Genomic DNA, 72,089 nt, shown 5'->3' on the forward strand with positions numbered 1-72,089 from the left:
ATCAAATTTGTCACAACCTATAAATAATAAAAGGCTTCTATTATTGTATTACTTTTCTAGTTCCTTTTTCAAGGGAAGAAAATATGTATAGAACAAGTAGAAAATTTAATTTTTTTGTATTTGTTTCGAAGGTATAACAGTGAGAAAAGGACTTATTCTATATACAAGATTTTATTGACTATAATACAGATAAATCTGAAATCTTTTTTATAAGTCAAACGGATTCAGATGAACCACAATAGGTCATCTAAAAAAAATTAGGGCAAATTAATGAATTCATAATTACACAAATTATGAACCATTGAATCATGTCATCCAATAATCATGGACTGTATTCTTGGGGAAACAGCTAGAATCCCCCCTTCTAACTTAAAAAAAAAGTTATTGCAAGAAAACTAGTAATTCCTTTATACATAATCTGTATAAAATGTCAAAGGGGCAAAGCCAACGATGGCAATTTGCAGCCCTAGAATGTAACATGATTTTCATCATGCTATAATGAAAAGGAAAAAAAATTGAATATGTATAGTTGTTGTTGACAAAAATGAATTCACATTTATTTTGGTTTCCAACACTACTTGGAAAATGACAATGTAGTCAAGCATTAATGCATTAATTCTGGAAGACATTTTCTTCCAAAAAGCATTGGCAACACCCTTTGACAACCTAATTTTTATGATTAAAATTCAAATTTGTTGTTTTTTTTGTGAGTGTGTTTCATAAAAATGTTATAACTGTTGACTTAAGTGGCCATCCACTGTTTTCCAGACCCATGGGTAATGATAATAAATATTCTTACTTACAGAAATATAAGTCTGTAACAGTTCAGTTCTCATCCTTCCTAAGAAAACAACCTGTTATATGTAGTAGTTCTTTATCGTAGCATGAATTTCATCAGTTCACTCAGTCTTAATTTACTTTAAGTCCTTCAGACAAACCTGTCAGTCTTCTATTCATTTACATGTGGGTTGCTACTGGCAAGAAGATTTTTTTCTGATTATTCAAAAGTATTGTAAACAACCGGAAAAATGGAAGAAACCTTACAAGTATTCAAAAACTCATCATAGCTGGTGCAGATACCCTTTCTTTTGTCCCCTGTATGGTTGCAGGCTTTAACTGGTTTCAGTTTACTGAGTACTGGTTGCATTGTACTGCTGTAATATTCTTCCCTACAAATGTATATAATAAAGTAACACACATGTAATTTGTTAATTACCTAGACAACTCTGCTCTTTTTCTGATGTTGATATGTTGGCCCAAGTTCCCGATACATATATCCAAGTAAAGTCTGAAGAGAGAAGGGTTGCAGGGTCAGAGGAAATCCGAACCTAGCACGTGCACCTATTTCCCTACTACATGTACACACACGCCAGCCCACATCCAATAATACAAATGTCGGTACGCTTTTTTTTAAAAAAGAAAAGTACAAATAACACACATACACACACACAGATCCAGACCTGCAGATCTGAACCTTGGGGATGTGACATGTACAAGGGGGGAAACGAAACCGTTCAAAAGCCCATGATGACCTCCTATATATACATGTAGGCGCGTTTTGATTTTAAGCAGAAAATATCGAAAACAATACGCATTTTTATGTTTGTAATGTGTATAAATTGAAATCGATTGGATCAAATCCTATATACTGTCTCTATACCCAACACCATGGTTACCTTTTTTTCAATAATAAGCCCGTACAAATATTTTTTTTCTAATTGGGGTGCGTCTAAGGTTTTGCGGAGTTTTTGTTTCCCACATTCACAGAAATTTTCAAATTTCCCTACGCATCCACTGTGTGCGGGCCTATGGATCGGAATACCAACTATTGAAGCCATGGGGTGACCTCTGGTTGCAAGTTTTTGTTTGTAATCTGTCGTGATTTATAAAACGAGTCTTGACAGTTGTTGTAATAAACCCTTTTGTGCTAACTGTGGGGTAGTCGATGAGCATGCTCTACGCATGCTCAATATACACTTCCGCGAGGATAATTCTTTTGTTCTACCCACGCTCCACCTCGCGGAAGTGTATATTAAGCATGCTCATCAAATTACCACAAAAGGGTCTATACCCTCAACCATAGGTCAGGTAGGCCTCGACCCTCCTTCTTTTTTTCGAATTTGGGATGGGCATAAAAAGATAAAGGGCTCACTAGAGGAAACCTTTCCGGGGTCTAGTGTACACAAATGTAGGTTCAAATTAAATGAATTAAATGCCGTGCAAAGTAAAGCAAAATTAATATTATGAGGTGAAACTTGTGAATTTTTTTCTTACCGATTTAGGGGGCGTACGCCCGGCACGCCAGTCCTTGGATCCGCGTCTGATTTTCGAGGTAGGGATGACAGTTTCGGGTGTGGCCTGGAGCAAGAAGTTATTAAATCTAACTAGGGCTTAATCGAACGTATTTTATCTATCTATCTATCTATCTATCTATCTATCTATCTTCAACTTTCCGCACTCCGTTATTATACTGGCTATTACGTGCCGTTTACATGCGTGGCTATCGCATAAATGTAAAAAAAAACTTTTAATATAAGCACAGGGGCGGATCCAGAATTTTAGATTGGGGGCGCACAGTTAAAATTATTTAGGCTAAATTTTTTTTAAATATTCGTCTAGAGTTGGTGCAATGTAGATATCTTTTGTGGTAAAATTAGCGAGAAATTAACGTTTCAACATACAACCTCCTAAATCTACACCTGAAAACCCATGCTTTGCAAATTTTTTTTGGGAGGGGGCGCACGCCCGCCACTCCCCGGCCTGAATCCGCCCCTTATAAATGATGGAAAATATCATATACAGTGAAAATATTTTTTCATTCAAAAGTGATTTTGTTAATTTTTTATTTGGTTTTTGTTGTTTTTGTTTTTTTTTTAAACTATGTACAGGTCTTGATGTTGAGAAAATTTGTGACAGAGCAGATGTGGTGATCTGCTCTTTAAAACTGTCTACTGTATTACAAGAAACTGCAGATGTAGGTAGCATGTTCCACTGAATGATGGTATATGGATAGTATGAACATTTATAAGTGTCTTTCTTTGTATGAATATGTTTATAATGGTAGGAATGTTTATTTCTGGTTCTATTGTAAGATGGTATAAGTAGATTTGTAGGATATATTGCCAGTTGAAGGTGAATGATCTTATAAAATACTACTAGCCTCGTCTGAATAAACCTAAGCTGTAATGTTGGCCATTGCAGATGGTCTAGCATGTCTGAGACAGAACTGGTGTTATGATATCTTTTGCAAGTGAACCGAGCTGCTCTGCGTTAGACCATCTCTATTTTGTTTATTTGGTTTTTGTTATGTGGGTCCCAAACGCAGTAGCTGTATTGAAGCTTGGGTCGTACTAGTGACATGTATGCTCTTTCTTTTACTGTTTTCGATGGTACTTTGAGATTGCGTCTTAAGAAATTTAGTTGTTTGCTTGCATTGGATGTTATATTGTCTATATGTTTATTCCATTGTAGGTCTGATTGTATAGTTATTCCTAGGTATTTAGTAGATGTTTCTGTTTTCAGTGTATGCCCATGAAGGATGCAATCATGGCCAACTGGTTTCTTTTTTGATGAAATTCTAATGATTGAACATTTGTCAGGGTAGAACGGCATTAACAAGTCTTTTTCCCATTTTGCTGTAACGTTTAGATCTAGTTGAAGCTTACATACATCTTCTGCATTCTTAATCTTTTTGTAGATGATGCTATCGTCTGCAAACAGTCTTAATGTACTGTATGGTAAGTATTATGGGAAGTCATGTATATATATTAGGAATAATACAGGGCCAAGCACAGTGCCCTGCGGTACTCCTGATGTTACTGCAATTTTTCCTGAATAATTGTTCACCATCAAGCATAACTGTTTATGTGCGGTCATGTAGGAAGTCACCTATCCATTTTAAAGTATTGTCTTCTGTACCATAATGATTAAGTTTATATAAAAGTCTTTTGTGAGATACTTTGTCGAATGATTTGGCAAAGTCCATCACAATGACATCAGTCTGTATGTTTTGGTCAATATCTCTTGCTAGATCTTGTAGGAATGATATTAATTGGGTTTCACAAGAGCGTTTGGATCCAAAACAATGTTGTAAATCATACAGTATATTGCTTGTTTCAAGATGTTCCATTACCTGTCTAGCTATGTTATATTCCGTTACTTAACAGAGTATACATGTAAGGGATATTGGGCGGTAGTTAATAACATCATCTTTGTCTCCTTTTTTGAATGCTGGACAGACGTTTGCATGTTTCCAGTCTGTAGGTATGGTGTGAGTGTCTATTGATTTTGGGAAAATAAGAGTGATTGGTTTACAAATATATTTTTCGGTTTCTTTAAGTATTATCTGCCACATATCTGATCTGGTCCAGTGGCCTTGTTTGGATTTATGTTGCCTAGTAGTTTCTTTACACCTTGTTCTGATATTTTGATACTTTTCATTTCTGGATGATGTGATGGTTTTTTAACTGGTATTGGGTCAGCAGTCCGATTAGTTGAAAACAATACTTCTCAGACTTCTTGAATTAAAAAAAAATATCGCGCTTAAGTTTCGAAATTAAGCGTTTTGCTGAATCGAAAACATTTAGGCTTATTTTTATTAAGAAAAATCTCTTGGTAGGTGGATCCGAACTTATGGGGATTCGGTTAGAACGTTTTAATGGCCGTATGAATAGGACACAATGGTATCATAGTTAGTATAGAATATTAGTTCAAAGGAAACATCATTGTCCAGGCCAGGGGCTGATCAGTAATATTCGAAAAGGAGAGGGGCTCTGATAAAGACATTTATAAACAGGGGATACAATCTATCGTCTGCTATTTACTGTCTATAAGTTGTTATAAACTTATATATACAGAATAATAACAATTTTAACTGAATCTAGGATTTATCACAACTGTAAAAGCATCTTTGCTCGCCAAGGGTTACGGTCTTAACCCCTCCCTCGCAATCGGAGGGACAGGACCGTAACCCTTGTCTAGAGAAGATGCTGTAAAAGATAGGAATCGGAAATAAACCACTCATAACTGTGAAACTTTTCATCGGTCTATATGATAGTACAGGCCGATTCCATTTGAAATAATCCATTTTATTTTACAAAAATCTTTGTAACGTTCCTTTTTTCACTGTCACAAACTAGATGACTTTTAAGCAATGCCAAAGCATTGACTAACAAAGGATTTTTTTTATAAATGTAACCAAAGACATAGGAAATGGTGCAATTCAAATAGATAACAACCACCCCATCATTACTAACATCAAAGAAACACCAATCAAAGAAAATGCAAATGAACTACACTTCAAACCTATACAGAAACTTCCACACAAAAACAGATCAACATCATGAATGTAAAAAAGGCTATGGTTTTGATGAAATATCACCTAAAATTTTAAAAATAGCTGCACCAGTAGTAAAACATCCAATTAACAACCTGATCAAAATGACATTTGAGACTTCAGTTTTTCCAGACAAATTAAAAATAGCACAGGTAGTAAGTACCAATTCACAATAAAAACAGCACACTAGAAAGAGGAAACTACAGACCAGTCAGTGTACTACCAACGATCTCAAAACTTTATGAAGAGCTATTGAATCTCAGACGTGATTTTTTTAAAACCAGATTTAACATTTTCCTGTCTGTTTTTAGAACTGGCTTCAGTTGTCAAGATATTTTGATCAAAATTATTGAAGACTGGCGTAAATCTTTAGATAGATAATAATAAATTCATTGCTGCTATATTGAATGATCTGTCAAAAGCGTTTGATTGTCTACCGCATTGTCTGCTCCTGCTGAAATTGAAAAGCTATGGTATGTCTGAAAATGCCATATCTTTATTAAATAGTTTTCTTAACAACAGGAAGCAGTGTATAAAAACTGCTTTTGTACGCAGTCCTTTTTTTCTATAGAAGGGTTCGAAAGGAGTCTTTAGGACCGGCCCTTTTAATATCTTTATTTCACTTTATTTCGAAAAGTGACTTATATAACTATGCTGATGACAATACTTTATCATATAGCAGCAATGATCTACAATATATTATAAACACTCTGGAACAGGAGAGTAGTATTTTAATTAAATGAATCTCAGATAATCATATGAAAGCCAATCCTGACAAGTTTTATGCTATTGCGATTGGCAGTAAGACTCAACAAGAGAACATTACTTTTAATTTAGATGGTAATGATATCCGCTGTGAGGAAGAGCTAAATCTACTTGGTATAACATTTTATTTTAAATTGAACTTTAATAGCCATATCTCTGATGTATGTAAAAGGCAGCATAACAATTAAATGTATTAAAACGAATTGGAAATCATCTCAGTAAATTTGGTAAACTTGCAAGATATTATTCTTTGATACTAGCAAATTTTAACTATTGTCCTTTAGTATGGCATTTTTGTAATGAAAGCAGTACAAAAAAGTTAGAAAAGATTCAGGAAAGAGCTTTACGTTTTATTTATAATGATGATGATAAAAGTACATATGAAGAGTTGTTAATAAAGTCTAAGATGCCATCATCAAGATTTAGACGATTGAGATTTTTAGCTATACATGTATATCAGATAATAACTCCTGTACATGATATGATAACTGTTAAAGAAAGTTCATACTCTTTTAGGTAACTATACAAACTTGGTGAACATACCAAGAGTAAACACAACACAGAAGTAGGAAAGGGGGCGTCCTTGCTCCTATTGCCAATAGTTTGGCTTAACCAACTGACAGGTGCAACATCATCTCCTAGAATCTTTCATTTATTATTTTAATCTGGCTGGCATGTTAATTTTAATGCTTTTAGCTGCTTAGTAGCAGCTGCTTTTAAAGTTAGTCTGTATTGTTTTTACTATAGTGTTTTTTGTGTTTGATTACTTGCATGTTATTTATAATTTGTATGTCATGTTGCTTAAAGTTTATGTGTATGTCTTGTGTTTATTTATGTCGATTTAAAAAGCTCTACATAGCTTATGTTTTTTTTGTTTCAATTGATGTATCGGCTTTAAATAAAGTTTACTTGACTTGACTTGGGTCGATTCATCTTTGAAACATCTAATTAATAGAACATAGCAGAAAACTTTACCGTTTTTTTCTCTTGATAAGAACGATATTCAAAAACTACACTGATTTATCTTTTCATTGACATATTAAATATAGCCGTATACCCTCTAGGCCCATTTAACTCGAAACAGTCCGCAGAAAGCACTTTCCGGTATTTATTTTATCTCCATTAAAGTAATGTCCAGGAGCCTCCTGTCAATTTAATTTTAAAACAGACTTTGGACGGTTAATGGAAGCATTGATTGTAAAGAATAGGGAATAAAATTTTCAAAATATGTATTTCGGAAAAAAAAAATTGAATAAAATTGGCGCATGCGCATCAGCCATTATATTTTCAAAATGGATTTCATGATGAGGTACAGTTGTATTTACTGTCTATTTAGTTTTCTCATGGTTCACGATGACCTACTAATCCTGACCAAATTTGATACGTTCCCGATTTAAATTGTTTAACTCTTATGTTTAACTGATTCTTATGAGTAGCTACTCACTATGAATAGGTTATAACATAAAAAAGATGATATGATCAATAATGATTTTCCTTCGGTGTACTAATCGAGCAATCCGCGGAAAGCACTTTCCAGTATTTATTTAATCTCCATAAAAGAAATGTCCATGAGCCTCCTGTCAGTTTAATTTTAAAACATAAAAGGGGCGGTTAATAGAAGCATTGATTGGAAAGTATAGGGAATAAAATTTTCAAAATACATATTTCGGCAAAAAAAAATTTGAATAAAATTGGCGCATGCGCATCAGCCATTATATTTTCAAAATGGATTTCATGATGAGGTACAGTTGTATTTACTGTCTATTTAGTTTTCTCATAGTTCACGATGTCCTGCTAATCCTGACCAAATTTGATACGTTCCCGATTAAATTGTTTAACTCTTACGTTTAACTGATTCTTATGAGTAGCTACTCACTATGAATAGGTTATAACATAAAAAAGATGATATGATCAATAATGATTTTCCTTCGGTGTACTAATCGAACAATCCGCGGAAAGCACTTTCCAGTATTTATTTTATCTCCATAAAAGAAATGTCCATGAGCCTCCTGTCAGTTTAATTTTAAAACATAAAAGGGGCGGTTAATAGAAGCATTGACTGGAAAGTATAGGGAATAAAATTTTCAAAATACATATTTCGGCAAAAAAAAAAAAAAAAAAAAAATTGAATAAAATTGGCGCATGCGCATCAGCCATTATATTTTCAAAATGGATTTCATGATGAGGTACAGTTGTATTTACTGTCTATTTAGTTTTCTCATAGTTCACGATGTCCTATTGATCCTGACCAAATTTGATACGCTCCCTATTAAATTGTTTAACTCTTATGTTTAACTGATTCTTATGAGTAGCTACTCACTATGAATAGGTTATTACATAAAAAGTTGATAAATGACGATTTTCCATGGGTGTACTAATCGAGCAATCCGCGGAAAGCACTTTCTGGTATCTATTTTATCTCCATAAAAGTAATGTACATGAGCATCCTGTCAGTTTAATTTTAAAACATAAAATGGGCGATTAATGGAAGCATTGATTGGAAAGTATAGGGAATAAAATTTTCAAAATACATATTTCGGCAAAAAAAATTAAAAAATTTGAATAAAATTGGCGCATGCGCACCAGCCATTATATTTTCAAAATGGATTTCATGATGAGGTACAGTTGTACTTACTGTCTATTTAGTTTTCTCATAGTTCACGATGACCTACTAATCCAGACCAAATTTGATACGTTCCCGATTTAAATTGTTTAACAATTATGTTTAACTGATTCTTATGAGCAGCTACTCACTATGGATAGGTTATTACATACAAAGATGATAAAGAACGATTTTCCTTGGGTGTACTATTCGAGCAATCCGCGGAAATTACTTTCTGGTAACTAATTTATCTCCATAAAAATAATGTACATGAACCTGCAGTCAATTCAATTTTAAAACAGACTATGGGCGATTAATGGAAGCATTGATTGGAAAGTATAGGAAATAAAATTTTCAAAATATATATATCGGAAAAAAAGACAATGAATAAAATTGGTGCATGCGCATCAGCCATTATATTTTCAAAATGGATTTAATGATGAGGTACAGTTGTAATTATTGTCTTTTTAGTTTTCTCAGGGTTCAGTATGTTCTACAAATCCAGACAAAATTTGATAAGTTCCCAATTTAAATTGTTCAACCATATATGTTTAACTGATTCTTATGATTAGCTACTGACTATGAATAGGTTATAACATAATAAAAATCCTGTAAATGAAAATTCCCTTTCAGAAGAAAAAGCTGAAATAAACTTGAATGAACAAGTTTTTGTTGATTTTTTTCTTTCAAAGAAATCAACTCTTGTAATATAAAAAATAACATAACCACATTATTATGAATCTAAAAGATAAATTAAAAGAACTAGAATCTAATAAAGAAAAATCCTCAATAACCCAATGACTACTGAAGAAATCATGAAAACAGTAAAATCCCATAAAAATGACAAATCAGCAGAAGCAGACCTCAAATGAAATCTTGCATTCAAATTCTACTCACTCCTTTAAATAAGTTATTAATCATATATTTCATTCTAGTATCTTCCCTAAAATATGGAATGCAACTTATATTTTATTAATATGTAAAAAAGGCAATAAGCCAAACCCAAACAACTATAGGGGTATATCAAAAATTTCTTATCTTGGTAAACTATTTGATAAGATCAGGGTAGGAAACTCACTCATATTGTAGTCAGTCCTGAATACAATTTTTCTTGATGGCTACATAAATTTTTATATAGTGAGCAGGGTACTATTTCTAACTCTGATAATTTAGATAATTCATGACGATTAATCAAGTCGAAGGAGAGCATGGTTTAAAATAAAGAAATCCTTATCATTAGACAATCCTTGCAGTTTATTGAAAAATTATTTGATACTTAAGTTGTCCCTGTTATATTATAAGGAACTGAGGTTTGGGGAGCTGTAAAAATTTACAGAGACTTAGCTCTGACTCATATTATAAAGATGTACAATTGTACACCTATAATTTGCATAAGAAATTCTTTGAGTTCATTGTAAAGCAACAAATATGGCCTGCTTAGCAGAACTAAATATTAAACCCTTACACATCTGAGTCAAATTAAATGTTTTGAAGTTTTTAGTTTACATTCTTATCTTTCCAAATTCTCTGATTCATGATATTATAAAGTTACAGATACATGTGGTAGTGTGTGGATGTCACACATCAAAAATATGTTGAATAATCTAGGCTTCAGTTGTCTACATAAAATTGAATTTTACATAAATAGAATTGAGCAAAAATAATTTATCAATTTAAACAAAATATGAATAATGTGAGATCAGCAAATAAAAAAAAAATTTTGTATTAGTGTCCATGCTTTAGCAATAGAAAAAGGGAGATATAATGATGTGGACAGATATAAGAGAATTTGTAATTCTTGTAATAATGGTGACATTGAGGACAAACACCACTTTTTCTCAGTATGTTCTCATTATACATAACAAAAAAAAACCCAATTAATCGAAAAACTAAAAAGAATAAGTAGTTTTCGTACTTAAATTCATTTTCTCAATGAAAGAGTTAATTTACTTACTAAAAAGTAGCTCATACAACATACTTTGATTTATTAAAAACTTGAATAAATTAATTTGAGATAAATACTGTAATCTGATTGGTTAAAATAATTTTGTTATATCTCAATGGATAAAAAAAAATATTGACATGCCCCAATTTAGTTAAATTCAGAGCTACTTTTCTCATGTTTAAAGATAAAATATGTTTTAAAATTAATTTATAAGAATTGGCAGTGATAAAAATTTTGTCTATTGAAAAATAACAAATTTTCCATGTGCATATTTTGTTTATTGCACTTCGCGCAGTAAACAATATGCACATGGAAAATTTATATTATTTTCAAATTACAAATTTTTTATCATATCCAATTCTTAATGAAAGAATGTTAGGAAATTAAATTAAGTACCTAAATATTTCTGTAAAAGTTAAACCACTGTGACATCATGCTCATGAAAATATTCATATATGTGATTTTCTAATGTGCGTTAATATGTTGCTTTGTAATTCTTTATATTACATGCAATAAATGTGATACCAAGGCTGTTTGTCATCCTTGATGATAAATGTACATGTACGTACAAATGTAGAACTTAAATATTGCATATGACACAGAAATTAAAGTCCCTGTTAATTATCTGGCATCTAGTTACATATAGTTACATATTTTTGATAATACAGAAGGTATAAAAATCCACATCGGCTTTATTTTTTAGGAGTAATTCCCCTTTGAATTTTTAACCACTGAAACAGATTGTAAGTGCTACTCCCAAACTGAATCTCATGGAACTTATATGTAGTAGATAACAATTTTAAGATAAAGGACGTCATATGTCTTTCCCTCTTCAGTCATTGAGTGTTCAAATGAGAATTTTCAAGATCTGGCATACAAATCCTTGAAACTGGTGATTGCTTCCATTTTACACCACCTGAATGCTGATTGGTTAATATTTATTTTAGCATGAAAATGCACTGTGAGTGTTCCAACTAGCCCATAAAAGAGGGGTGCCCTCTGCCCTTTCTGCACCCTTCTGATCACAATTTTGTTATATAAAATGACAAATGATCTGTTAAAATTTTTTGCAAAAGTGTTAAATAAGTATTTAAATTTTTAGATTGATGTTTCAATCGATGTTTAAATCCATTGCATATGTGAAAAAATTACATTAAAAAACAATGGAATCCGTAAAAATTAATACTACTAAAAACTGGGAGTATGGACTTTCGAATCTAATGCAGGGATTCTTTTGAAATTTACGTATTGTGATAGAATGTGGCACAAATATAGTCAGTAACTGTCATTATTTATTTGAAAGCTAACCAGGAGATAGATGAAATGAAATGTAAACAAGACATGTGCTTACCTGATTATCCATTATTGTTATTTTTTTCACCAAGGTTAAAGTATTTTTTACCCAGGTTAATGTCCTGTTGGCAATCTTTGGAAGTAATGGTTCGTCATTTTCACAATATTCTGTAGGCCTTATTGACTTCTATTGCTTCAATTGCATTACTACAAACTTATTTCATTTTATCAGCAAAATTCTGTAGAATCAAAATTGAACCAATTTGGCAGCTAATGCAGCTTTAACAATATACACGACTAAAACAAAACTGTGATCAGATACAATATAATTGATAATGGGTCATCGCCTATGAATCTGTCAGTCATTGACCCATCAAATAGTACATGTACATGTTATCTGGAAACTTTCATCCTTATGATTTTTGTGGAGTTACACTGCTTTGAACTTTCCAACTGAGATTTTCATTAATGTTACTCTTCTGAAATTACTCAACTGAATCTTATAAAACTTGGCAGTTACAAGTTACTTACAACCAGTAGCTCATAGTTCAATCAATTAGAAAATGAGACAGTCATTTGTTCATTCATCTACATTTAGGTATATTCTGAAAACAAACAACAAGCCTGAATGTTACGGTACTGTGACTTGTGCTACAATGTTACATCTATTTGTGTGTGACATTTGTATTTCTTATGATTACAAAACAATTTGACAGATGTAAAATATGGTATCTGTGATCTTGGTGTTGAGGTTGTTGTCATTGAGCATTTTTAGGGTTCATAAATTTTCATTGCATAAAATTCAGCAACCCTTTGTAGCCATTTGCTGTTTCATTCTTGGCTTCATCTTGATGGCAGGCTTGGATTTTGTGTAAATTTTCCAGTTTGGTATAGTCAATCAACTTCAATTTGTAGAAATGATCTTTTTTTGTAATTCATTAGGTTCACTTTCTTCTAATTGAAACAAATTTAATCCTTCAAGAGAATAATTTAAAATTTAACATGAAGGCTGATTTTGATGAATGAACTGTGTGTAAGCATTTAAATAAATGACACAATACATTCAAAACTCCCGATATAAACTTCAAATATATGAACACTGCAGTTTAATAGAAATTTGTTCAATATCTGAACCCTTAATAATGATAATAAATAGTAAGTACATGTAAGTTTCATTTAGTTATACATACAGTTGTATAATATGAAACATAAGCTCTGTAGAGTTTTTGACAGTCATACTGCCTGCAATCGTTGATGCCAAACTTTTCTGCATATTTTTCAGAATTAAAGCGTTTGTTAGAGATGGAGAGACAAGCAGTCAGGTAAGTAAAATTAGGATTTCTAGAGCAGTGTAACAAATATATTTATCATATACAGTCGAACCTCGTTGAGTCAATCATGCATAAATGTTGGAGTTTTGCTGAGTCTTTGTAATTAGTTCGAGTTATTCAAGATTTCAACTAATCCGAGTGTGACAAATTGAGGTTCGACTGTATTAGTATTGGCATCAGCAATATATGTTGGTTTAGGGAATAGAATAATGAGTTTTTAAAGAAAAATTATTTAATGAATAATTTAATATGTTTATGGACATATAAAATGTACTTACATCCATACAAAGTAAGTTTTAAACTTAGCAAATTGCAACAGAAAATATTTTGGTTTAAATATATACATGTAGCATTATGTCCCATATACATGTGTACACAGGAAAAAGACTGAATAAATCTAAGTTCATGAAAGCTCAGGATAAGCATTTCAAAATTTCTATTGAAATTACATAGGAAAGGGAAGACAACTCCATATGAATAATTTTTTTTGTCAGATTTTTGTACCTTTTTTTTTGTTTATTTCATGTAAAGTATGATACATAAATTGATTTTTTCTTATTAAGTAAGGTAGATTATGAACCACTTAATTTGTGGTAGGTCAATCATATTGCAGTTACATTTGCATCACTGCTGTATAATTCTGTATCCGTTTTTTGCATGTATATATTCCTCTAATGATCATTGTCAAATTTTAAGATTTTTTTTCTGCACCCTACCCTCAGTAGAAAATTCGCTTGAAAATCTTGTGATTTTTAGGAACAATATGATACAGCTTTCTGTAACCTAAAGTTTGGGAATCAATTTTGCGACTGGTTTTGTTAGGATCACAAGTGCTTGACATGCAGAATTATGAGCCATTCAATTTTGTTTATTTCTGTAAATTTTTTACCTTTATCTCGAACTAATGTATTTTAGAAAAAAAACAACAGTTTTTTTTTAACAGACTACAGTGCATCAAAACTATTCCTTTGAGCACACCAACAACTCTTTCATCTTTATATTTGATGTATAAAAAATTGTTCATTTCATATTTGAAAGAGTAATCAAGGGAACCAAGGTTATAGCAGTAATCAAAAGAATGTAATCCAGGGACAAAGCGAAAATTGCATAGAAGACACAGATAATAGAATTTGAACCATTTGTTGTACAGGGCTTACAACATAAATTTTCAATTTCCACTAAATGCTAAGCATTGTTGCTATAGAATATTTTTTATCTGTCATAAAGTGAAAATGGCATTCCACTATAGGACACTAGAGTGCAATTATTCACAACACTATTTCCAGATGGGAAAGGGAGGAGGCCCCCCGGGTCTTCACTTCCGCTAAAACCTAAAAATGGATCCAGTTGAAATTAATCTAATGCAATGTTTCAAAATACACCCACATACATGTAGCTTTTAAATTTAAAGTAAAAACCACTGTCATGAAGTGTTTCTGTCTGTGATTTAAGGCTGAAAAAAGGAGATACTTTTTCAAACATCAATTTTTCGGGTAGCCACCACAAGCCTTAAGTACCCCATAAAACTGCTAGCTTTCGAATTCAATACCTTTGGTTCCTTACTTTTTGTATTATTCTTTTTTCGAAAATATTGTTTTTTATTATCAACCAATCATGAATGTTTCTGTATTTTCCATTGGGCTACAAATTGTCAGGGTAAAGATCTGGCTGAATACCAAGGAGACATAATTATGTTATTGTAACCACAAGCACTATCAAATTTTGAATAATAGTTTCTTTGTGAAACAGATGAGACATACATTTGGTATCTCTGTGACAATAGTTAATTTTTTTTAATATAGCTTTAAGCAAATGCTTTTGTCCACACTAATTTTTTTTTTATTTTATTTTATCAACCAGAGTATGAGTTCAGGGAAGACACAGACAAAGTTTATTCCACTCAGTAAGTACATTTGTGTTTCAAAAAACAAATCTGAGGTACATTTTCATATAATCTTCTGTTTGTATGTATCATCATTATACACCCCCTCTCCCCTCACTATCATTCATGAGGGTATATTGTTATTGCTTAGGGGTTTTCCGTCCTTTCTTCCTTCTGTTTGTACTTTCATTATACAAAGGGGTTATTATCTCTTATCTATTCCACCTCCCACACCCCTGAATTAAATTTAATTAAACATCCATTGATCTTTATGATATCCATTAAACACCTGGATCCTTTTTAGCCTACCTTGCCAATAGGCCATGTGAGCTACTGTCATCACTATGTGTCTGTAGTCAGTCATTATCATCTGAAAATTTTTTCAAACATCTGCTCCTCTGAAACTACTCGATAGATTGTAACCAAACTTTGCATGAATGTTGCTTAGGGTATTTTTATTGTTGCTTGTGTGGGGATTTCTGATCTGGCAAAAAAGAATGACTGCCAATACCAAAAATAGAACATAGGGTCAAATTGTAGAATTGTGCAAATTACTCAAAAACAGTTCGGTTTAGCTAAAATCTGGTGAGAGTAAAATTGTTCAGCATGATGGGATGGACTTATATGCCAAAATTTCCAGAAAGGTCTGTTCACAAATGAATAAGTTGTGGGTCCTAAAATAGATCTTTTCCCTGAACTTCTTCTCTGAAACTATTGGAAGGATAAAAAAAAAAAAAGAAAAACAACAACATATGAAAATTATGTAAAACATGTTTCGCAATCTATGCATGTGGGTTTTTGGTCTTGTGAAAAACATGACCATAGGAGATAAAGACAAAGAACTATGCAAATAACTCAAAAAGAGTTGGGTTTAGCTAAAATCTGACAGTGATTGAAATTGTTCAGCAAGATGGGATTACCTATGTGTTTGTTAATGACATAATTTTCAGAAATATCCGTTGACAAATGAAAGAGTTACGGGTCCTGAAACAAATTTTTAAAAAAAAGATCTCCTCTTAGACAACTTGTAGGATGGACTGTAACATTGCATGAAGCTAGGATATCTTTAACAATTTTTTATATGTGGAAAACATGGCCACCACTAATAAAAGTTGACGACTTGTTGAAATAATTTGAAAACCCAAGAGTTTAGCCTAATTTTAATTAAGGGGGGGGGGGATGAAATTGATCAGCATGGTGAGATGGACCTTTGTTTTAATTTTCATGAAGAATTGTTGTTCAGTGTTGGAGTTATTGTCCTTAAAGAGAAAAAAATGACAAAGATTTATTTTGTAATATGGAAACCAGGTGGGTCACTAAGATGCTCTGCATTGATTAAATGATTCTTGTGACAATGGTATGCAAGGTCAAGAATCTAGCTTTAGAAAGCTATAATAACTATTTTTGACCAGAAGAGTGATTCAGGCTCTCTAGAGCCTCTAGTTTCAGGTTTTGATCTACATTCATTTATGAGTATTGGGACACTGGGGTACCCTGATCTCTTATTGGTTCCTCCTATTATACCACTTGATGGAATTCAATGGAACATTCACAGAGTCTTTCTAATATATTCCCATTGTGCACCTCTTATTATAGATTTTGATCCAAATCAATTACATATCGGAGGTCAGAAGGTACAATTGTTATCAAATGGGGGAATTTGATTGCATGGCTTTTATATTTAAAAAAGTATGTGAAAGATTTGTATCAATTATGTAGATTTAGATATGCATAAACAAAATTTAATTAGCATCCAATGAATGAAGGGAGATAACCAACATAATTTCAGGTTTGACATATTTAAATAATAAGTAGAAATATGGTTTCAATTTATGGTTATGCTTACAGCTCCAAATTAAGGCCGGGACCTTAACTTTTTGATAGGCAATTTTCTGAAATTCCAGAAATTTCTGTCTTTTCCGTTACTGGTACCAGTATTTATCATATTCAATCAAGAAACTACAATTGATCTGCCCCCCAACTCAAACTTACCAATCCTATTTTTTTTTCAGCATGTGACAGTAAACACACATAATTTTTATTTTGGCCTAAATACTTGTATTTTTATAGCCTTGCTTACTAGACAGACATTTTTTTATGTTGTTTTTTTTTATGCCCATTTGTCTGACTGTCTTTCATACTTTGCACTGTAACTCAAATATACTTATACAAACTCTATTAAAACGTTGATGACAAAGTTATTTTATTAAGGTGAGCTTCCTCTCAATTTTTATAAATTTCTGACTTTTTAGCTCACCTGGCTAAAGGCCATGTGAGCTATTGCCATCACTTGGCGTCTGTTCTTGTCGTCATCATCAACAATTATACAAAACTCTTCTCCTCAGAAACTACTTGACCAATTGAAACCAAACTTGGTATTAATGTTTCTTGGGGTATCCTGCATAGAACTGTGATAGGGATTTTTGATTCATTGAAAAACATGGCTGCCATTACTAAAAATAATTGAGATCTATCTCTGGTCAAATTTTGGTTTTAATCCGTTAAGCCATGTTGGAGTTATTGCCCTTTTCAACGATTTTTGCCATTTTTAATGTTATTTTTTTAAAAATCTTCTCCTCTGACACTACTTGACCAATTGAAACCAAACTTGGTATGAATATCCTGCATAGAACTGATGGGGGATTTTTGATTCGTTGAAAAACATGGCCGTTGTTACTAAAAATAGAACATGGGGGACAGACAGTAGTTTTTCACATACATCTTCTAAAGCGTTATGTTTAGCTAAATTCTTTCAGTTGCTGAAATTATCCTTATTGTAAGGCCTGAGAAAGTCTCCAGGGATAAAAGTTGTCATATGATTCCTTGTAAGAGTTATTGTCTTTGAAAGGTGAAAAATTACCAGATGAGCGATTCTGGCTCCTGTAAGCCTCTTGATGGTTTTTGATTTATGTGTATGAGACTTGATAGGTACACAATTAGAGGATTGTTTGTTTTTGGACACTAACTCAAAAAATATTTCAGCAATGTCAATGAAATTTCAGTGAATTGTTTATTCGTACATGTATTGATGGAAGCTCCCTATTAATATTTGCCAATTTGGAGTTGTTAAAATGCATAAAAAACAAGACTTCACTATTTTCACATTAGTGGTGGTAGTACCCATTTTTAAATAGTTAAAATCTCTTCAATTGATGTAAGCTCCTTATCTTTCCATTTTCCAGTGATTACTTTTATTCTAAAGTAGAGAGGAATTTCCCAAATTGCACAGTAAATTAAAAATCCTTTAAGTAGTTTTCATGCAAATTTTTTGACTTAATTGTATATATCCATTATGTATTCTCTCTTTGATTTTTTACATTAATTTGAATAATACATTTTTGGGTTATGGGACTGAATTCATTCACAAAATTGATAATTTCCAATTAATAGGCTGTAACTCAATACCACTGTCACCAAAGGCTGTGACATACACAATTAGTGAATTACTAGATTTCAGTTTTTGATTTTTATGAGCTAGATTATAATACATTCCCTTACAGCACCACATACCTCACCGCAGTATGTCAACCATTATGTAACCAGTCATTCTTAAGGAGGTAGACCTTGGGTAAGGGACATACATGTAACTCATGAAGTCAGTGATATGTATGTATCATATTCAATTTCACCAAAGGCTATCAAGATTTCATTTGACACAGAATGAAATTAATTTAAGTTACTTTGATGCTTACATGACATTGATGTAAAAATACTGAATACAAATGTTCTGATGATTTGCAAGAGTTGTGTCCCTTACCCTAGGTCTACCTCCTTAAATTAAAAAGAATAAGATCATACATGCATACTTGTTCGATATTGTATTTATTATTAGCTTGATAACAACATCAATAATGGTGTACTATGTTTGTATTTTTTTGTGTAGGTGTCATTCCAAACCAGGAACCAGAAGCCTGTTTGATTTTTGTAAGTACAGATTTATTTTTATCTAAGCTCAGTGACATCCTTGCATTTGTCATTTCAATCTATCAAAAGCAGACCAACAATAGACTAGACTTGCTACAAGTCCCTCTTTATTATATATATATATATATATATATATATATTACATAGAAAATCTATGTAATTAACCTCTCTGATAGCTCCACTACTAATTCCTTTGAGACCCAGAATTAATTAGATTTGCTATCAGAGTGATACATGCAATTAATAAACTATTTTATAAATTCTTTAATATTGTAGCAAGTCTATAAATAGACCAGTGTTTGGTATTTGTAAAAAGTGACATATTTTAAGCTTAGGGACAGTTTTCTTCCACTTTATTGAATCAAAATTTCATTGTAAATTTTTAAACATTTTAAACTGAATAGAGACTAAAAAAAAAAAAAAAAAAATTGATTCCCCTTTACACTGTCAATGAATTTTGCTCTGTACATAAAGTTGCAAAAAGTTTTATTGCATATGATACAAGTATATTTAAGTGTTATTATAAGATTTAACTTCACTTGGCGTCCGTTGTTGTCGTTAACAATTATACAAAACTCTTCTGTTCTGAAACTACTTGACTAATTAGAACCAAACTTGGTATGAATCTTCCTTGGGGTATCCTGCATAGAACTGATGTGGGGATTTTTGAATCGTTAAAAAAATGGCCGACGTTACTAAAAATAGAATATAGGAGTCAGACAGTAGTTTTTCACATACATATTCTAAACCTTTAGGTTAAGCAGAATTCTGATGTGGGTAAAAGTGTTCAGCATGATGAGATCTATCTCTAGTCAAATTGTGGTTTTAATCCAATAATCCATGTTGGAGTTATTGCCCTTTTTCAATGATTTTTGCTATTTTTAATGTTATTTCTTTTCAAATTCTTCTCCTGACACTGCTTGACCAATGGAAACAAAACTTGGTATGAATGTTCCTTGGGGTATACTGCATAGAACTGATGTGGGGATTTTTGATTCGTCGAAAAACATTGACGCCATTATTAAAATTAGAACATAGGGGTTAGACAGTAGTTTTTCACATATATCTGCTAAACTGTTAAGTTTATCCAAATTCTTTCAATAGCTGAAATGATCCATATTATTAGGACTACAAAAGTCTTCAGACTCCTTGTAAGAGTTACTGCTCTTGAAAGGGGAAAAATGACTTTTTTGTTTAATAGTTTTCAGTCAAGATCTTGAAAACTATGATAGATTAAAAGAAACTTTCAACTGTTGAAAAGATCTTGTGATAGTCCTACCAAAGACTTCTTTAGTCAAAATTGTTGGACAACTTCTTGTTTAATTTATTACCTTTGAAAGGCAAAATTCAAGAAGGTAGCGATTCAGGCTCCTGGGAGCCTCTTGTTTGTAAGTATCAATTATTACACATGATGGTGACTGTTGAAAAGTGAAAAACTCTCAGTAAGTTGGAACAATTTGTCATTAAAGATATTGTCCTCTCATCCATTTTATTTATTATTTATACACATGTATGTGTTAATTCTGATCTTATTCTAAATCAGACGATGTACTTGCTTTTCATTTTAGGTATTCAGTTTATTAGGAAAGGCTGTCTTGAAGGTTAGTATCACTCTTGTAATAGCTGAACATTGTAGATATTTACATGTATTTCTTAGTTATTATTATCCCCCATTCTAATGCAATCATCTAGCTTGTTAGTCATTCAATTCATCAATTTGTCTGTTACATATTTTAATGCCCCTGCGACAAACTGTTGGGGGGCATATTAATTTACCCCTGTCTGTCTGTCTATCTTTCTGTCCGTCCGGATTGCACATGATCATAGCTTGTCCAGGTATCTCCTCATACAGTTTTTGAACTACATCTAAAATATTTTACAGGATATTTCTACTCATGATGAGGGTGTGCAGGGCCAAAGGATTTTTATTTTTCGTGAAATTTTATGGAAATTGGTGCGAGTTACACTTAGTCATATTACTCAGAAACAGGGTTATATGGCTTGTTTGGCTATCTCCTCATACAGTTTTTGAACTACATTTGAAATATATTACATGATATTTCTACACAGGGTGAAGGTGTGCAGGGCCAAAGGACTTTGATATATTACAGATATTGGTGATAGGTTACACATTGTCATTTTACTCAGAAATATATGGATCATAGCTTGTCCGGCTATCTCATACAGTTTTTGAACTACATCTAAAATATTTTACAGGATATTTCTACACATGATGAAGGTGTGCAGTGCAGAAGGATCATGATTTTCATGAAATATTATGGAACTGGGTTATACTTAGACTTTGTTATTTTTGTCAGAAATATATCCCAAGCAACAAAGTTAGGGATTTGTTATGGGGAATATTAACATATTTTTAAGTGTCCATTAATACGTCTATTGGTTCCCTTTTTCTCATCACAACTAGTCTGAAACTACCAAACAGAATTTCATGACACTATGTGGCCAGGATACAATATGTAAATATGCATATATTTAGGAATTTCTGATCCCCAAATTGATCCCTTGGAAGAATTGCTGAATCTGCCAACCATGTCTTCATACAAAAATAAACATGTTCCTAATTTGGCAAATCTAGCAAGCGGTGGCATCATTAGTGTCTTACAGACACATTTGATTTCTTAATAAAATAAAAAAATCACTACTTACAAATGAGGCGGAGGCTCCTGTGATAAACAGGTCTTCTAGTTATTAAACATACTTGTATTTTTATGGACAAATTACAAACTACTCGTTGTAAATCAAAGATCAACTTGCCTAAGCTAATTGTATTGCATTATTTGGTAAAAAATCAAAAGGACTGTATTAAGTGTAAGTACTTGTAAGAATCAGGCAAAATGGAAAAAATCGGAAACATGCATGTCAAAAACACACCAATTTGACAATGAAGTAGTGAAATTATGAATTGTTTATCATGTTGATTTTAGAATCTGATTTTCTACCACATTTTCAACATTATAAGTGTTATCTCTATTATTTTTATTTAATCTGTTATGTTATCTACACTTTACATAAAGTTTGGTTGTAACTTGTTATTGTCTGTTAAAACTTTAAAATAACAATTTTTAGCTGTGCAAGTTTAAAAAAATAGGGAGACAAATTTATGTTTCAGAAATGCAGTGATTGAATCAGATAAGGCCATGCATTATTTATCACATTCAGAATGAAAAATGTTCCATCAAAGTCAAATAGTTACCAAAAACTGAAAGAATGGCCCATTAAAATTCTGAAAATCATTCAAAATGGTTCATTCTCAAACTTAATCCCAATCACTGTAAATGTCATTAGACAATATTAGAAAAATGAGGATTTTAACAGAGTTATCTGTTCATTTTCAGTGCATTACCAGTGGTATTACAATATACAAACACTAATGGAAGTTTTCTTTATTTGAAATGAAAACTATTTGATCTCTTCATCACTGGAGATTTTTTTTTTCATTTTGATGTTATGACTGTGTGTTTCAGAAATCGAACACTGAAGTGTTCAGTTGCAGTGCAAATCAGTGAAATTATGAATTGTTTACCATATGGGATGGAAAGCCTTGATGGTTGAATAAGTTCAATTACAATGTCAAAGTGAGGGGGTTATTTTCATACCATGTTTCACAGACTGACTGATTCTTACAGAGTATGACACTTTATTTCAGGCCCTTCAAGATGGAAACATGGGTGATGGTGGACAGTACAAGAAGAGTGTTACACCCTCTCTGTTTGAGGGACGAGATGGAGACCATAATGATGAGAATAAAGAAATCATGCAGAATAATGGGCTGATGCAGAATGGACTTGATGATGAAACTATGTTCAGGTATAGTTGATACATGTACTGAAGAACAGAATTGCCTACCCTTATGAATTTTGCAAATGGAGTGATTTTCAAGCAATTTTAGGTGCCTTCAAATGTTGTCAGATTCCTCACAATTTAGAAACTTACTGAAAGTTTTCTAATTTTCAGATTTTATTTGACTTTTGAAACTATTATACAAATGGAAATTTCAGTTTATAAAATCCATAAAAACGATGTTTAGCGTAGTCGTGATGAAAATTGTGGTGCCCAGTTGTGATAAAGATGCCAAAATGGTCATTTTGATGATTATCGTTAATGATATGAGTGAAACAACTTTTTTGGACAGAAAATGAACCTTTTTTTTTTTTTATCTCAAATTATTTTTTAAGTAAACCTTGCTGTTTTCATCAGAAAAGGGTAGGTAACTCTTGTTTAGAAGGTATTTGGTAGTTGTAATTAGGTGAAACACTCCCTACTGGTATTTATGTAATATATCTCTTTTTTTAATTTATGCCTTTGTGGATTTCAAAATAAGTTAATGAGGAATATATTTGAGGCTTTGAACTGCACTAATTAAGCTGCCTTGGTCTTGTAACTTTCCTGACTGAGTGTCATACGGTGCATATAGTGAAGGCAGATTCTTCTTCAACTTTGTATTTCAATTTACTGGGAACAAGATAAGAAAGTCTGATACACATTCTGATCAATTATTATCTACATAGATTTGATATACCATATTTTGGTGTGTATTATGCACACATTTTTCATATAAATTATTGCAAGAGTGTGGGGCAGGGCTTTCATTGTCTTTTCAGTGAGGAGGCTTTGTAGAGAAATTGGACCATCTACACCTTCAAAATGTATCAAAGGGGGAATGGGGCCAATTGTGATTTTGAACCATCCATTTCCACTTTTTGAACTGTCTACATTTTGACAGTAGCTGGTTCTTAATGAAATTTTTGATGGGGGTGCATATTATACAGCAATATATAAGTATTGGCCATGGAATAAAAGATTTTTGTAAGTGATAAGACATTGCTTATGATAAACAAACAAAGCAGAGGTGAAATGTTACAAAAAGACAGTTTTATCTAATCATCAACTCAAATACATTTTGAACAATGTTGAAGTATTGAATTTTAAATGTTATTTTCTCCCAATCTTGTTCAAATGTCTGAATAACATGTTTCAGGCAAAGATTGTACAATATTTTTTTCTTATAAAACATGCTTAGAGATTAAAATGAAAAATCAAAAAGTAACCAAAGTCCTTTTATGCCAAACCTCCTTATTAAATGCTTTTGCTGCTGAAAATGATAATGAAACTTAATTTGATGTTTTTCACTATTTTCTTCTTAAAAGTATGTTTTTGAAAGACAGAAATTGTAAAATTTTAGTAACAAACAAAGCCGGAAAAGTCAAATTTTCAGGACTTTTGATTTTATTTTATTAACACATCAAGGCCAATAAACTGACCAAACAAGTGCAAAATATTGGTCTTTTGTCTTACTGAATACTTATATTCACACCTTTTGACCTTCAGAATTGCACTGCATACAAAATATAAATGTGTATTATACACTCCAAAATACAGCACTTTGCTTGGTCATAAGATATGGCTTACCTTGTTCAAAAAGAAGTTCTAGGAAATTTCATTATTTATTTTATCAAGCATTATTCTAAATTGGTTTTAGTAGGCCTGTATTTAGAATTTGATTGGCCATTCTTTATGATTATTTCCACAAAGTTGTTCAGATCTGAAATGGCTTTTTTCAGTTTTTGAGAACAAATTAAGGGTATGATTCTTTTTTGCCTTTTTAATACTTTTCTTGATTTCTTGTTGCATATCATTCAGCCATTAACAGCTAGATACATGTATAATATATTTATTTGAAGAAGAAGCAGCCATCAAAATTCACCTATAGATGATGGCAAGATGAACCAGATGGTTAGTCCAAACAAGGGAGATAATGACTTTTTTGTCAACCAGAACCAGTTTCAACAGCCTGGTTTCCAGTTAGACTCTCCTCCTTTTGAACCCAAGGGACTAGAACCTGGCCATTTTGAGTACAACAATCAGATGATGCCCTCAACGGACAGTCCAAATTTTAATATGGACTATGCTCAGGTAATACTAATACCTGGTGCAGTAAGGATTTTAGTCTTCTTGATACTAAAAATCTTTTGCACATACGTTTGGTCTCAGAAGTGCAGATATTATTGAGACAAAATTGAAATTTATTGACATAACAATAATGCAACAAGGATGATTTTTATTCCACTTTTTAGCAGAATTCTGCTAATTGAAACTTAGATTTTGCCCTTACAATTCTTTTTTTTAACTGTTTATTTATTTCTGATTTGACCAATTTCTGCTTTGTTTGATGACCTTGTAAAAACATCCGTGATGCAAGAGCTAGATTCCATGATTGTCTGACTTTCATCGGTCAGATTCATTTTAATAAAAGTGGACAGACTGAAAAATTACCTGGTCTTTCACATTTCCTGTAGAATTGAGAATTAAAAGCTTATTGATATCTTGCAGACCATTAACTTACTATTGCTTCCAATTTTATCATGTTGATTTTAGAATCTGATTAGCCACCACATTTACAACATTATAAGTGTTATCTCTATTATTTTTATTTAATCTGTTAAGTTATCTACAATTTACATAAAGTTTGGTTGTAACTTGTTATTTGTCTGTTAAAACTTTAAAATAACAATTTTTAGCTGTGCAAGTTTAAAAAAATAGGGAGACAAATTTATGTTTCAGAAATGCAGTGATTGAATCAGATAAGGCCATGCATTATTTATCACATTCAGAATAAAAAGTGTTCCATCAAAGTCAAATATTTACCAAAAAAATGAAAGAATGGCCCATTAAAATTCTGAAAATCATTCAAAATGGTTCATTCTCAAACTTAATCCCAATCACTGTAAATGTCATTAGACAATATTAGAAAAATGAGGATTTGAACAGAGTTATCTGTTCATTTTCAGTGCATTACCAGTGGTATTACAATATACAAACACTAATGGAAGTTTTCTTTATTTGAAATGAAAACTATTTGATCTCTTCATCACTGGAGATTTTTTTTTTCATTTTGATGTTATGACTGTGTGTTTCAGAAATCGAACACTGAAGTGTTCAGTTGCAGTGCAAATCAGTGAAATTATGAATTGTTTACCATATGGGATGGAAAGCCTTGATGGTTGAATAAGTTCAATTACAATGTCAAAGTGAGGGGGTTATTTTCATACCATGTTTCACAGACTGACTGATTCTTACAGAGTATGACACTTTATTTCAGGCCCTTCAAGATGGAAACATGGGTAACATGGGTGATGGTGGACAGTACAAGAAGAGTGCTACACCCTCTCTGTTTGAGGGACGAGATGGAGACCATAATGATGAGAATAAAGAAATCATGCAGAATAATGGGCTGATGCAGAATGGACTTGATGATGAAACTATGTTCAGGTATAGTTGATACATGTACTGAAGAACAGAGTTGCCTACCCTTATGAATTTTGCAAATGGAGTGATTTTCAAGCAATTTTAGGTGCCTTCAAATGTTGTCAGATTCCTCACAATTTAGAAACTTACTGAAAGTTTTCTAATTTTCAGATTTTATTTGACTTTTGAAACTATTATACAAATGGAAATTTCAGTTTATAAAATCCATAAAAACGATGTTTAGTATAGTCGTGATGAAAATTGTGGTGCCCAGTTGTGGTAAAGATGCCAAAATGGTCATTTTGATGATTATCGTTAATGATATGAGTGAAACAACTTTTTTGGACAGAAAATGAACCTTTTTTTTTTTTTATCTCAGATTATTTTTTAAGTAAACCTTGCTGTTTTCATCAGAAAAGGGTAGGTAACTCTTGTTTAGAAGGTATTTGGTAGTTGTAATTAGGTGAAACACCCCCTACTGGTATTTATGTAATATATCTCTTTTTTTAATTTATGCCTTTGTGGATTTCAAAATAAGTTAATGAAGAATATATTTGAGGCTTTGAACTGCACTAATTAAGCCGCCTTGGTTTTGTAACTTTCCTGACTGAGTGTCATACGGTGCATATAGTGAAGGCAGATTCTTCTTCAACTTTGTATTTCAATTTACTGGGAACAAGATAAGAAAGTCTGATACACATTCTGATCAATTATTATCTACATAGATTTGATATACCATATTTTGGTGTGTATTATGCACACATTTTTCATATAAATTATTGCAAGAGTGTGGGGCAGGGCTTTCATTGTCTTTTCAGTGAGGAGGCTTTGTGGTGAAATTGGACCATCTACACCTTCAAAATGTATCAAAGGGGGAATGGGGCCAATTGTGATTTTGAACCATCCATTTCCACTTTTTGAACTGTCTACATTTTGACATAAGACGGTTCTTAATAAAAGCTTTGATGGGTGTGTGTATTATACAGCAATATATAAGTATTGGCCATGGAATAAAAGATTTTTGTTAGGGAAAAGACATTGCTTATGATAAACAAACAAAGCAGAGGTGAAATGTTACAAAAAGACAGTTTTATCTAATCATCAACTCAAATACATTTTGAACAATGTTGAAGTATTGAATTTTAAATGTTATTTTCTCCCAATCTTGTTCAGATGTCTGAATAACATGTTTCAGACAAAGGTTGTACAATATTTTCTTCTTATAAAACATGCTTAGAGATTAAAATGAAAAATCAAAAAGTAACCAAAGTCCTTTTATACCAAACCTTATTAAATGCTTTTGCAGCTGAAAATGATAATGAAACTTAATTTGATGTTTTTCACTATTTTCTTCTTAAAAGTATGTTTTTGAAAGACAGAAATTGTAAAATTTTAGTAACAAACAAAGCCGGAAAAGTCAAATTTTCAGGACTTTTGATTTTATTTTATTAACACATCAAGGCCAATAAACTGACCAAACAAGTGCAAAATATTGGTCTTTTGTCTTACTGAATACTTATATTCACACCTTTTGACCTTCAGAATTGCACTGCATACAAAATATAAATGTGTATTATACACTCCAAAATACAGCACTTTGCTTGGTCATAAGATATGGCTTACCTTGTTCAAAAAGGAGTTCTAGGAAATTTCATTATTTATTTTATCAAGCATTATTCTAAATTGGTTTTAGTAGGCCTGTATTTAGAATTTGATTGGCCATTCTTTATGATTATTTCCACAAAGTTGTTCAGATCTGAAATGGCTTTTTTCAGTTTTTGAGAACAAATTAAGGGTATGATTCTTTTTTGCCTTTTTAATACTTTTCTTGATTTCTTGTTGCATATCATTCAGCCATTAACAGCTAGATACATGTATAATATATTTATTTGAAGAAGAAGCAGCCATCAAAATTCACCTATAGATGATGGCAAGATGAACCAGATGGTTAGTCCAAACAAGGGAGATAATGTCTTTTTTGACAACCAGAACCAGTTTCAACAGCCTGGTTTCCAGTTAGACTCTCCTCCTTTTGAACCCAAGGGACTAGAACCTGGCCATTTTGAGTACAACAATCAGATAATGCCCTCAACGGACAGTCCAAATTTTAATATGGACTATGCTCAGGTAATACTAATACTTGGTGTAGTGAGGATTTTAGTCTTCTTGATACTAAAAATCTTTTGCACATACATTTGGTCTCAGAAGTGCAGATATTATTGAGACAAAATTGAAATTTATTGACATAACAATAATGCAACAAGGATGATTTTTATTCCACTTTTTAGCAGAATTCTGCTAATTGAAACTTAGAGTTTACCCTTACAATTCTGTTTTTTTTTACTGTTTAATTATTTCTGATTTGACCAATTTCTGCTTTGTTTGATGACCTTGTAAAATCATCCGTGATGCAAGAGCTAGATTCCATGATTGTCTGACTTTCATTGGTCAGATTCATTTTAAAAAAGTGGACAGACTGAAAAATTACCTGGTCTTTCACATTTCCTGTAGAATTGAGAATTAAAAGCTTATTGATATCTTGCAGACCATTAACTTACTATTGCTTCCAATTTTATCATGTTGATTTTAGAATCTGATTAGCCACCACATTTACAACATTATAAGTGTTATCTCTATTATTTTTATTTAATCTGTTAAGTTATCTACAATTTACATAAAGTTTGGTTGTAACTTGTTATTTGTCTGTTAAAACTTTAAAATAACAATTTTTAGCTGTGCAAGTTTAAAAAAATAGGGAGACAAATTTATGTTTCAGAAATGCAGTGATTGAATCAGATAAGGCCATGCATTATTTATCACATTCAGAATAAAAAGTGTTCCATCAAAGTCAAATATTTACCAAAAAAATGAAGGAATGGCCCATTAAAATTCTGAAAATCATTCAAAATGGTTCATTCTCAAACTTAATCCCAATCACTGTAAATGTCATTAGACAATATTAGAAAAATGAGGATTTGAACAGAGTTATCTGTTCATTTTCAGTGCACTACCAGTGGTATTACAATATACAAACACTAATGGAAGTTTTCTTTATTTGAAATGAACACTATTTGATCTCTTCATCACTGGAGATTTTTTTTTTCATTTTGATGTTATGACTGTGGGTTTCAGAAATCGAACACTGAAGTGTTCAGTTGCAGTGCAAATCAGTGAAATTATGAATTGTTTACCATATGGGATTGAATAAGTTCAATTACAATGTCAAAGTGAGGGGGTTATTTTCATACCATGTTTCACAGACTGACTGATTCTTACAGAGTATGACACTTTATTTCAGGCCCTTCAAGATGGAAACATGGGTAACATGGGTGATGGTGGACAGTACAAGAAGAGTGTTACACCCTCTCTGTTTGAGGGACGAGATGGAGACCATAATGATGATAATAAAGAAATCATGCAGAAAAATGGGCTGATGCAGAATGGACTTGATGATGAAAATGTGTTCAGGTATAGTTGATACATGTACTGAAGAACAGAGTTGCCTACCCTTATGAATTTTGCAAATGGAGTGATTTTCAAGCAATTTTATGCGCCTTCAAATGTTGTCAGATTCCTCACAATTTAGAAACTTACTGAAAGTTTTCTAATTTTCAGATTTTATTTGACTCTTGAAACTATTATACAAATGGACATTTCAGTTTAAAAAATCCAAAAAAACGATTTTTAGCGTAGTCGTGATGAAAATTGTGGTGCCCAGTTGTGATAAAGATGCCAAAATGGTCATTTTGATGATTATCGTTAATGATATGAGTGAAACAACTTTTTTGGACAGAAAATGAACCCTTTTTTTTTTTTTATCTCAAATTATTTTTTTTAAGTAAACCTTGCTGTTTTCATCAGAAAAGGGTAGATAACTCTTGTTTAGACTGTATTTGGTAGTTGTAAATGGTTGTAATTAGATGAAACATCCCCTACTGGTATCTCTGTAATAACTAACTTTTATTAATTTATGCCTTTTTGGATTTCAAAATAAGTTAATGAGGAATATATTTGAGGCTTTGAACTGCACTAATTAAGCCGACTTGGTCTTGTAACTTTCCTGACTGAGTGACATACGGTGCATATAGTGAAGGTAGATTCTTCTTCAACTTTGTATTTCAATTTACTGGGAACAAGATAAGAAAGTCTGATACACATTCTGATCAATTATTATCTACATAGATTTGATATACCATATTTTGGTGTGTATTATGCACACATTTTTCATATAAATTATTGCAAGAGTGTGGGGCAGGGCTTTCATTGTCTTTTCAGTGAGGAGGCTTTGTAGAGAAATTGGACCATCTACACCTTCAAAATGTATCAAAGAGGGAATGGGGCCAATTGTGATTTTGAACCATCTATTTCCACTTTTTGAACTGTCTACATTTTGACAGTAGCCGGTTCTTAATGAAATGTTTGATGGGGGTGTGTATTATACAGCAATATATAAGTATTGGCCATGGAATAAAAGATTTTTGTAAGAGAAAAGATATTGCTTATGATAAACAAACAAAGCAGAGGTGAAATGTTACAAAAAGACAGTTTTATCTAATCATCAATTCAAATACATTTTGAACAATGTTGAAGTATTGAATTTTAAATGTTATTTTCTCCCAATCTTGTTCAAATGTCTGAATAACATGTTTCAGGCAAAGGTTGTACAATATTTTTTTTCTTATAAAACATGCTTAGAGATTAAAATGAAAAATCAAAAAGTAACCAAAGTCCTTTTATGCCAAACCTCCTTATTAAATGCTTTTGCAGCTGAAAATGATAATGAAACTTAATTTGATGTTTTTCACTATTTTCTTCTTAAAAGTATGTTTTTGAAAGACAGAAATTGTAAAATTTTAGTAACAAACAAAGCCGGAAAAGTCAAATTTTCAGGACTTTTGATTTTATTTTATTAACACATCAAGGCCAATAAACTGACCAAACAAGTGCAAAATATTGGTCTTTTGTCTTACTGAATACTTATATTCACACCTTTTGACCTTCAGAATTGCACTGCATACAAAATATAAATGTGTATTATACACTCCAAAATACAGCACTTTGCTTGGTCATAAGATATGGCTTACCTTGTTCAAAAAGGAGTTCTAGGAAATTTCATTATTTATTTTATCAAGCATTATTCTAAATTGGTTTTAGTAGGCCTGTATTTAGAATTTGATTGGCCATTCTTTATGATTATTTCCACAAAGTTGTTCAGATCTGAAATGGCTTTTTTCAGTTTTTGAGAACAAATTAAGCGTATGATTCTTTTTTGCCTTTTTAATACTTTTCTTGATTTCTTGTTGCATATCATTCAGCCATTAACAGCTAGATACATGTATAATATATTTATTTGAAGAAGAAGCAGCCATCAAAATTCACCTATAGATGATGGCATGATGAACCAGATGGTTAGTCCAAACAAGGGAGATAATGTCTTTTTTGACAACCAGAACCAGTTTCAACAGCCTGGTTTCCAGTTAGACTCTCCTCCTTTTGAACCCAAGGGACTAGAACCTGGCCATTTTGAGTACAACAATCAGATGATGCCCTCAACGGACAGTCCAAATTTTAATATGGACTATGCTCAGGTAATACTAATACCTGGTGCAGTGAGGATTTTAGTCTTCTTGATACTAAAAATCTTTTGCACATACATTTGGTCTCAGAAGTGCAGATATTATTGAGACAAAATTGAAATTTATTGACATAACAATAATGCAACAAGGATGATTTTTATTCCACTTTTTAGCAGAATTCTGCTAATTGAAACTTAGAGTTTACCCTTACAATTCTGTTTTTTTTACTGTTTAATTATTTCTGATTTGACCAATTTCTGCTTTGTTTGATGACCTTGTAAAATCATCCGTGATGCAAGAGCTAGATTCCATGATTGTCTGACTTTCATTGGTCAGATTCATTTTAAAAAAAGTGGACAGACTGAAAAATTACCTGGTCTTTCACATTTCCTGTAGAATTGAGAATTAAAAGCTTATTGATATCTTGCAGACCATTAACTTACTATTGCTTCCAATTTTATCATGTTGATTTTAGAATCTGATTAGCCACCACATTTACAACATTATAAGTGTTATCTCTATTATTTTTATTTAATCTGTTAAGTTATCTACAATTTACATAAAGTTTGGTTGTAACTTGTTATTTGTCTGTTAAAACTTTAAAATAACAATTTTTAGCTGTGCAAGTTTAAAAAAATAGGGAGACAAATTTATGTTTCAGAAATGCAGTGATTGAATCAGATAAGGCCATGCATTATTTATCACATTCAGAATAAAAAGTGTTCCATCAAAGTCAAATATTTACCAAAAAAATGAAAGAATGGCCCATTAAAATTCTGAAAATCATTCAAAATGGTTCATTCTCAAACTTAATCCCAATCACTGTAAATGTCATTAGACAATATTAGAAAAATGAGGATTTTAACAGAGTTATCTGTTCATTTTCAGTGCATTACCAGTGGTATTACAATATACAAACACTAATGGAAGTTTTCTTTATTTGAAATGAAAACTATTTGATCTCTTCATCACTGGAGATTTTTTTTTTCATTTTGATGTTATGACTGTGTGTTTCAGAAATCGAACACTGAAGTGTTCAGTTGCAGTGCAAATCAGTGAAATTATGAATTGTTTACCATATGGGATGGAAAGCCTTGATGGTTGAATAAGTTCAATTACAATGTCAAAGTGAGGGGGTTATTTTCATACCATGTTTCACAGACTGACTGATTCTTACAGAGTATGACACTTTATTTCAGGCCCTTCAAGATGGAAACATGGGTAACATGGGTGATGGTGGACAGTACAAGAAGAGTGTTACACCCTCTCTGTTTGAGGGACGAGATGGAGACCATAATGATGATAATAAAGAAATCATGCAGAAAAATGGGCTGATGCAGAATGGACTTGATGATGAAAATGTGTTCAGGTATAGTTGATACATGTACTGAAGAACAGAGTTGCCTACCCTTATGAATTTTGCAAATGGAGTGATTTTCAAGCAATTTTATGCGCCTTCAAATGTTGTCAGATTCCTCACAATTTAGAAACTTACTGAAAGTTTTCTAATTTTCAGATTTTATTTGACTCTTGAAACTATTATACAAATGGACATTTCAGTTTAAAAAATCCAAAAAAACGATTTTTAGCGTAGTCGTGATGAAAATTGTGGTGCCCAGTTGTGATAAAGATGCCAAAATGGTCATTTTGATGATTATCGTTAATGATATGAGTGAAACAACTTTTTTGGACAGAAAATGAACCCTTTTTTTTTTTTTATCTCAAATTATTTTTTTTAAGTAAACCTTGCTGTTTTCATCAGAAAAGGGTAGATAACTCTTGTTTAGACTGTATTTGGTAGTTGTAAATGGTTGTAATTAGATGAAACATCCCCTACTGGTATCTCTGTAATAACTAACTTTTATTAATTTATGCCTTTTTGGATTTCAAAATAAGTTAATGAGGAATATATTTGAGGCTTTGAACTGCACTAATTAAGCCGACTTGGTCTTGTAACTTTCCTGACTGAGTGACATACGGTGCATATAGTGAAGGTAGATTCTTCTTCAACTTTGTATTTCAATTTACTGGGAACAAGATAAGAAAGTCTGATACACATTCTGATCAATTATTATCTACATAGATTTGATATACCATATTTTGGTGTGTATTATGCACACATTTTTCATATAAATTATTGCAAGAGTGTGGGGCAGGGCTTTCATTGTCTTTTCAGTGAGGAGGCTTTGTAGAGAAATTGGACCATCTACACCTTCAAAATGTATCAAAGAGGGAATGGGGCCAATTGTGATTTTGAACCATCTATTTCCACTTTTTGAACTGTCTACATTTTGACAGTAGCCGGTTCTTAATGAAATGTTTGATGGGGGTGTGTATTATACAGCAATATATAAGTATTGGCCATGGAATAAAAGATTTTTGTAAGAGAAAAGATATTGCTTATGATAAACAAACAAAGCAGAGGTGAAATGTTACAAAAAGACAGTTTTATCTAATCATCAATTCAAATACATTTTGAACAATGTTGAAGTATTGAATTTTAAATGTTATTTTCTCCCAATCTTGTTCAAATGTCTGAATAACATGTTTCAGGCAAAGGTTGTACAATATTTTTTTTCTTATAAAACATGCTTAGAGATTAAAATGAAAAATCAAAAAGTAACCAAAGTCCTTTTATGCCAAACCTCCTTATTAAATGCTTTTGCTGCTGAAAATGATAATGAAACTTAATTTGATGTTTTTCACTATTTTCTTCTTAAAAGTATGTTTTTGAAAGACAGAAATTGTAAAATTTTAGTAACAAACAAAGCCGGAAAAGTCAAATTTTCAGGACTTTTGATTTTATTTTATTAACACATCAAGGCCAATAAACTGACCAAACAAGTGCAAAATATTGGTCTTTTGTCTTACTGAATACTTATATTCACACCTTTTGACCTTCAGAATTGCACTGCATACAAAATATAAATGTGTATTATACACTCCAAAATACAGCACTTTGCTTGGTCATAAGATATGGCTTACCTTGTTCAAAAAGGAGTTCTAGGAAATTTCATTATTTATTTTATCAAGCATTATTCTAAATTGGTTTTAGTAGGCCTGTATTTAGAATTTGATTGGCCATTCTTTATGATTATTTCCACAAAGTTGTTCAGATCTGAAATGGCTTTTTTCAGTTTTTGAGAACAAATTAAGCGTATGATTCTTTTTTGCCTTTTTAATACTTTTCTTGATTTCTTGTTGCATATCATTCAGCCATTAACAGCTAGATACATGTATAATATATTTATTTGAAGAAGAAGCAGCCATCAAAATTCACCTATAGATGATGGCATGATGAACCAGATGGTTAGTCCAAACAAGGGAGATAATGTCTTTTTTGACAACCAGAACCAGTTTCAACAGCCTGGTTTCCAGTTAGACTCTCCTCCTTTTGAACCCAAGGGACTAGAACCTGGCCATTTTGAGTACAACAATCAGATGATGCCCTCAACGGACAGTCCAAATTTTAATATGGACTATGCTCAGGTAATACTAATACCTGGTGCAGTGAGGATTTTAGTCTTCTTGATACTAAAAATCTTTTGCACATACATTTGGTCTCAGAAGTGCAGATATTATTGAGACAAAATTGAAATTTATTGACATAACAATAATGCAACAAGGATGATTTTTATTCCACTTTTTAGCAGAATTCTGCTAATTGAAACTTAGAGTTTACCCTTACAATTCTGTTTTTTTTACTGTTTAATTATTTCTGATTTGACCAATTTCTGCTTTGTTTGATGACCTTGTAAAATCATCCGTGATGCAAGAGCTAGATTCCATGATTGTCTGACTTTCATTGGTCAGATTCATTTTAAAAAAAGTGGACAGACTGAAAAATTACCTGGTCTTTCACATTTCCTGTAGAATTGAGAATTAAAAGCTTATTGATATCTTGCAGACCATTAACTTACTATTGCTTCCAATTTTATCATGTTGATTTTAGAATCTGATTAGCCACCACATTTACAACATTATAAGTGTTATCTCTATTATTTTTATTTAATCTGTTAAGTTATCTACAATTTACATAAAGTTTGGTTGTAACTTGTTATTTGTCTGTTAAAACTTTAAAATAACAATTTTTAGCTGTGCAAGTTTAAAAAAATAGGGAGACAAATTTATGTTTCAGAAATGCAGTGATTGAATCAGATAAGGCCATGCATTATTTATCACATTCAGAATAAAAAGTGTTCCATCAAAGTCAAATATTTACCAAAAAAATGAAAGAATGGCCCATTAAAATTCTGAAAATCATTCAAAATGGTTCATTCTCAAACTTAATCCCAATCACTGTAAATGTCATTAGACAATATTAGAAAAATGAGGATTTTAACAGAGTTATCTGTTCATTTTCAGTGCATTACCAGTGGTATTACAATATACAAACACTAATGGAAGTTTTCTTTATTTGAAATGAAAACTATTTGATCTCTTCATCACTGGAGATTTTTTTTTTCATTTTGATGTTATGACTGTGTGTTTCAGAAATCGAACACTGAAGTGTTCAGTTGCAGTGCAAATCAGTGAAATTATGAATTGTTTACCATATGGGATGGAAAGCCTTGATGGTTGAATAAGTTCAATTACAATGTCAAAGTGAGGGGGTTATTTTCATACCATGTTTCACAGACTGACTGATTCTTACAGAGTATGACACTTTATTTCAGGCCCTTCAAGATGGAAACATGGGTAACATGGGTGATGGTGGACAGTACAAGAAGAGTGCTACACCCTCTCTGTTTGAGGGACGAGATGGAGACCATAATGATGATAATAAAGAAATCATGCAGAAAAATGGGCTGATGCAGAATGGACTTGATGATGAAAATGTGTTCAGGTATAGTTGATACATGTACTGAAGAACAGAGTTGCCTACCCTTATGAATTTTGCAAATGGAGTGATTTTCAAGCAATTTTATGCGCCTTCAAATGTTGTCAGATTCCTCACAATTTAGAAACTTACTGAAAGTTTTCTAATTTTCAGATTTTATTTGACTCTTGAAACTATTATACAAATGGACATTTCAGTTTAAAAAATCCAAAAAAACGATTTTTAGCGTAGTCGTGATGAAAATTGTGGTGCCCAGTTGTGATAAAGATGCCAAAATGGTCATTTTGATGATTATCGTTAATGATATGAGTGAAACAACTTTTTTGGACAGAAAATGAACCCTTTTTTTTTTTTTTATCTCAAATTATTTTTTTTAAGTAAACCTTGCTGTTTTCATCAGAAAAGGGTAGATAACTCTTGTTTAGACTGTATTTGGTAGTTGTAAATGGTTGTAATTAGATGAAACATCCCCTACTGGTATCTCTGTAATAACTAACTTTTATTAATTTATGCCTTTTTGGATTTCAAAATAAGTTAATGAGGAATATATTTGAGGCTTTGAACTGCACTAATTAAGCCGACTTGGTCTTGTAACTTTCCTGACTGAGTGACATACGGTGCATATAGTGAAGGTAGATTCTTCTTCAACTTTGTATTTCAATTTACTGGGAACAAGATAAGAAAGTCTGATACACATTCTGATCAATTATTATCTACATAGATTTGATATACCATATTTTGTTGTGTATTATGCACACATTTTTCATATAAATTATTGCAAGAGTGTGGGGCAGGGCTTTCATTGTCTTTTCAGTGAGGAGGCTTTGTAGAGAAATTGGACCATCTACACCTTCAAAATGTATCAAAGAGGGAATGGGGCCAATTGTGATTTTGAACCATCTATTTCCACTTTTTGAACTGTCTACATTTTGACAGTAGCCGGTTCTTAATGAAATGTTTGATGGGGGTGTGTATTATACAGCAATATATAAGTATTGGCCATGGAATAAAAGATTTTTGTAAGAGAAAAGATATTGCTTATGATAAACAAACAAAGCAGAGGTGAAATGTTACAAAAAGACAGTTTTATCTAATCATCAATTCAAATACATTTTGAACAATGTTGAAGTATTGAATTTTAAATGTTATTTTCTCCCAATCTTGTTCAAATGTCTGAATAACATGTTTCAGGCAAAGGTTGTACAATATTTTTTTTCTTATAAAACATGCTTAGAGATTAAAATGAAAAATCAAAAAGTAACCAAAGTCCTTTTATGCCAAACCTCCTTATTAAATGCTTTTGCAGCTGAAAATGATAATGAAACTTAATTTGATGTTTTTCACTATTTTCTTCTTAAAAGTATGTTTTTGAAAGACAGAAATTGTAAAATTTTAGTAACAAACAAAGCCGGAAAAGTCAAATTTTCAGGACTTTTGATTTTATTTTATTAACACATCAAGGCCAATAAACTGACCAAACAAGTGCAAAATATTGGTCTTTTGTCTTACTGAATACTTATATTCACACCTTTTGACCTTCAGAATTGCACTGCATACAAAATATAAATGTGTATTATACACTCCAAAATACAGCACTTTGCTTGGTCATAAGATATGGCTTACCTTGTTCAAAAAGGAGTTCTAGGAAATTTCATTATTTATTTTATCAAGCATTATTCTAAATTGGTTTTAGTAGGCCTGTATTTAGAATTTGATTGGCCATTCTTTATGATTATTTCCACAAAGTTGTTCAGATCTGAAATGGCTTTTTTCAGTTTTTGAGAACAAATTAAGCGTATGATTCTTTTTTGCCTTTTTAATACTTTTCTTGATTTCTTGTTGCATATCATTCAGCCATTAACAGCTAGATACATGTATAATATATTTATTTGAAGAAGAAGCAGCCATCAAAATTCACCTATAGATGATGGCATGATGAACCAGATGGTTAGTCCAAACAAGGGAGATAATGTCTTTTTTGACAACCAGAACCAGTTTCAACAGCCTGGTTTCCAGTTAGACTCTCCTCCTTTTGAACCCAAGGGACTAGAACCTGGCCATTTTGAGTACAACAATCAGATGATGCCCTCAACGGACAGTCCAAATTTTAATATGGACTATGCTCAGGTAATACTAATACCTGGTGCAGTGAGGATTTTAGTCTTCTTGATACTAAAAATCTTTTGCACATATGTTTGGTCTCAGAAGTGCAGATATTATTGAGACAAAATTGAAATTTATTGACATAACAATAATGCAACAAGGATGATTTTTATTCCACTTTTTAGCAGAATTCTGCTAATTGAAACTTAGATTTTGCCCTTACAATTCTTTTTTTTTAACTGTTTATTTATTTCTGATTTGACCAATTTCTGCTTTGTTTGATGACCTTGTAAAATCATCCGTGATGCAAGAACTAGATTCCATGATTGTCTGACTTTCATTGATCAGTTTCTTTTACTCCTCCTCATGGAGTAATAAAGACTATTTCTGTCACATAAATCTGGGCTCCCAATGACTGCTCTTGCTGTATCTAGAATTTACTTCTGTTTTATAACACTTAAAACAAATATTTTTGTCTTCAGTAGTTTTGATTTATATCTTGTTTCGTCAATTAGGGATAGAGTTTGAGGGTGCCAGTGACACAATTTATTTCATTCAGTATAGTATCTATGCTCATTCAGAATACTGTAATATGGTTTCATTACTATCCCAAATATCACCTGTATCAACTCATTCTATATCCTTATAAAGCAAATGTTTGTTCTATTCTTAAACTAAATCAACATGTTTTTTTTTTAAGATGGAAAACAGTAACATGGACCACTTTGACTTAAACAGAACATTATCCATCACTTCCATGGATCACGCAACTTTAATTCACGTTTTAAAGGTATAATATATTACCAAGATTTGTGCTTAATCATGTGATACATTGTCATGTTACTGACCAAATTATTACTGGTATGAATACGTTCTATAGATATTCTTGTAAAGGCAATGTTTTTTTCTTCCATATTAAAGACTTAACACAGTAATTTTTCCATATTAAAAACCAGTCACAGTACTTTGACATTTCTATAGACTAAACATCAAATAACTGTGGGGTATGAAGTTTAATCTTCAGATAAAGAAAAGACAAGTCTTCATACAACTTCTGCCTCAGAGAAAAAATATTTTGATCCTTTTAAATCACTCTGATCTGAACATTTTGCTTTCACATATCAGTATCTGAGAGTAAATAATTATACCTCAGCAAAAGTTAAAGGGTATATAGGATTCACTCTGCCTGTCTGTCTGTTTGTCCTTATGTCCAACTTATTTTCATAGCAGACAGCAGTTTTATTATGAAAACACATAGATTGAGACATAACTGTCAGGAATTTATGTTTGCACAAAAATTGTAGAAATGATGGCTGTTGAACTTGGCTGTTTCCAAAGAAAAATATTAATCTTGTACTGCATATGTCTGAGCTTATGTTAATCAAAACATGAAATATATATTGCGCTTTCGTTTGTCTTTTTCTGTCTTTTTTTTTTGGGCAAATGTTAACCATTTTTCAACTAGGCCAGAATAAATTTCAAGCTATGACACCAGATACTTTTTATGTAAGAAAAAATCAGTATTTTCATGAAAAATAAGTGCTTCCAAAAAGGGGTCTATTTTTCTATATTAGAATAAAGAATATTTTAAGTTTGACCTTATTGTACCAAAGTTCATGCTTTTTTAGCTATTGCCATCACTTGGCATCCATTGTCTATGTAAACTATTTTTCAGAACTATTCTCCTTTGACACCGGTGCACTGATAGGGTAAGTGCCCTCTGCTTTTCTTGAAACACCCGCCGATTTGCGCATAAAAAGTCAAGTCCGGGGTAGACAAACAAGAAAGGAAAACTATGACCCATTGAATAAATCAGTTTTCATGGTGCAGGTGGATACACCATAACATGATAAAACTGGGTAACAATAAGTCCTCCAAAACCATTCAAATTCTAAAGATAACAATAACAATAACTCAATATTAATGTTTAGGTCAGACTATCCAAACACAAAGAGGAAATTGAACAGATTAAACATGATAATAGGGTCAGATTACAGAAGATGGTAGACCTAGGAAAAAGAATGGATGAGGACTCAAATGAATTCAAAAAAAGGCAGCAAAAAAGAAAGAGAGTGAGATTTAGACAAAGGGTAAATAAATACAAATAGGGTTTAACTAGAGATAAACTAAGAATAAGACAGTTGTATTAAAGAAATAGAGATTGTAACATGTACATTGTAGAAACAATATGAGATTAATTGAAGAAACAGAATTGGAGGTTAATGTTAGAAACAGGAAAGTTAGATCTTTTTTCTATGAAAATTTGCAAAAATAAAAATATTGCATTTTCAGTTAAAAATTAATGTATCAAAACTCCTTAATCAAGTTGTGCTTTGTCAACGAAAATGAGTCCTTTCATTATGGTGAAAGATTAAAGGTGTTCATTAAAAATTCAACACCGATATTTGTACCAAGGAAAAATCTTTTGATGATTTACAATCATTTCATAAAAGATCGCCGGTTAATTGCCCAGAAAGAAATATTAGAAGCTGTTGTGTATGACCAACCAAAAAATATGCATTCAACAAAGTAATAAAACTTACCCTAATTATATTTGGAAGTATATAATGAAGTAACAGTTTTATTTTAGAATGTAAGTTCAGATGAAAATGTACAAAAATATCTACAGACACCATAATGTTTATTCAGTCAAACCTTGATGTGTCATACTTGGAAGAGTAAAAATCATCGATAACTTGAACTAGTTACAAAGTCCCAGCAAAACTCCCCTTACTCTAATACAATTTTACCTCTGATGACTCAAACTTGGATGAATCAAAATCTGGGATAAATTAACTAAAGGTTTTCAATTGGTCCCCCGGATGGACTTCAAAGTTGATTAACCCTGATGTCTCAAATACAACTAATTAGTAGGAAAACTGTATGATTGTTTTATTACAAACCATGATTGTTTTATTACAAACCATGATTGTTTTATTACAAACCATGATCCAAATCTGTTTGTAAAATGATTAGTATGGTTTAAAAAATAGTGATTAAAGTGTAAACAAATTAATAAAAGATTATCGCGTAACATTTTTGATATCACATGTATTATTAGCCCAAGGGCTAATAGTACATGTGATAACAAAATGTTATGTGATAATCTTTTTTATCATATGCTTTGCTAGACGCCATATTGTAAACAAATATGATAATTGCCGAGCCTTTACTGAAAGTGGAGTAATATCACCTATGGAAAGCCATGTTATATCATTCCAAAGCATGTAATAACATTTTGATATCAGTCCGGTCAGACAATTTTGTAAAATATCAAATTTTTGGCCCTAAAACTTGCTTTATTATACAGTAAGAAATGATACTTATTTTCTATAAGTATATCATAAACATAAAAATTTATCCCACGTTGGAACCCACACTAACAATGATATTGATATTTTAATAAAAATAATACAGAGGAATTGTAATGGCGCATGTTTCTGAATATTCAATTAGACATCATACAGACGAAAATAATTAAGTGTATTTCAAATATTACATTTGTTTGGCTGGTGAATCTATAATTATATTGTAGTAATGTAGAGCACATGGTTTTACGAAAAGTTATGCGAAGCAGCATGTTACAAACTTGTGACATTTTTGATGTAGAAACTATAAAAAAGAAAATTTCTATAAAACACTTGGCACTTTTTAAACATGATTAACATGATTAGTATTTTAAACATGATTAACAACACACAAAAGCTAAAGTATCTTTGATCAAATATATTTGCTATGAAACGCAAGTCATTACGAAGAACCCTGTAAAGTGAAGAACATCTATATGTACAAGCACAACAAATGACGTAAATACTGAAGTAGTCTTCGACCAACCTTTTTCTGGTTTATACTCAGATTTTTCCCCTTGACGAGGTTTGATTATTTATTATATTGTTTATTATTTATAGATTTCTGAACTTACATAAATGGATCATGAAAATTTTATTAAATCTTATTTTGTAGGCCTATGGTAGCCATTCAAAGGAGTTAAGAGTCCAAAGGAGTACTCATACACCATAGACTTCATATACAGAGAATATTACTTCACATAAGGCTACTTATGTACGTACCTTACCGACTTAGCATGCTGACATCCAACCTCGGTTTTTAACAGAAAATGTTTACATTTGTCTAAATATTTTCCAGTGGTTTGATGAATGTGATTCATCATCTCTTTAACTATGAAAAAGTTCACTGATAACTTTTGAAATGACGTTTTGGAAAACCATAAACTTGTCTTCCTCCAACAGATATTAAAGTTCAAAAGGTGTATGTGTGTTATAGACAGGTGTGTTTTATAGACAGGTTTCACTGTAGCAGATTGTTCTAGACCACCCTTGTAATCAGTTTGATCTTTTCTGGGGTTGGTTATAATTTGATATTAAGTTTTGTTAATATTGTAAATCTGGTTTCCTGTTTTGTTGTTGACATTTTCCTTTATATTACATGAGAGTAAAGCAAGTTTATCCTTGTCCTATATCTTTGTCTTGAATCATTTCCTTTATCTTTTCATTTTCATACCAGATTTTAATAAAAAATAGTCTAATAGTCATTGTTAGGACTTGCAATATTTATAAGGTTTTTGTGTCTGTTTTTTCTCTTCAAAATGAATGTAATTGTACATGTTCCTTGACTTCAATTATTTTTGTTATATATTTCATCTGCCAACAACAAAGAAGTTAATATGTCTGAAACTGTAATAATACCTCGAGTTTAAATGATCTTAGAAATAAAAAAAAATACTTATATTTATGTCAACCATTTACATCATTTGGTATAAACTATATCCCATAAAGTTAATAATAAGAACTAGGTTATGATTAAAAACTTTTCATAGTGCAGTTTGTAGTATGTACTTTCATTTGATAACATAAGTTAATTTAAGTTTTTAGTGTAAGTCTACTTATCTTTCTTGTCAATTAATCTTAGTATAGAAAAACATATTCAATATGGTAGTTGACTTATTGACTCAGTACATGAGTACTTTCACATTATATAACAAGGAATTTAACTTTGAACTTTGATCGTGGAACAGCTTTTTTTTTTTTTTATAGATTTTTAGGAATGCACTGTGTCCATGAGTCTGTCCATCTGTCCTTGAAACATTTACTGCCTTATTGTTGTATGATTGCAGGTGTTATACACCCACTTATGGGTAATAAGTGGTATACAAGAATCACTTTGTCTGTCTGAATTTTGCTACAATCATGGATCAATTGATTTCAAATTTGGCATCTTTCTTTATATAGATGGGAAATACGTTCAAGACAGTTTTAAGTGCTGTCTGGTATCAACTTTTTTGTATGTGTAGGGATTTATCTAGCATCACAACCTACTTTATGTTAAAGTAGCTACTGGCGTGTTATTTTATAAGCTACAAGTCAACAGGTCAATAGTGTACATCAAAGTCTGTTTTTTTATCATTTCTGGCAATGGAGTTTTGATGCAGACTCAAAAGTTCTTAAAATAGAAATCTGCCTAATACTAACATACAGATATTGAGCTGATTTATTGTACGGGAGTGTACAGTTTAAGTGTACTATCTCCTTTATTTAGTTTTGTGGCCTTTTTTTTGCTTGGTTTTTGTTTTGTTTTTGTTTTTTTCTTTCTGTTTCGTGTCTTTGACTTCAAAAAAAGTACTTCACTTTTTATTCTAACTGATTTAATTTTTTATCATTACCTGATGCATAACATGGACTTTTTTACTTTGATTGACCAAGGAGGGCCATCTTAAACTAATAAATGCATGTCAAATTTACCAAATAATGTGCTAATGGGTAAATCCCTTTCTATGTTTACAAAATCCTTTCATTTCTGCTTTTCTTCTGTTTCCTTCTACTCATGCAATAGCTAAGATATGACAAAATTAAATTAATCTCTCTAAAATATAATTTGTTACTGAAAACAAGTGATTTTTTTTCTCTTCAGTTGACTCTTCATTGCATTAATTACTCCTACAGTTAGTTTGTCTTTAATAAGGCATTAATTTCTCCTACTATTAGTCTGTCTTTAATAAGAATCCACCGTACATGTTGTTTTGCATCAGAAATTCAGAACCTGTATTACAATTTTTCACTTAAGCAATCATTGAAAGCATAGAAAAAATACAAAAATTAAAGCAAAGAAAGTTAAAATTTAAATAGGGTGTTTTATCTAACAAAAATATGAAAAAAAAAATAAAAAAAATAAAAAAATTATAAAAAGGAAAAAAAAGCTTAAAGTCAATTTAATATCCAACAAAAATTTAAAAAAAAAAGAAAAATTTTAAAAGAGAAAATTTATATAAAGACTTTAAAGACAGTGCTTTATTTAACAAAAATTTAAAAAATGAAAAAAAAAGCTTAAAAGACTATTCTTAATGACAAAAAAATTAAAAAAAAATAACAAAAAAGGGGGAAAAATTAAAAGTTTAAGGACAATTAAATAAATTAAAAAAAAGAAAGAAAAAAAAAAAATTTAAAACGGTTAATTCAAAAATGTTTTGAAAAATTTTTAAAAGGAAAACAGAATTAAAAGCTCAAAAGATAATTCTTTATCTAAAGAAAGTTTAAAAGGGAAAATTTATTTAAAGACTTAAAATAAGGGTAACAACAGCATTACTGAACACTAATCCAATCCACAATCAAAGTCAATATAAATCTGGCAAAATAGATATTACACCACCATAAGCAGGCAAAATAGATATTACACCACCAAAATCTGGCAAAATAGATATTACACCACCGAAATCTGGCTAAATAGATATTACACCACCAAAATCTGGCAAAATAGATATTACACCACCAGAACAGCAGGTACCACAATGGTCCTGACTTGGTACAGGTATTTCAAACAAAATGGTAGGTTAAATCTAGGTTTTACAATGTGCTAAACCTCCCTCTTCCATTGTGGCATGACTATACCAGTGGTGATTAAAAAGAATTTGCATGCTTTTGTCATAATCAGTAAAATATTTGTCTAACAAATATCATAAAAAAGAAAACTGATTAAAAGACTATTCTTAATAATAAAAAAAAACAATACCATACCATGCCATGCATTTATTCATTTCAAGACAGCAATTCTATATAAAAAATAATAATAAATAAAATAATAAAAAAAATAAAAATATTAAAAATTCAATAGAGGAAATTTATTTAAGAACTTAAAAGATACTGCTTTATCTAAAACAAAATTTTAAAAAGGGCAAATCAAGAAAAATGGAAATAAATTAAACAGGAAAACAAATTAAAAGTACAAAAGAATTCTTTATCTTACAAAAAATGATTGTCTTATTTTGAATTTCTTATAGCGTAAGTCTATAAAGTAGACATGTATGAAGCAAGATCACAAGATGATGTTTTTCAAAGAAGGCAGTAATCCATCAACACTTAATCTGCTAGCCCTGCAGTACTGGAAAAATCACTTGATTGGTAGTAATGTATTGGCAACTGAGTTGCATTAAGCATGCATGCATCCTTTGTAGGGAGCACTGAGATTAACATCTCAGTAGAGTTTCAAAACACTGGCATCTCTGGTTTAGAGGGTAATCTTGGAAAAATGAAAATTGGAAGATTGGATAAACAATTTCAATCAATTTGTTTGATCAAATGGAACCAGTAATGTATCATTTGTAGCGGCTCTTAATTGCATACATTATTCTGAAAACTATATTAAAAATCAATCGAGTAGGGTAAAGAAAAAAAAAATAGGGATAGTGGGTTAGGAGAAACCCCAGGGGGGTACTCAGAAATTCTTGCTACAATAGGCTAGAACTTTTAGGGAAACATTTTTTATACCCCTTCCCATGAGAGTGGAGGTATGGGGGCTATATTGAAATCACCTTGTCAGTCTTCCATCTGTTTGTTACATTTTTAGTAAGAGTAATCAAGGGAACCAAGGTTATAGCGGTAACATATTTCTCAGCTTCCAGTTTATTTTAGGAATATTGGTTTGCATGATGACTTGTACCATGTTTCCCCTTTTCAGGTTCTTTGCTCATCTACTTCCTGTTTACCAAGCAACTAAGTAATTTATCAGGTGGTACATGTAGATTTTCGTAACAGTTTTCTCAGCTTCTATTAGAAGGAATACTTAGGTAGTTGGTATATTACTTCTACATGATGATCTGAAGTGTGTCTCCTCTTTTTAGGTTCATCCTTCATTTACTTTAGTAATTTATCAGGTGGGACATGTAGTTTTTCATAACAGATTTCTCAGCTTCTATCAGAGGGAATACTTAGATATTTGGTATATTGTTTCTTCATGATTACTTGTTGTATGTCTCCTCTTTTTAGGTTCATTGCTCATCTACTTTCTGATTAATGATTAACTTAGTAATTTTCCGATGGTACATGTGCATATTGGGAATCTTCGTAACAGTTTTCTGAGCTTCTATCAGAGGGAATGCTTAGATATTTGGTATATTACTTTTGCATGATGACCTTTACTGTGTCTCCCTTTTCATGTTCCTTGCTTATTTACTTCCTGTTTACCAAGCAACTGAGTAATTTTTTCAGGGGTACATAATGGAAATTTTTGTAATAGTTTTCTCAGCTTCTATCAGAGGGAATGCTTAGATATTTGGTATATTACTTCTACATGATGATCTGTAGTGTGTCTCCTCTTTTTAGGTTCATCCTTCATTTACTTTAGTAATTTATCAGGTGGTACATGTAGATTTTCGTAACAGATTTCCCAGCTTCTATTAGAGGGAATACTTAGATATTTGGTATATTGCTTCTGCATAATGTGTACTTAATCTCCCTTTCTCAGCCTTGACTGAAATGGTTGAGGTGAGGGTATTCATAGCATGACGTAAGGTATGACATCTTATTAATTTTGGCATTTTTTATTGTTGTTAAAAAAATTGAGAAATTTTTGGGAGATGGGAAAAAAGTTAAGGTATTTTTTTTTTTTGGGGGGGGGGGGGGGTTTAACTTCATATTTTGGTATTTTTAAGGTATGATAGGTTTGCAAGGTGTAATGATATTTCAAGCTAGAGATAATTGACTTGGTATTTTTATGGCGAATATTTTTAATCTGTAGGTGTATATTTTAAGTGTGGTATTTTTTTTGGTGTCTTCAGGTAAAAAAATTTAGAGTACCTCCCTGGGCTGAAACTCTAGGTGATTTTTGTCTCCCACTGCTTCATGGGAGGGAATATTGAAATACTGGTGTCCATCCCTGTCCCTGTCTGTCCAGTCACACTAGTGGACTTAACTCCACAGAAACTGCAGAATAGATTTTGTTCAAATTTTGTTGGATTTTAAGTCATTGCAGAGCTGTTAAGATCAACAAATTTGACAGGAGCTGTGGGACATTGTGGAATTTGTACAAACTATACTAAAGGAACGCTTTGTAGACGCAACTCCTCAGAAACTTCTCTACAGATTTTGTTCAAATCTTGTAGGATTGTTAATCACCATATGTAGTTGATCATATTGCCCCCCCCCCCATTTTGAATTGACAATATTATAGAAGTTATGGAAATTTTTTGAATTTATACATATTTCACTATTGGAATACTTTGTGAATGTAACTCCTCGGAAAACCACTTTACAGATTTTGTTCAAATTTTGTTGGATTGTTAGTGGACATTTGTGGTTGATCATATTGCCCCCCTTATTTTGAATTGACAATTTTAAAGAAGTTATTGAACTTTGTTGAATTTGTACATATTTCACTATTGGGATACTTTGTGGATGTAACTCCTTGGAAAGCCGCTCTACAGATTTTGTTCAAATTTTGTTGGATTGCTGGTGGACATTTGTGGTTGATCATATTGCCCCCCTTATTTTGAATAGACAAAATACACAGAAGTAATGGGACTTTATTGAAGTTATACATTTTACATACTTTACGATAGGAACACTTTATGGGCACAAATTCTTGGAAACTGCTCTACAGACTTTGTTCAAATTTTGTTGGATTGTTAGTCACGGTATATGGTTGATCATATTGCAAATTCTTAAAAAAAAACGCTCTACAGATTTTGTTCAAATTTTGTAGGATTGATGTTCACCATTTGTAGTTGATCATTTGCCCGAAATTTTGTTTAGACATGTAATTGGGTTTTTGCACTTACATTTTTTTTTGTGGCAGTGGGGGACATATGGCTTTGCGTATCAATTTTTTTTTTTTAGACCTAGTTGAACAATATGTGAAAAGATTACAGTCAGACTTAATTTGTTAAAAAACAGAACATGGTAGATAAATATTGATGTTTGAAGGAGTTTGAACACAACTGATTTTAAGCTTATACCTCAAAAGAATTGGAGCTTTTTGATTTTAATTATGTGAAGTCAGCAGTGTTAAGTAACCCATTGGTCTGCCACTGCTCATATTTTACCCTGAGGTTACTAATAATGTAATTTTAGGGTCCGATTTGAGTCCGTTGTGGCCGATTTACACCATAACACTGTTTTACTTTACTATTTTAGAAAAACTGGTACGTATTTTGCTTGAAGACAATTGTGGCCAAACTTCTTATATCAACATGTATTTGTCATTTTTCTTAGGAATTTTCTCGTAGCTCTTTCTCTTTCACTTGTTAGCTGAACCTTTTTTAATTGAGCTTTTGGCTGCATTTTTCATCTACTGTCAGTAATTTTTGTAACATTTTGTTTAACTACTCAAAATTAAAGACCCCCTGGATGGATTTTTATCATAGAAGGCAGGAATTATGTATGTAAAAAAATGCTACATTTCTGGGTACATTTGATCAAATGAATTGGCTACCGTTGTTTATTTAATCGTTTGATTTTCATTTCTCCAAGATCAACTTCTCAGAAACCACACGTGCCAATGTTTTGTAACTCTGTTGGGGTGTTGACCTCAGTGCCCCTATGAAGGAAGTATGTATGTTTGGTGTGGCTCTGTTGTCTTTATGTTACTATCACTTAAATTATCTGGTACTTAGGGGATAGCAGATTAGTGTTGTTAGATTCCTGTCTTCATTTGAAAGCATCTCCTTGTGATCTTTCCTTATACATATCTACTTTTTAGACTCACCTAAATTGTTTTCAAAGAAGACCTTCCAGAATTCAATTAATTTTACGCCTTCTGATCTTTTAATTGAAAAACAAAATAATGCCCCCTTTAAAAATTGAAACCCCACCTTTATGTAGCTATAGTACATGTCCCACTGTGTGGATAGGAAGTAAATCAAAACACTCCTTGAACTTTGATAAAGTTCAACTATTTTGGATCATTTTAGTGGAAAAAATATATTAATGCCCCCATTAATCAATCAGAAAACACAATTAAAAGCCCCATTTGTAGTATCCCTTTTTAAGGCATCTACTTTTGACAGAAATTTCAATGTTCTGAAATCAAGACCCTCCATTCATAATTTAATAAAATGTCACCCCTCTTTCGATTTTTTGATATAAAAAAAGTGAAATTCCCTAATTAAAAATCAGAATGCAATATTCAAAGCCCCCCTTTTATAATTTTTTTTTTCAAGGACCCCCCCCCCTTTTTATTGGTACCTAAAAATTTCCCCCCCCCCCTCCATCTACCTCTGTTTAAGTGAACGGTCCTTGTTCATGCAATCTTTCTTTGTTTTTGGACTGTGCAGGTTTGGGTGTCAAAAGCGTGTAGCAATGCTACGCTTTTTAAGTTTTTCATCCAGCAAAAATTTTAAAATCAAAAGCTTAAAAGTCAGTTTTGTATCTAACAAAAATTTAAAACTAAAAAAAACAACAAAAAAATTGAAAATAAAAAAAAAATCAAAATCTTAAAAGGCAGTTTTGTATCTAACAAAAATTTAAAACTAAAAACAAAAAAAAAAAAAAAAAAAAATCAAAATCAAAAAAATCAAAAGCTTAAAAGTCAGTTTTGTATCTAACAAAAATTTAAAACTAAAAGCAAAAAAACAAAAAAATTGAAAATCAAAAAAAAAAATCTAAAGCTTAAAAGGCAGTTTTGTATCTAACAAAAATTTAAAACTAAAACAAAAAAACAAAACAAAAAAAAAAATCCAAAAAATCAAAAGCTTAAAAGTCAGTTTTGTATCTAACAAAAATTTAAAACTAAAAAACAAAAAAAAACAAAACAAAATTGAAAATAAAAAAAAAATCAAAAGCTTAAAAGGCAGTTTTGTATCTAACAAAAATTTAAAACTAAAAAAAACAACAAAAAAATTGAAAATAAAAAAAAAATCAAAATCTTAAAAGGCAGTTTTGTATCTAACAAAAATTTAAAACTAAAAACAAAAAAAAAAAAAAAAAAAAAATCAAAATCAAAAAAATCAAAAGCTTAAAAGTCAGTTTTGTATCTAACAAAAATTTAAAACTAAAAGCAAAAAAACAAAAAAATTGAAAATCAAAAAAAAAATCAAAAGCTTAAAAGGCAGTTTTGTATCTAACAAAAATTTAAAACTAAAACAAAAAAACAAAACAAAAAAAAAAAAATCCAAAAAATCAAAAGCTTAAAAGTCAGTTTTGTATCTAACAAAAATTTAAAACTAAAAAACAAAAAAAAAACAAAACAAAATTGAAAATAAAAAAAAAAATCAAAAGCTTAAAAGGCAGTTTTGTATCTAACAAAAATTTAAAACTAAAAAAAAAACCAAAAAACAAAAAAAATCAAAAGCTCAAAGGTAAGTTTTGTATCTAACAAAAAATTGAAAAAAAAATATAAAAGAATTAAATAAGTAAAAAAATGAAAAAAATAATGTAAATAGTTCTTTAGAAATGTCAGAGAAGAGTTTTGGCTTTGCTACGGTATGCCCAACTCTAACCACCTCTCCAGGAACAGTCAAAACTAGTAGCCCTATTTTCCTTGATCTCCTATTCCAATTTTTCACTGCATTTATCTTTGACTGGATTTTAAAGATAGTTTTGTATCTAGCAAAAATTAAGAATTAAAAAAAAATGATGAAATAAAAGCATTTAAAGTTTTTTTTTTATCTAGCAAAAATATGAAAAAAAAATCATGGGCTTTAAAGTCAGTTTTGTATCTAACAAAAATAACAGAAATAAATAAATGAAAAAATGACAAAGAAAATATAAATTAAAATAATTAAATACTATAAAGTCTATTTTGTACCTTACAAAAATTAAAATAAAAAAATAAATAAATAAATAAAAAAATTTAAAAAAAAGATACAAAAAATAAAAATTAAAATAATTGAAGACTATAAAGTCTATTTTGTACCTAACAAAAATTAAAATAAAAAAAAATTAAAAAAAATTAAAAAAAACAAAAAATTAAGAAAAGCTATTTAAGTAATTTATCTACCAATAATTTTAGAAAATCAAATACTTAAAAGTCAATTTTGTTTCAAATAAAATTAAAAAACTTAAAAAATGAAGAAAAAAAAAATAAAAATTTAAAAAAGGCCATAAAGTCTGTTTTGTATCTAACAAAAATTAAAAATAAAAATGAAAATAATATAAACAACTTGATTTTTTTTCTAGCAAAAAATTAAAAATCAAATACATTAAAGTCAATTTTGTATTTAACAAAAATTAAAACTTAAAAAATAAATTAAGGAGTTAAAAAAAAAACAAAAAAAGTTCATAAATAGTTTATTTCTGTTGGGTTGACTGGTCATTTACTTTCATTTTATGGGTTTGGGTTGGAAGGAATTTTTCTATGTTCTCAACTTTTTTTTCAATATCCCTCCATTTAGATTGCAGAAAAACTCAAAACCCTTCTTCCTGAATTGATTTTCACCCACCACTTTTTTACCTGTGAATTGGAAAAACAAGTTAAAGCCCCTTTTAAAATCAGAAAACAAAATTCAAAGCACCCTAATGTTTTTTTGTTTTTTTTTTCAAACCCCCATTTCTTTTTTATTGAATGATCCTTGTTCATAAAATCTCCTAGTTTTTGGACCCATGCAGGCCTGGGTGTCAAAAGAATAATCCTGCTGCAGGGCTAAGATTGTCGTAAAAGGCGACTAAATAGTGCTCAGGACACTGGCCAGGCACTAGGGTTCTCTGCCTACAGAGCAACTTGGATGTGTGCCCCAGATGGTGGAATGGGGTACCCCTGGCATGCCACATACTGGGTTTGTCAGGCCATATTACAGAAAACCTGAACACTAACCATAGTGGTGCACCATGTAGGGGGAAAATGCCATGTTCCTCACACCTTAAAGAACCCTGCTGTTTTATTCAACAAGAGTAGGAGCCTTGGCTTCCAACGGGAGGCTAAATTGCCCAACCCTAACCACCTCTCCTTTTTTCCAGTGACAGTCAAAACTACCGGTAGTAGACCTTATTTTCTTAGTTCTTCTATGCCATTTTTCATTGCATTTATCTTTGACCAGATAAAGAAATTAGTTTGGTATCTAACAAAAATTTAAAACTAAAAAAAACCAAAAAAACCATAAAAATCAAAAATCAAAAAAAATATCAAAAGCTCTTAAAAGTCCGTTTTGTATCTAACAAAAATTAAAAACTAAAAAAAAAAAACAAAACTAAAAATTTAAAAATAAAAAAAAAATAAAAAGCTTAAGAGTCAGTTTTGTATCTAACAAAAATTGAAAACTAAAAAAAAATTAAAAAAAAAAAACAAAAAAAAAAAAAAAGAAAGAAAACAAAAAAAAAAATATGTAAAAAGTTCTTTAAAAATGTCTTAGAAGGGTTTTAGGGTTTTGAGGAATTTTTCTATGTTCTCAACTTTTTTCAACATCCCTCCATTTAGGTAGCAGAAAAACTCAAAACCCCTCTTCCTGAATTGAATAAATTTTCACCCACCACTTTTTGACCTTTTAATTGCTAAAACAAGTTAAAGCCCCTTTTTAAAAATCAGAAAACAAAATTCAAAGCACCCTTTTTTTTCTTTCACCCCCTCTCCCATTGTGATACCTTAAAATTTCAGTCCCCTCCTCCATCTACTTCTTTGTAAGTGAATGATCCTTGTTCATAAAATCTCTTTGTTTTTGGATCCGTGCAGGCCCGGGTGTCAAAAGAATAATCCTGCAGCAGCGCTAAGCTTGTCGTAAAAGGCGACTAAATAGCACTCAGAACCTTGATCTGGTTTAAAGACAAATTCTCCTCGAACAAAAATTAAAAAATAAAAAAAATCTATAAAATTAAGAATTTAAAAAAAAATTTCAGAAATTTTAGAAAAAGTTTTTAAAGTTATTTTTATCTAACAAAAATTAAAAAAAAAAAAAAAAAGGCTGTCAAGTCAGAAAATAAATACTCAAAACCCTCCTTCTAGAATTCAAGATCTTCCATTTAAATATTGGTATCCTCTATTGGTAGCTTAAAATTTCAAGACCCCTATCTCCCCCTTCTTAAAATTTCAACTCCTGAAAAACTGCTGTATGGATTTTCATGAAACTTTTACATTATTCTCTACCTCATAATGCTTTTATGTCCTTTTTTTCCAACCCAAATGACTTATGTGGTTTCCATTACCATTTATAGGGAGAGGAGTGGTGGGTATCAACAAGTGAGTGTTCAGTTTTTATTGTGTATGACATTCAAAATTACAGAAAATCTCTCAATTACACGCAATGCATCAAGTTGCTGATTTTTTTTCTGTCAGTACCTTTGTTGCTGTATCAAAATAGACTTGAACATGTTGATGGGTTACTTAGTTAGAAAAATTCATTAGGGTTGTCAAGTGGGACTGATTCTTTTGGAGGGGGACTTAGTTTGAAATAGTTGATGAAGGCTTGTTAAAGGGGACTGATTCTTTGGGAGGGAATGTAGTTTGAAATGAATGTCTTGAATTTTGATAAATTACCTGGATTACATAATTTTGACATTTGCACAAAGTGGATATTTTTGAATTTGGACTTTGATCTTATGTTAGGACTGGAAACCTTTTCTGAAAATGGGAAAATGACCCATGTGGTGAATTGTGGGTGTACATGTATGCTTCTTCCATTTATAGGCTATTTAATAAAATAAATCAGCTCAAAATTTGTATTAATATATGGTAAAAAGTCCAAAAAAATGCTGCTTACAGAATGGTAGTTAGGGAGTTAAATTATTGCTTAGGGTTTTGACATGCATTGAGTTATTGCTAGAAATTATAGTGAATTCATTTTGTTTGTACTGTATTTTTTTCAAGTAAAGCACTATTGACCTGTAGTTTGTAGACTAGCATAACAACATCAGGGCAGAGGTTGCTTGAACTTACCCCTCTCCTGCATTTTTATGCAGGGGCAGTGGTAGAAAATATACATTTGACATACTGCATGTTTAGTGCCTGTGCTTTTCTCATTTGACATATTTAAGGTTATTTAATGTGTTTTTGTTTCAATTAAATTTATTCACAGTGCCCTCTTTTTCCAATAACATCTAATTATGTCTTTTTAATGTCTAAGGCAATGACCTTTTATTCTCAAAAGATCTAATTTTAATTGAAACAGCAATCATTCCCTTTACTTAAATTTCTGGATTTTGATGCCATAGTTGCATTCCAGTTCCATTTTGTCTTCATTAATTCCATATTTTTTGTACTTACTGAGGAAGCTACCATTTAGCAGTGGGAGGGGGTGGCTTGGAAATTTTAAGTATTGTTGAATTCTTTGATCCAATCGGAGGAATTATATGTATAATTAGTTTCAAAAATAACTTTCAATTTATTTATTAGGTTATTTAACTGAGTATTGTAGCAGTTTCATGACATGTTATCTTCAGTAGGGTTTTGTTTTCCACATTAATTTTCATGAGTTTGGTCAGCTTACAAGGAAGAAAAAAAAACATTTTAATGCATGTGAATGCAGGTAAAGGTAATTAATTTGGATGTTCTTCTTTAAGATCGATAGAAGCCTTTACTTTAAAATATATTTAGAAAGATGTAGGTACATGTATGAATAGAGTGTAACTTTACACATCTGGCTATGAATTGAAACAAATCTGATAGGTCTATTCTATCTGATTCCTGGCTATGAATTGAAACAAATCTGATAGGTCTATTCTATCTGATTCCTTGGCAATAATGTATTTTTATGTTGTATAATAATGTTAGATTTTTATGCAGACAATTACATGTATTTCACTATATTACATTCTGTATAATTTACTTGATTAATTATGCTAACTACTTGTCTTAGCAATAAAATTGATATATGTAATTGTATCTTTTTTAACCAATAAATTAAAAAAATCACAGACAACTTCTTTCTCCATTGTATATTGTTATGGTTACTTTGGATCTGTCATTAAGTGCATGTACCACCAGGTCAACATGTGTCACTGTATAGATACAGGTCATCAGATAACACTAAAGGATAATCATGACAAAGCCCAACCTTTTAATGCTGGTGTACAACAGCTGTTAGGTACCAAATTTGTTAAGACACCACATCTTATGATGAAAGATATCTACTACATAAAGAAACAAGCCTGTTATGGATTGAATTACCATTACTTCCTATCAGTGAAAAATCAGTAATTTGAATTGAATAAAACTAGCTTTTCAGGTGGTATTTATTAATCTGCAGTAAAAAGTTTTACTAGTCAATATCAGGATGTGATAATGGCGTCTAGCATTATCATATGGTGGTGATGCCTGATTACAAGTTTAGAGTTACATTCCTTTATTCAAATGCATTTGTCATCAAGCAGTTGTCAATTGACATATGGTGAGCTGCATGTCTTCCCCTGACACAGAAACACTATTTGCATTGCTTTCTGAAACACATTGACCATTCTGTGATCATGTGATGCGATCACCAGTTAAATGGATTGGTTTGACAGATTGATGACTGACCGGAAACTGATAGGTGAGGGATGACTGATCGCAATTTTTGTTGCACAGATTGGTTCAGGTACTGTAGTTGTTGATAAACTAGTCAATATCATGATATTTAGACTGCCGGTAGGCCAGTGGTATTGACTGCAACTTTGTTAATGACCTCACCTGCTGCTCTGTCTCGATATTGGCCAGTTTATAAATGACTATTATGTAATTATTTTCAATTGTTGTCTTCTCACATTAGAGTTGCCTTCATGTCATTATACCCCTATAGCTTAACAAGCGAATTTCATGGGTTTTATACTTTATATATGACCGCAAAAATGTACAGTTTGACCAAGGGTCAATTGTTTATAGAGGTCAAATTATCATATGACATTGGATTTAACATAATGTGAACAAACTTGCATTGATTGAGTCCGGAATTTCAAGTATTTCCCTGCTATGTACATGTACTTGACTAGACATTGTAATATCAACGAACTATTGGAAGGCATGCTTATGTCTTCTGATCAGCCACACTATTCTGAATCCAACCAGTTGTCAATATAAATTTCACCAATAAGTTACTGCTTTAGTGGAGAAACTGAAAATACCAGATTAAAGTCTTTAAGTATGTACTGACCCATGATTGAGACAACCTATGAGTCTCACAGTATAGAAAAAAAAGGGGCCAGTGGTTTGTATCACTATATTTTATATTGAGTATTGTGATATCCTGAGTTTTTTAGTTTCTGTGAGTATAATAAGTTCCCTATTGGCTTTAACTGAAGGGACTTAAGATTTGTACTTTATCTGTCTGCCAGTCCAGAAAAGAAATTGAAGTTTTCCAGGCTTAAAGATATTGAGCTGATTTTTGGTATATGTATGAGGGCACAAGGCCACAATTTGTTTTCAAGTGCAATAAGGCCCCTCTAAAATGGCCATTCTATTATTTAAATGCAATATTTTTTGTGATATTTTGTATTAGTTACATTACATTATTAATTTTTGATGCAATCAAGTTCAATTTACTCAAGTGCTAGCTGCTTTAAGGCCAAAAATTGTATTTTTATATGTGTGGCCATGGTCAATGCACTTTTAGACCAGTCATATAATGAAAACTCAAATTATGGTGCTGACAGTGACTTAGTTGATAAAGTTCACACTTTGAGTGGTCTACACATGTCAAATGTGCATTAGAAACCAAGCGGTTTCAAAGCTAACAGTGTCACTGAGTCAGATAACGTTATACCAGACCTATATACAAAGCTTGTTTAAGTGTGATTGTGTCTGATATTCAAAGTTAGCCTTTGATAATCTTTGACCCCTTACTGAGAAGTTGACATTTTTAGCTTACCTGGCCTAAAATGCCATGATAGCTATTGCCATTACAAGGCATCCATTGTTGTCGTTTGTTGTCCTTTGTTGTTGTGTCGTAAACAATTTTTCAAAGCTTTAATTTTTCAACTTTATACACTACACATCCACATAGTCTCATAAAACAAATTTTCACATATCTTATGAAATGGTCATTTAATAAATCGGAATGTGAATATATTTGTTCCAATATGTAACTTATTGATCATTTTTTAGTTACGAAAAACATGAAAACTACTTCTTTAATTGATTCCATTGGAACCAATTGTGCACTACTTATTCAGCATATGTCCATTCCATCATGCAGAACTATTCTACTCACTGCCAGACTTGAGCTGAACCCAGCTGTTTCTGAGTTATTGGCATAATTTGGCTATTTTACCATAAAGGTATATTTTTAGTGCTGCAGCCATGTTCTTGCAAGATCAAAAACCCACATACACACAGTTTGTTAAAGATGTTGTACAGAAAATTCATGCTAAGTTTTCTTTCAATCCATCCAGTTGTTTCATAGGATAAGATTTTCAAAGTTGGAAATGTGAAATTCAGAAAAGAAAGTCTTTTCAGGACCCGTAACTCAAACATCTATCAATAAATCTTTCTGAAAATATTGGCATAGTTCCATCCCATTATACTGAACAGTTTTATCCACTGCCAGATGTTTGGTGAATGCAATTGATTTTTAGTTATTTGTAAAAATCCTTTGAAGTGAGCTGAAAAGTTAATATTTTGGGGCATGGTCTCTTTGACCCCTTAAAATTCATAAAATTTTAAGAGCTTTCTGATATCTGAATTTTCAAGAGGAATATAATACAAAATGTTTTATATTGTCTTTGAAATCTGAACAAATTTTTTTTGTTTTGTTTTGGGGAGGCGCTTATTTGAGCAATGCAAGCAGGGATTATAATGAATCAATAAAAAAATCAAAATCTGAACAAAATTAAAAAAAAAATTTTGGGTGGTCTTTATAGATCAGAAAACATAATTAAAAGTGCAGGCAGGAATTTTTAATCAGGAATCCAATAATTTTTTTTTCGGAAAATGGACCAAAAATTTAAAAAGTTGATTTTTTTTGGGGTGTTGCCCCTTTGTAACTCGAAAATGGTCTGCAATATCTGAACACAGCCAGGTATTTTTATAAAGAATGAAAAAAAAACAATTCCAAAATAAAAAAATAAGATTTTTTTGGGATTGTGGTCCAATTTTGTACCCCCCCTTTGATTCCAAAGTGGTTAATGATAACTTGTACATTTTTATTTTCAACAGAATTTCAAAAGGAACTGATTGACATCTGAATCATAAATATCAATCAACAATAAACTTTTCCTATCAATTCTTATGGTTACACCCATTTTACCCCTTATAGCCCTTTATTTCCAAAAATGGTGGTGCAAAACCTCCAAAACTCCCTGGCCCCCTACCATATCCGTAGGAACAATTTGTAAAAACTTCAAAAATATCTAAATATTTTTCAAGTAAGTTCCTATGTTAAAGCTTGTGAAAAACTAATTTTGTACCAATACTTGTGCCAAGTTCAACATGTTGCAGTTCTATCATGCTGCAAAGCTATTTATCTGCATTTGAGATAATGTGCAGTAACATGTAAGACAAGAGGCTCCCAGGAGCCTGAATCACTCACCCAGTAAAATTTTGTCTTTCAATGGCAATACATTTAAAAAGAAGTTGTCTAACAATTTTGACTCAAGAAGACTTTGGTATGAGTTACAATAAGGATCATTTCAGCAGTTGAAAGTTTCTGTCTACCTATTATAGTTTTCAAGATGTTGGATGAAAACTGTAAAGAAAAAAAAAAGAAAAAGTCATTTTTCAACTTTCAAGGGCAATAACTCTTACAAGCAGATATCTGACAACTTTGATCCCTGAAGACTTCTGTAGGCCATATAATAAGGATCATTTCAGCAATTGAAAGAATTTGGCTAAACCAAATGGTTTTGGAAATATAATGTGCAAAAAACTACTGTCTGACCCTTATGTTATATTTCTAGAAACAGCAGCCATGTATTTTGATGGATTGAAAATTCCCACATCATTTCTAAGTAGGATACCCCAAGAAACATTCATACCAAGTTTAGTTCCAAATGGTCAAGTAGTGTCAAAGAAGATTTTTGAAAAAAAAATAACTTTAAAAATAGCAAAATGTCCAAAAAGGGCATTGACTCCAACATGGCGTAACAGATTAAAATGAAAATTTGACCACAGATAGATCTAATCATTTCTGGAACACTTTTACTCTTGTAAGAATTTGACTAAACCTAACAGTTCTGAAGATATATGTGAAAACTACTGTGTGACCCCTTTGTTCTAATTTTAGTGACGATGGCAATGTTTTATGATGGATAAAATGTCTAAACACAACTTTTGTGCAAGATAACCTAAGGAACATCTGTGCAAAGTTTCACAATTCAGCTCAGTAGTTGAGAAATTGTGCTGAGTCAGCATTTCTTTATAACATGGGAAGATATAAAAAATGCTGATATAAAGTTTTGTCCATTTTTTGCTCCAGTTCTCATATTTTTATGTTGGTTAGGTACTTTTCTTTTATTTCATAATTTAAAACAATGATATTTCCTCAACTTTTCATGTAATGATGCTTCTTTCACCACCCAACAATGTATTATTTTGGCTGGTATATGGTCCATAATGCAAATTCAATTTAAAATTACATCTTTTTAATCAGTACTAAGTTTTAGGAATGAGATAATCTATATGTTAATAAATATGTAATTTCATATTGGTCCTGTTATAGGTTTGAGGTCTGTCATATTGGTTGAGGTGGTCGTATTGGTCCCGAGGCATCGCCAAACTTACGGGAAAATGAGGATTTCAGCTATAAAAAACCTTATATCAGCTTTTCTTGGTGATCCATCTTAAAACATTAGAGATTTTTGGGTAAAGTAGGCTTTAATTGAAATATTTCAAAGTTTTGCTTTCCTTTAAACCACTTTTTATAAAAAAAACTGAAGTTATTTTTATACTATCTGCTTGTCTGACTGAGCAATCCAGGAAATGTATTTAAGTTCTATGAGAGTATTTTTTTCATCTCTAAATTTTCTAATTTTGAAGAGATTTACTTTATTTTTCCTCTATTACTAGTTTACAAAGCAAATTCAGTCATTAATACTAATTCATGGTATGTACTAAAGTGTGGAGTGGAGTTTGTGATATGGTTTTAGAGTATGGTACAACTATAAATAAAAGCTTTTGTAGCCTAATTTAGATAAAAGAATAATTAAGGGAACCAAGGTTATAGTGGTAATCAAAAGAATGTAATCCAGGGACAAACACCAGACATGGAAAACAGACAAACACAACAAAGAACATGAAGTAACTAAATCATTCATACAAAGTAACAAAAGCAAATGAGGAGCTGGGAGCATGGTATTGGACCAAGTGCACTGGTAGGGTATATATATGCAGGAATCTAAGTGAAAGTATGCATATTTATGCAGGAATCTAAGTGAATATAGATAGGAAAAAGGCTCTAACAACAATTAACTTATGGTGATACAAAAGCATAAATCTGAAATATCATACATTGATAAAAAATCATACTTTATGTAAGTGGAGGTAGGTATAGCAAAATGCTTGTGAGGAAAATAAAAATGTAAGAAAGCAACTGACTTCATTATAAACAATCTCAATTATAGTTTGTTACTCATTTAAGATGTTAAGTTTCGAGTTGTCAGTATAGGTAGAACAGTGCTATTTCTCATAGTTTTAGGTTGGCCTTTCGTGTACCCTACTCGGACACATTTGTAAATACTTCCTGACACTATAATTGGATAAATTGCGCTGGTACCCAAAATGTTTTATCAATTCCAAACTCTAACATTATAATACTTTAAAAAAAAAAAGCTAAATTTTTTTTGAAAACCATTTTATATAAATATTATGATTTTTTAAAAATTTATGTGCCATTCGCAGACAAAATGGGATAATTCGACTCCAAATATCATCTGCTTAAAATACCTAAGAAACAGGACAGCTATGCTATGATTTTGCTCACAACTCAAGATAAGGAAATGAAGATCTCACTGGAAAAAATGTCAGTTGTTTTAAAGGAGTTAACTTTTCAAAAGTTTTACTGTTGTCACCAATGGGAAATAAATAGTACTATTCTACATGTACCTATAAGCGCCCATATTTTTTTATGAAACTGTTGTCTGTGATAATTTTATTCAGGCATAAAATTGTTCCCCATTATAAAAAATTAACAGCAAACTAAATATAGCTGGAGATTTATGGCATTTACAAAAAAGCAAAGGATCTGGTTTAGATTAATCAATCATTCAGTGACCTTGAGCACTTTTCATTCAAAAAGTTCCCTGTTAAGATAAAAGGAAGACCTGGTTTAGATTTTAGTTTAAATGGGGCTATATCGAAATAGCGATATTTTAAAAAAAAGCAAATATCAAAATAGCGATAGTACATGTAGATCAATATAGCAAAGTTTCAAGATAGCAAACTTTTATATTCATAGGTTTATTCTAAAATGTACCAAATTTAAACAAACTTGATGGAAATATTTTTTCTAAGTGGATTTTTTATTTTATAAATAAAAAAAGACAGTTGTTTTACACATCTTGATACAACTAGATTAAACCAGATCAATGTAAAAAGTATTATTTTGACATGAGGACAATAATCAATAAAATTTTATTAGTGAAAAAAGTAATGAAACTCGCATAATACAAATTAGTCTGGTTACTAAACAGACTCAACAGATATGATGGTACTAAACGGGCGGATGGACCATAGTCATTACCATGAACTTATCAACATCCAAAATCATAATGTTTACAACATAAACAAATCTTCCACCATCAATTTAGTGAGATGTTCTACACACATAATCCAAATATGTATAACTTCATTGATTAAACAGATCCAAACTTTCAACTATTTGAAAATACGTGCCAGAGCGAACCCGTTATGTATGACCACAGAAGAAAAACTGTCTACTATGAGAGAAATTCAGAGAAAGTACCTGGAGGGAGAATTGAATAGTCTTGACTATGTGAAAGCAGTGTCCTACAAAGCTTTACCAGTTTCCCAGTCACAAATTTGTAAATATTGTTCTTACAACTTGAACTGTTTTAAATGTTTTACCACTAGTGACAATAATAGGTGTTCTGAACTATATATATCCTGCTCAAAATCCTTCTTCCACCTCCCCGTTGGTGAACAGGGCATAACAAAATAAATAGACGCATTTCTATATAAGTGTATCTATTTATTTTAGCTTAAACAGAAGTGGTTATTTCACAACAAATGTGAGATTTACCTAGAAATTTCCCATAATGATATGTTTTTTCTGCATCATTTTGATACATTGCTATTTTGAAAATTTTGATGAGTTCACATTTTTTATTATCCCCCCCCACTATGAATATAGGAGAATCCTTCATGATGTCATCAATTACCTGTGATTTGGTTTTGATTGGCAAAAAATCAGGTGAGTTGCTTGGCGCATCAATTTTTAAATCATCATAGCTTTTTATTTTTTCAAAGATAATTGAACAATTATTTTGTTCCCTACACTGATAATAAAATTCTTTTCATCTATGGAATTTTTAAATAAATATTCAATAATTAGACTATGTGAGCATAAAATTTTAACAATAATTTTATGAAATTAAAGGTTTACATATAAATATCATTTCAACTTTTTTTCAAGTAAAATAGTTATGAATTCTTATACAAAATATGAATTATTTTATCAAAATGAAAAATTTTACAGAACCAAAATTAGATAAAATTTTAAGAATATTTATGAAAATAAAGGTTTACATATAACTGTTTTCAAGTAAAATTGTTATAAATTCTTAAACAAAATATGAATTATATGTTTTTTGTTTCTGTTTTTTACCCCAGTCAGTGTGCTCTCAGTATATTCTTACTCCATTCAACCTTATCATACATGTATGTCATTTGTGTATGTATTAAATTATGTTGACTTGTAATATTACATGCATACATGTAAATATTTTCTATATGTGCAGTTAACTTATGTGTAAATATGTTCTATCTATTTTCATTTAATACCAATATTGTGGAAATAAAGAAATGAATAAATGAATGAAATTGTCAATTGTTTAACTTGTTTATTTGCCACCAATTTGATACTTAATGATATGCAAATTAGTGAATATGACATCACTAATAAGATTGGCAAACCCTCTTCTAGTTTATATCTCTCCAACCTCAGTCTTGTGCAGGGCCACCAGGCTAATCTGCCCACTTTTGCACCAGCATTTGAAATCTGAAAGCCTAGGGAGGGAATCGAACCCTCGTTCACAAGACTAGATCAGCAATCCTAAAAAAATTACATGTACTGCCCTTTTAAGAAAAAACCTCAATGTTATGACAGTCATAGTATTAGAAGAGATATCAAGTTTATGTGGATGTACAACTGATTATTTCATACCTAGAGATACATGGGGGAATTCGTCAACATCCTGACATTTTTGAGTGAATTCAACTATTTTCAAGTTCACTGAATGATTGATTAATCTAAACCAGGTCCTTCGCTATTTTTTAAACACCATAAATTTCCAGTTATATGCCCCCGAAGGGAGTGTAAATGGTTGTATTATGAACAGGGTCCTACATACTTATGGGCAGAGAAAGCATCAATATCCGGTTTACTTGGTATATGCGACTGACAACCACACCAGTCTAAAAAAACATAAACTAATTTCAATGATTAAATATAAATTGAATCTGAGTAACTAATTTAGGGAAAAAAAAAACATCCTGTAAAATTCCAAATTTCAATGTAACTTCCTATATAGAAGTCCTTCACCTTTTAAAACCACATAAGCATATTTGATTGGTTACTTTCAATAAACAGATATCTCAATTTCTAATTACCGGTATAGCAACATAAAGAGTTTTCCCAAAACATAAATTTTAGCAATTACTAACAAAGAGAGATAACTCAAACTTATTTCAATAAACTTACTGTGGTTTATTCAAAAACAATGAACTAAAAGCTGTTTCATCAATTATTTCTGAAAAAAAAAAGAAAAATATACACATTTAAGAAGCATTTTTCTATAATTATTTGATTTTCAATATTTAAAATACAAACAAATAAAAACAAAATATAAGGGTATAGGTAATTTTCTATTTTTATTAAAATAAATTTCTGAAATAAAATGAAGACACATGCATTAAAACAAATTCTTGTTTAAGTATATATTGCTTACCTTTCAGTTTAAGAGTGCCTTTCAGAAGATCATTATTAAATTCTTCAACTGTCAGTTCATATTTATCCAAATTTTTCATTTCTTTTCCTCCAGTTTTAGGATTCCAATACATAATCTATAAAAAAAGTAATTTAACATGTATGAAACACTATACTTAGAATTATTGAATGCATAATAAAAATATAAAATACATCTGAAATAAACACCAACAAAATTAATTCTAAAAAAATTCAAAACGAAAATCAAAACCATAAAATGCAACTAAAACAATGCTTTCCTTTCCTCGTTTGTCTATCCCAGACTTGACTTTTTATGAGCAACTCGGGGGGTGTTTCTAGAAAAGCAGAGGACACCTACCCTACCGGTGCACCTAGGCCATGCTCCCAGTTTTTCTTTTGGTAAACAAGTGGGTTATTATCCTCATCATCCCACGTATTTTCCTTTATAAAAAGTAGGTGGTTTATGTTGGTTTACAGAGTCTGAGGAAGATGGTTCTGATACAGGATGAGCCAATGGTTCTGATGGAGGTTCTATTGATGATGGTAGATAATTTGAAGCTGATGATGAATTGCATGATATTTTTTAATAATTGAGATGATGGTACAGGTAGTTGTATCTCCATTTGTTCAACTGACTGACAATTGTTATTTATGTTGAGTTCTGAGTGTTTAAGTAAAATGAGTTCTTTTAAATTTTTGTCCTTTTCAAAAAATAAGTTTGTATCGACTTTTTGCTTCTCTATATGTAATTTGTTGTTTAACAGCTGAAATTTTGTCCTTTTTATAAGTTAATAAAATCATCAAAAAATCATCCACTTCTCTTTCTGATTTCCACTTGCTGCCCATTTTTAAAATCGCCTGATGGAGTTAACAAGTCTGGTCATTTTTTTTATTCAATTTGGCTTCTTTTTCCTCGATTCTCTTTTTCAAAATTGAACCCTCACTAACTGTAAGGTCAATTTTTCTCCATTTCTTCTTGCTGTTCCTATTATTTTTGCTTTGTCATGTTTTGTCTCTAACCAGTCTAATTTTTTTATTACTTTGCAGCATAAGTTAGCATTTATAGGTGTAACATTGATATTGGTGGAAACAGTTTTTTTGTCTATCGAGTCGTCCAAACATCCTTTCCATTAATAATTCCAAGTGCCAAACAAATGGAGTTGATAATATCATTTTCTAGAAGTTGAAGTATGGACTGTTTTAAAAAATTGGTTTTGATCCACATGAGTAGCTGGTAATGAAACTTTTTATCTTCTCCCTCAAGTAATCAACTCCACAAGCATTGTTAAAAAATACATTAAAACAGTTTCCCTTAAAATTCATTATAGGTGTATCGTAAATTCCACTCTCCACCATAAACTGTTGAAAAAAAAAAACAGGTTCCCCTACTTTTTCATTATCTAAAAGTTTCGAAACACATATTAATAAGTTCTTGGTAAAAGATTCTCCTTGTTAATTAAATGAACCTGGAAATTTCAAATTATGCTTTAGCTCAATGTTTCTTGAAATTTTTTCCAGCAATTTCATAAAATTGAATCAGTACATGTATTGTACACTGAAATTAATTTAGGTCCAGAACTAATTTATCATCTATACTCTCATTTTTCATTTCATAAATAAGTTTATTAGCCTTTACTTCAGTGTTACTTCTATCAGTCATACAATTGGTGATTTTTGACAAGAACTTGTCTGTATCATTGACCATATCAACAGTAGATCTACTAGCTATTTCCTTAATTCCGGTAAAAATCAATAAACTTGATGTGTCAACATGATACAAATGGTTCCACCTGAAATGCAGTATTTCTAATTTCAACATGCTTTTAATATTCTATCAAAAATCAACTAACTGCAAAATAGCTACATCCTGGCTTGTTACTCATCAAGATAAACCTGCATACCAAAAATCAGTTCAATATTTCAAGGCATTCAGAACAATAAAGTATGGATAAAAAAAATGAATATTTTTTTTCTGAGTTAAAGGGACACAACTCCATCAAAGATCAACAAACCATAACAAAACTAGTAATCCCGACTTAAACTATAACTACTTGTCTATTAACTCATCAAGATAAACCCACATACTAAGAATCACTGGCAGAGCAGGACAAGCTTACACTTCCAGAGCATCTGATGTCTACATTGTGAATGTAAAATGTCTTTGTTTGCTGTTTTCAGGTGTCAACCATGTTTTTGGATTTTGACATATTTGAATTGTCCAAATACTGACACTTATGTATTTTCAAACCAATATTTCTTAAAGTATTTTTTCAAAATCATATTTTTGGATTTTTGTCATTTCTCTTATTTTCTTTGTAGACCCTTGATTTTCATGCAATAACTTTAAAGAGAAATATTACCAAGTGTATATTCTCCATTGCTAGTATTAATATAAGCACCATACTGATGATGACCTTGCTTGGTTGTGGCATCTTTAAGAAGGTTATATTTTCATTTTCAGCAATACTTCCTCTATCTGCATGTCACACACTAGTTTGGCTTCCCTCATCATGTTATGAATGAATGAAATGGATGGTAAAGGATGAACAGTATGGCCGGTGAAGATCTGGATGGTTGAACTGATGACTGATGATATGTTTTGGATGGGTACATTGTGAAGGAATCAGATGAATCCACTGTTTCTGGAGCAGCTATTACACTTGCATTTGCCCTGCAATTGCAACAATAACTGTCACATGGGTATGTGAATGGATCAGAAAGTTCCTCTGCAATATTGAAATCTGGGAGAACATCAATATTATATCGGCAGACAAATCTATACATTAATGCTTTTCTTGCATCATTGCATTATGGCATTTTTAATATTTGTGTCCTATACTGACATCATGTCACTTTCTGTAAAATTAACATCTCATCAAATTTTCTATAAATCTATGTAAAATTATATATTTTTTTCAATATTTTTGTTTAAAATGTATAATATTTGGATAATAAAATTATAGCTAAAGATGACAGATGGAATTAATATAAGGTTTTAGCGTATGATTGTTTTCATAACCAGTGTAGGACATAAAGAAGAGAGCAATTTATATTTTACCCAAAGCAACTGCACTATGTTTCTAACAATACTAAATAAGTACATACCAAGTAAGGTGTGTTATACAGGAAATGTATCATGTTAAACAGGAAATGTATCATGTAATACAGGTAATGTATAGAGTTATACAGGAAATGTATCAATCTAGAATAAATAATTTAATAAACACATCAGCAATGGAAAGGAAAAAATACTATATTGTACTGTTTTAATATAAAATAAAAATATTATATCATACATAATAGATGCATTGGTTAAAGCATGAAATTTATCATGTTAAAACTTGTCAAACAAGAGAAAATTTGTACAAGTATTTAAGTTGTTTTAGTAGTCAAAATAAGGATTAACCTTACACATATTGCAATGGAAGTTGTTAAAATTGAAATTCAAAGCATTTTGGCCCAAATATGAAGAAGAAAAGAAATGAATGGATGTTAAAATTCCGAAGGAACGTTACATTTAAAAGGGGTATAACTCAGTAAAATTCATGGTTTTTTTATCAGTTTTTCCTTTTTTGTTAATTTGACAACTATTTTAATAAGTAGATGACTTTCTAATAAATGCTAATATATTACTATTTCTACATTTAGTTTATCGTATAAGGCATCGTTATGAGTTTCTATCAAGTTAATAGGCTTTAGAGTTATCTCCCCTTTCCAAAGGAAAACTGAAATGTTTAAGGTAACCCCAAAATAGATTAGGTAAGACTATATTAGGTTTCTATTTTTGTTATAAATTAGAGTTTAAAGGTATTTTGTTGCAATCTGTGGTAAAATTCTGCTATATTGAGTAAACTATTTATGCACAACAACAGAAATATATTCAAAATTTAGAATGTAATTGATATACAAAATCATTATTAATAAGTCAATAAAACAAAAGTGTGAGAAAATGAGCCCAATATTTTGTTTTTGTACTAGACCAAAGAAGAAATAGCCAACAGGTAGGCAAACCAACCAGACACATTATTTGGATTTTTTAAGCTTGATTTTCAGATAACATCAAAATGTTTAAACTTACCAAGTGACTATAAAGCAAATAAATATTTTCAATAAGAATCTCTGTATACTACAATGTATGTAACCTGTAGTATATCTGAAAAAAAGACTGTTTCATTGTAAGAAAAATGGCCATACTTAATAATGACAGTAATATTTTATCGTATATTTATTTCACATCAGCTTGACATCTGTTAAAAAAATGTACAATTGTGGACAAAAAAATACTTTCTATAGTCTACATGTATTATATGCAGTTGATGTATGCACTATGGATATCCAATTAAATTAACCATGTATGTTATCATTCAGGTAATATTTGTTCACTATATTTTTCAAAATATTTTCAAAACTTCAGATATCATAGAAAGGTCATGAAGTATAACTAGAAACATGTTTATCTGTAAAAAATGACTCTTATTAACAAATCTTACTAGTAGTCTTCTAAATATACTAATTACATAACTTATTTATAATAATTTTCACTAACTACAAGGGAAGCAATCTAACAAAGGAAAGACAATATACAATTACTGCCCTCCGAGGAGGTGAATATCAAAAATTGTCAACCTGAACTAGGGTTATTTCCCTGAGGGTTTTGGTAAGGTTGACAATTTTGGATATTCACTGAATTAGAGTGGCGTAATTGTTTTATTAAACCGAACAAACAAAGGACTGACTACAAAAAAAAAATGCATGGTTTCTCATGTGCTAGTGGTAATTTGCAAAGATGGATTATTCACCGGCTCTTGTATTTTTGATGGGTTATTTACCAGAGAATAATGGGGTTATTCAACCTTTTTTGCGATTAAAACAAAAAATATCCAAATTAATCTATTTCACATGATTATATTTAATCCAATAGAATTAATCCTTTATTGTGCAAGGTGTAATAATCACAGTTGAAACCCAATCTGTTGAATAAATAACCTAGACTGTGTAAAACAGCATTTATTTAACATGCTAATGTATGTTTCAATGAAGATGTATACTTAGTTGTCAACTGTAATTTACGGTAATAGATTGATATGATTTTCCAATTTTTTCACCCCCATTCACCTTTTCCTTGTGTTCAATTTGTATATGTAATGTTTACAAGTGCATGTGATAAATACTTATATAGATATGTATTTTGATGATTTTTAATAAAATCTAACAAAATGTTAATTTCACTACTATTCTGAGAAAGATTATATTTTATCATGAAAATATAAAATAAAAATAAAAAAGTGTATCAATCAATAATTAAAGTACACTAGATATCACATAAAGTCAGTAAAAATTAAATCTACATGTATAACCAAATTTTCGTCCACATGACAAAACATCATTTAAAAAAAGTACAAAAAATGAATTTCACTGCTATTTTACATGTATTTTGTCATCAAAATAGTATTATGCCATTAGTGGTATTCCAAATATTCATGAAAGTTATGACACTACATGTATTTCATATAATTACCTACAAATTCAATCTAGAACCATTTTTGTGTCCACACATGGATTGCAACCAAATATTCTATCAAATTCTCAATGTTTAGGAGACAAAAATCCAAATATGAAATTCTTGAAAATCTGTATTAAACCTAACTGGTCACCATACATTACATATCATGTGATGTGTAATATTTAGTACAAAAAATTATGAGTCTTTTATCTGCAGTTGTTGGTTACAATAAATATCAAGTTGTCCCATAACAATTAAAGTTACAATTTTAGCGTACAATCACAAAGAACAATCTTCCATGCAAAATGTCGTCTTAACTGATTCAATTAGTTACCCTGACTGAAAATGCTGCATGAATTTTAGTCAGTTATCTCCCTTAGATAATACAAAAATTAAATTAAAGCTAGCCTATTTTTATATGACCACAATTTTTGCAATAGTATGATGTTATGGTGCAGTCGTTGTTTATGAATGGCTGTATACTCTGTAAGTTGTATTAAATTTTAGAAGTTACTGTTTGAAAAGGTATTAGGCAAAACTAATTTAATTTTATGTTTGAAGTCAACTTTTTCTTTTGGTGTGTAGGGGTAAAGGATTAGAAAAAAGAGCATGAAAAGATTTTTTTAAAATCGCCCTAAGAAATGCTTATGAAAGATGTTAACTTGTATTCCTTTTCAGTTCACATGGAAATGAGTGATTGTTCTTTTAAATGAATTGCTATTCAATAGATATTTATGACTATCAGAGACTTTTAAAACTTTCCTCTATGAGTTTTATTTTGACAGTAAAACAGAAATAACAAAAAAATGAAAACCTGAATTGAACCGAATTTTTGAAGTTTTTATTTTTTCTAAAAAAAACCTCGCTATTTCAATATACGCACTGATGTCAAACACAGAATTAAATTGTATTGTAATATTTATTTTAGGATTATTTGATCATATCTTAATACCTGGAGTAATTTCTAATTTACAACAAATTCAGAAATGTAGTTTGACCATACAGCTGATGCATAATTCCAACAAATTTAAGTTAAACCCAGCATTAAATATGGCAACGTAAGATTTTTTTATTGACATGAGAACCATGGTAGACCTTTGTTGGAAACCAATCCAAGATTAATATACATGTGGATTTATATTTTTGTAATACAACATGCACCAAATCAAAATAATTACAGTTATACAAACTGGATGCTATCTGGATGATTTCTAAATGATGAATATTACTGCATTCCTTCATTTAGGATGACTTCCTCTAATTCTCGTTCTTTAAACTCCTGCTCAATATTCAGAAGTTCAGTAACATCAGTTCCATCATCTTGCTCTAGTGTTTCGACAGTATCTTACTGTAAAGATTTCTTGTTTACAGATAGACGGGCAAAGAATGGTGCAATTTGTGATGGCTGAAGAAGCTGATCAGCTTTGAACATATGAATTTCATTTTCATCCACTTTTGATTGCATATTTCGTGCTGTTGACT

At 31.0% G+C, this 72,089-nt stretch overlaps 2 protein-coding genes, 1 long non-coding RNA gene and 1 pseudogene across 8 annotated transcripts in view; 2 read left to right on the top strand and 2 right to left on the bottom strand.

Moving 5' to 3' along the window:
- The window catches only part of LOC148598810 (uncharacterized), a 12,318-nt gene extending 10,953 nt beyond the window's left edge, over nt 1-1,365 (bottom strand). Inside the window, exons 1-2 of one of the 5 annotated variants that reach the window (XR_015918645.1) lie at nt 1,217-1,365; nt 1-17 (exon numbers count right to left, since the gene is read on the bottom strand). The exon at nt 1-17 is cut by the window's left edge and continues 177 nt beyond it. This is a non-coding gene — a long non-coding RNA (uncharacterized LOC148598810). The other 4 variants (XR_015918642.1, XR_015918646.1, XR_015918644.1 and 1 more) reach the window with 4 other exon arrangements.
- A 4,728-nt stretch (nt 1,366-6,093) lies between these two features.
- On the top strand, nt 6,094-36,320 carry LOC148598811 (uncharacterized). Its single transcript, XM_088560260.1, has 13 exons — nt 6,094-6,214; nt 6,385-6,616; nt 13,223-13,262; nt 20,646-20,678; nt 22,745-22,905; nt 24,780-25,011; nt 26,198-26,367; nt 28,239-28,470; nt 29,642-29,811; nt 31,700-31,931; nt 33,119-33,288; nt 35,177-35,408; nt 36,285-36,320. Exons 1-13 carry the CDS (start codon nt 6,094-6,096, stop codon nt 36,318-36,320), a joined length of 2,061 nt encoding a protein of 686 aa, XP_088416386.1.
- Nucleotides 36,321-36,678: 358 nt separating this feature from the next.
- On the top strand, nt 36,679-43,375 carry LOC148598812 (uncharacterized). The gene is made up of 5 exons (XM_088561762.1): nt 36,679-36,765; nt 38,655-38,886; nt 39,563-39,652; nt 40,794-40,952; nt 42,826-43,375. Exons 1-5 carry the CDS (start codon nt 36,713-36,715, stop codon nt 42,880-42,882), a joined length of 591 nt encoding a protein of 196 aa, XP_088417888.1. The 5' UTR covers nt 36,679-36,712; the 3' UTR covers nt 42,883-43,375.
- A 27,154-nt stretch (nt 43,376-70,529) lies between these two features.
- Nucleotides 70,530-72,089, bottom strand: part of LOC148598813 (uncharacterized) — a 10,474-nt pseudogene continuing 8,914 nt past the window's right edge. The window contains exon 9 of the transcript XR_015918355.1: nt 70,530-72,089. This exon is cut by the window's right edge and continues 303 nt beyond it. The product of XR_015918355.1 is annotated as an uncharacterized LOC148598813 (transcript).

This window comes from Perna viridis, chromosome 14 (genome assembly GCF_037379345.1).
Source record: "Perna viridis isolate PV_CMFRI_1.1 ecotype Kerala chromosome 14, ASM3737934v1, whole genome shotgun sequence".
NCBI lineage: Eukaryota > Metazoa > Mollusca > Bivalvia > Mytilida > Mytilidae > Perna > Perna viridis.

What these genes read in the sequence shown, in the direction of transcription:
- LOC148598812 (XM_088561762.1), top strand. Translation starts at nt 36,713, where the DNA reads ATGCAGAAAAATGGGCTGATGCAGAATGGACTTGATGATGAAAATGTG. An exon ending in GATGATGAAAATGTGTTCAG is followed by an intron (nt 36,766 to 38,654) that starts GTATAGTTGATA and finishes ATTTATTTGAAG; the next exon opens with AAGAAGCAGCCATCAAAATT. An exon ending in GAGTGAGATTTAGACAAAGG is followed by an intron (nt 40,953 to 42,825) that starts GTAAATAAATAC and finishes CTTATTTTGTAG; the next exon opens with GCCTATGGTAGCCATTCAAA.
- LOC148598811 (XM_088560260.1), top strand. Translation starts at nt 6,094, where the DNA reads ATGAAAGCCAATCCTGACAAGTTTTATGCTATTGCGATTGGCAGTAAG. An exon ending in GAAAGTTCATACTCTTTTAG is followed by an intron (nt 6,617 to 13,222) that starts GTAACTATACAA and finishes CATATTTTTCAG; the next exon opens with AATTAAAGCGTTTGTTAGAG. An exon ending in TTAATATGGACTATGCTCAG is followed by an intron (nt 31,932 to 33,118) that starts GTAATACTAATA and finishes ACTTTATTTCAG; the next exon opens with GCCCTTCAAGATGGAAACAT.